Genomic DNA, 72,089 nt, shown 5'->3' with positions numbered 1-72,089 from the left:
TACAACTACTACAAAATGATCTTTTTCTGTCATGAATATAGTCATGACTACACTTCGTAACAAAATGGAAGATGAATTTCTTAGTGATTGTTTGTTAGTATACATTGAAAAGCAAATTGAAAAAACAATTTAGTATAGATTCAATTATAGATGATTTTTGTGACATGCAAGAGAGAAGGTCTAAATTTTAGTAGATTTGTAATATAATAATGTATTTTGGAATATGTTAAATGAATATTAATGTATTTCATTATTCTCTCTTAAATCGTGATTGCCCCCCCCCCCCCTCGCCCCACATTCTTTAATCCTGGCTCCGCCCATGGCCATTGATCTTGCCTAAATCAACGTTCAAAATTAACAGTGATTAAAAAAACGCACGGTGGCAATTTGCTCTTTTTGCATTTAGGTCAAATTTCAAGTGCGTGAATTTCCTTCTTAAGGTGTGTGAGTTTCCTTCCTAAGGTGTGCGAATTTTCTTCTTAAGGTGCGTGGTTTTTCTTCTTAAAGTAAGTCAGTTGTTGAAACTTAAGGTGCGGGAATTTCCTTCTTAAGGTGCGGGAATTTTCTTCTTAAGGTGCGTAGTTTTCCTTCTTAAGGTGCGCGATTTGTATGTTAAGGTGTGTGGTTTGTGTACTTAAGGTGCGCCATTTTAAACCTTTAGGTGTGTAGTGTGTGTGCTTAAGGTGCGTGGTTTGTGTACTTAAGGTGCACCATTTAAAAACTTTAGGTGCGTGATTTGTGTTCATAAAGTGCTTTGTTTGTGTGCTTAGGGTGCGTGGTTTGTGTACTTAAGTTGCGTCATTTTTATACTTAAGGTGCGTGGTTTGATTATTAATTTTATAAACAATTTCATGAATTCCTTTAGGTTGTCTGTCTTTCCAGGTTCTCAGATGAGATCATTAATGGAGGACGTGCATTTTTTTTTTAATTTTCATTGATTTGAGCCATTGATCTAGATTTGATCAATGACTTAGATATAACCCCATTTTTTACCTGGGAGCAATCTCGCGCCTGAACCCTTCTATATATATATATATATAGAGAGAGAGAGAGAGAAAGAGAGAGAGAGAGAGAGTTAATTCCTAAAATGGTCCCCCGACTATGACATTTTCTCAAATTGGTCATATGACTTTTAATTGCACCCAAACTAATCCTCCGACTATTGAAATTTAAGTCATATTACTATATTAGTCCTCTGCTAGCATTGACGTCAAGTTGACGTTAAAATGAAGGGCAAAATGGAAAATTCAACTCATTACTCTAATACTCTATTTTAATCATATAACGACTCTATTTTCGTATTTTGCGAAGCTTTATAGTAAAAATTAGGTATTTCTCTCCTCAAACTGCTGTAAAAAATGCTTCCTAATTATGTTTGTAATGTAATGAACATGTTGGTTCCCTAATAAAAATTAGGTCTAACTCAATGACCAAATATGTAATTTTTCCTAATAAAAATTTAACATTTTTATCATAATACTTTTCTTTTTCTTTAGTCATTTTCCGTATTGGTCAAACTTAAGGTGTGTCGTGTTCCTTCTTAAGGTGTATGGTTTTCTTTCTTAAGGTACGTGATTTGTATGCTTAAGGTGCGTCAGTTCTTCAGTGAGAACTTAAGGTGCATTTTTGTTGAAATTTAAGGTGCGTTGTTTTACTTCTTAAGGTTCGTAGTTTTCCTTCTTAAAGTGCATGGTTTGTGTGCTTAAGGTGCGTCAGTCTAAAGCTTTAGGTGTGTGGTTTTTCTTTCTTAAGGTGCATGATTTTTTTTCTTAAGGTGCGTGGTTTCTGTACTTAAGGTGCGTCATTTTAAAGTTTTAGGTGCGTGGTTTGTGTTCTTAAAGTGCTTTGTTTGTGTGTTTAAAGTGCATGGTTTATGTTCTTAAGGTGCATTATTTGTGTGCTTAAGGTGCTTAAGATTAGGTCAACCAATTGTACACTTAAGGTGCGTCCTTTTGTGTTAACCGCACTTCCGCGCGGGAAGCAATCTTTGCACCTCATCCAGTCCCTATACACACACACACACACTAGTTTTACATGCGTATTGCACGAATGGGTTAATGCACAATGTTTATGTTTAAATAAATATTTGAAAGTATATCAATGCAAGATTATATAGGAGAAGTTTATACATAGTCCGGTAATTGAATGACGAATTTGTTTATTTAAATATGCAATTCAAAGTATATGAATCCAAGATAATATAGAAAATTCATTATAATTGTCACAAAAATAAATGTTTGCAACGTTGTAAAATTGATAGTCTAAATACTTGGTCTAAAAGCGATTGTCTAAATAAATACTACTTTTGGTTTGAATTCTTCTAAGTATTCTTAATTATCTTTTGAGTAACATTGTCATTGTCTTCATCTTCACTATTTGTCCTCTTCCTTTTTGTTGGTAGTGTGTTATTTGCAATTGGGTTACTGTTGGTAACATAGATGACAACGTCATGTAATGAGATTATGATGTAGGAAGTTATGGATTTTCCTTGTTGTGTATATTACTAGATCTTAGTTGTACTATGAACTCTTGATCTTGCAAACGCCTTTTGATATTTTGCAGTGATAGTTTGTTCCCCTACATGTTTCATGTGGAAGTATTGAATATGTTAGAAATAAAGTGCATTGTTTTGATGAACCAAGAATGTAATTTTAGACCCCTAATTTTATTTTGAGTGTAGTAGATATTAATTTTCGCCTAAGTCAAAGCCTAGTCACATCAGCGAAATTGATATGGAAAATACAAGTGTATAATATTATTTTATACTTGTAAATCGTTTGCTTCCACTAAACAAGAAAAGAATGAGTTGAAGAATGGTCAAGCATTGTGGCAATCCTCGAAGCCAAGATCATGGGTTCAAACCTTAGATTAATTTTTTTTTTTTGAAAAATTAATTTATCAAGGAAGAGGCTAACTAGTACAAGTCAAAATTCAAGTAGTCAACATGGGATGAGTTCTCTCACAAATCAATTTTAAGGAAGAGGTTGACTGCTTAAGGATCAGGCTGACTTCAATTAATTGTGAAAATGATGACTCTCAAATTGTTATGGAGAGGATGACATTGCAAATCAGAGAGGATAAGGTTGATGATGACATGGCAAATTAAAGAGGATGACATCTCAAAATTAAAGAGAAGTCGACCTATGATTAATTGAAGGAGATGATGCTAACTTCCAAAAATGGAAAGAGGACGATGATGAGGATGACCTCAATTCCAAACCAGGATGAGGATGACTTCCAAATTAAGAAACGTGATGACCTCGGCGAGAAATTTTGAAAGAGCAAAATCTGATATTTTCTATTTGGAGCTGATTTTAAATTGCGAATAAGTCAAGGATTTTTTTGGTGGAATTATTTAAGCTCAAACAAGAATCACCAGAGTGAATTATTTGAAAGATCTACTTGATTTGTCTAATCAAGAAGTGAATAAGTCAAATATTCACACTACCAGAAGGTGCAGGAAAGTCAAGATTGGTGGCTACAAGTTACAAGACCAATACTTGTTAGAATCTAGAAGACTTTCTGAAGAGATAAGGATATTAGGACTCTATGTAGTTGAGTCATACCATGAGTCACTTTCCTAGTCTATTTGTGATTCTCCTCCTATATATACTTGTAATTTGTATCATTGTGATTGAGTAATTATAATACAATACTATTGCTCTCATCTGGTATCATTCGTTAGGGTTTCTATCGATCCCACCATGGCTAATCAAGACGGCTCTATAAACTCGTAAGAACGGACCGTTTCAGATGTTGCTACAGGTTCTACGGCCTCGTCTACCGTAACCTCCCTTTCTACAGCCCAACACTTCATTAGCATTAAGCTTACCCACCGTTATTTCTTGTTCTGGCGTACACAAGTGGTGTCGTTTATTCGTGGCCATGATTTGCTTGGCTTCGTCGACGGTTCGTTTTCGTGTCCGCCTGCATTCCTTCCGGCTGTTGGAGACGCTGCTCCTCAACCCAATCTTGAGCACGCGGTTTGGGTTCGTCGCGACCAATCCTTGTTGTCAATGATGGTGTCGTCTTTGTCCGAGGAGGCGATGCCTTTTGCTGTGGGTCGCTGGTCTTCAAAGGAGGTTTGGAAAGCTATTGAACAATCGTTGGCCTCAGCTTCCCATTCCCGTCAACTCAACCTGCTCAGCCAACTGCAAAGTCTCCAGCAAGGGGACTTCTCTATGGCAGATTACATCGGGCGTGCTTGCCTACTGATCGAGGACCTCTCTCTCTCTTGTCGATCCGTCTCACTTTCGGGGGCAGCATTTGTATTTTTTGTGGTCTCCAGCCGGAGTTCAGGGCAGTCACAGCCTCTTTGGCGGTTCGAGGTCGTCCGATTACACTCCAGGAGCTGGCGGATCTACTGGGGGCGCAAGAATTTATTGCCGGCGATAACTATGCAGCTATGGACCATGCGTCGGGGCCTTCACTACTCAAAGAGAGTGGCAATACAAGCGTGGCGGTAGTCAGTTTCGTGGTGGCAGCACAGGCGTGACACGGGTGTGACCCATCATGCCACTCCTGATATAGCAACCCTATCCGGTTCAGACGAGTATAATGGTAGTGACACTCTTCGTGTCGGTGATGGTACGCAATTATCTATTAGTCATGTTGGCTATGTCCCCCTATCTACACCCTCTAGGTTGCTTAGTTTGTCTAACATTTTGCATGTTCTTAAGCTATCTACCTCTTTATTATATGTTCAGCGTTTTGCGTCTAATAATAATGTCTTTTTTGAGTTTCACCCTTCGTTTTTTGTTGTGAAAGATATTCAGACCAAGGAAATCCTCCTACGGGGCAATAGTTCTGGTGAGCTCTACACCTTGCCGATTCCTCGTCCTTTTCCTTCCGCGTTTATGTATGTGCGTGTTTCGCCTTCTACGTGGCATGATCGTCTTGGTCATCTACACCAGCGTGTTCTTAGTCGTGTCCTTCAGTCCTATTCGGTTAGTGAGTCTATTAAAAGTATTCGTTATACTTCTAGCTAGTGTTTTGCATGTCAAATGGGTAAATCTGCGCGTTTTCCATTACCACGTGTTGAGTCTGTTAGTTCGGGTGTTCTAGATTTAGTCTATACTAACATCTTGGGGGCAGCTCCTGTGTTTTTCTCCGATGGTTATCGATATTTTGCTCTTTTTGTGGATGACTATTCTCGCTTTACTTGGTATTTTCCTATGAAACTCAAGTCTGATATATATGCTATCTTTGATCGTTTTCGTTGTCTAGTAGAACGTTCTTTCAATCGTAAAATCAAATCCATTCAATCTGACTTAGGTGCTGAGTATAAGAAACTGCATTCTACTTTTGTGTAACTTGGTATTAATCATAGGCAGTCATGTGCTTATACTCATGAACAGAATGGTCGTGTCGAAAGAAAACATAGGCATGTTGTTGAAATTGGCCTTGCCATCATGGCTCATGCCTTTGTTCCCTCTCGTTTTTGGCATTACGCATTTGAGACTGTTGTTGTTCTCATCAATAAACTGCCTTCGTCTGTTCTACGGAATACAAGTTCTCATTCTTTGTTACACAAATCTCCTCCCTCCTATTCTTTTCTTTGTTTTTTTTGCTGTCTGTGCTATCCGCACTTGCGTCCTTACAATCGCCACAAAATGTCTTACAAGTCGTCTCCCTGTGTCTTCCTTGGTTATCCTGACTCGTTTAGGGGGTATAGGTGCATGGATTTACTGACTTATAAGATATGTGTGCAGACATGTTCGGTTTGATGAGATGAGTTTTCCATTTGCTGCTAAGACTGCTTTGTAGGCTCCTCCGGACACCATTTCCCGTCCTTGGGCTGAGTCTGTATTGCTCCCGTGCTCTTCCTCCACAGGTCCTATGGTTCTTGAAAAGCGCCCCCGTGGCCGTCCACGTGGGAAATCTACGCGCCCGACTGAGCGGACTCATGCCATAGCAACCAGAAGCAAATCTCGTCCCCCCATTGCAGGTTTGACCGTACAGGTTTGCCCCACTGATCCCACGTGTTATTCGCAGGTAACCAAGCATCCTGAGTGGCGGGATGCAATGGATCAGGAATTTAATGCTCTCATGCATAATCAGACTTGGTGTCTCGTTCCCTCCGAACCCGTCCTGAATGTTATTGGCTGCAAATGGGTTTTTCGCACCGGCACAAAGCCAAGGTTGTGGCTAAAGGGTTTAATCAGGTTCCAGGACAAGACTTCTTTGACACTTTCAGTCTACTGGTAAAACCTACCACTGTCAGGTTACTTCTGTCTCTGGCTCTCTTTACCGGTTGGTTTGTCAGACAATTGGATGTTCATAATGCGTTCTTGAATGGTACGTTGAGTGATACTGTGTATATGCGTCAGCATCCAAGTTATGTTGATACTTAGTTTCCCAATCATGTATGTGTATTAAAGGGATCCTTGTATGGCTTAAAACAAGCTCCGAGAGCCTGGTTCAATCGTCTGCATACTTTCCTTTTGTTTGTTGGTTCTAAAGCTTCCAAAACTGATGTTTCTCTGTTTTATTTCTCTCAAGATTCTGCTACTGTTTACTTACTGATCTATGTGGATGATATTCTTATTATGGGGAATGATATGACTATGGTTAATACTCTGCTGTCTAAACTATCTACTGCTTTCAAAATTAGAGATCTTGGGGAGCTTAGGTTTTTTCTTGGGATTGAAACCATCAAGTGTGATGATGGTATTCTACTTTCTCAACGTAGATACATGACAGACATTTTAAAACGTGTTGGTATGACAGACTGTAAGCCTTTTGCTACTCCTATATCTGTTTCGAGCCATACTTCTTCCTGTATAGATTTATATGATGATCCCACTGGGTACCGAAGCTTAGTAGGTTCTTTACAATATTTAACTGTTACAAGGCTAGATTTATCCTACGCAGTTAATCTCCTCTGTCAACACATGTATGCTCCGACTATCACCCACTGGGAGCAACCGAAACGCGTGCTAAGGTATGTTAAAGGGACTCTCTCTCTAATACTGCGAATAAGGAAGTCTAGCTCAAATGACTTGCATGCATTCTCTGATTCTGACTTTGCTGGCTCTCCTAAAGATAGAAAGTCCACCAGTGGTTATACCGTGTTTCTTAGAAAAAATCTAGTGTCTTGGGTTTGCAAGAAACAAAGGACAGTTGCTAGATCCTCCACCGAGGCTGAATACAAAGCTCTAGCTGATGTCTGTGCTGAAGTTATATTGATACTTTCTCTTCTGCTTGAGATAGGAGCTCTCAAAGTTTCAGTACCTAAGCTTTGATGTGACAACCTTGGTACCACATATATGTGTGTTAATCCAATTTTTCATGACCGCACAAAGCACATGAAAATTGACTATCACTTTGTGAGGGACAAGGTTGCTGCAGGAGACATTCAAGTGAACTTTATCTCCACCAAAGATCAACTTGCTGACATCCTTACTGAACCCCTTTCAGGGTCAAGATTTTCCTTTTTGAGAAACAAGCTACAGGTTACTAGTGTACCCTCTACTTGAGGAGGGTATTAGGACTCTATGTAGTTGAGTCATACCATGGGTCACTTTCCTAATCTATCTATGATTCTCCTCCTATATATACTTGTAATCTGTATCATTGTGATTGAGTAATTATAATACAATACTATTGCTCTCATCAAGGAAGCAAAATTCAAAATTATCTTACAAAAGTTACCAAGGTCATTAAATGTTGCAGATCAAGCTAGCAAGAGCTATTAGATCAAGTGGATGAAAGATTTAAAAAATCCACAACAGGCAATGATAAGACTCCGAGATACCCTTATTTCAGGCACATTTTAGGGTGTTTTATCGCGTCTATAGCATCCTTACTTGGTAAATAATATTCATAAATGCTTGGAAATCACTAACTGATGCACAGAAGCTACTTTTAGCTTAAAAGAAGTAAAACAGGAGCCCCAGGAGCAAATAGGACCAAAAGTTGAGCTTAAAGAGCAAACCAGGCAAGAGCGGAGCCCCGGATGACCAAACTGGAAGGCCACACGCGTGTGAGCAGGCGTGAAAACTTTCCAGAAGCTTCCCACGCACGCTCACACGCGTGTGAGAGGCGTGGAGACGGTGATGCGCGAATTTCAGCTAGGGTTGTCATTTCGGAGACTATTTAAACCCCTTTGATGAATTTTCAGATGAGGTTCCCAAAAATTTAGTTTTCCTTTTCTTAGATTTTCCTTTGGAGAACTTTCTCCATTTTTCTTAGCTTTTTAGATTAGATCAATCTCCATTGTAGCAAGACAACAAGCTTGGATTGAAGATTTTCTTCTCTCTAGGTGATTTCTATTTCATTTCTATAATTTTAGCTATCTTGTTCTTGGATTAAATTAGCTTTTGCTTGCATTTCATATTATGAGTAGCTAGTTTAGTCTAGGGATTTGGATTGTGTGATTGAATATTGTTTGTGTGATGATCTTATTTTTATATCTTGGATCTATGAGTTTGTGTTGATGGATTATCTATTCTTGTCTATTGATTGTTGTTTTGATGAGATCTTGTTTGGATTTGGCCAATCTAGATGAGAGATTGAGCTCTTGACTCTTTCATGTCTTTGATTAGAGTTAGGATTTGAAGCTTGACACAATCATAGTTCCTATGGACTTCTTAAGAATAGTAGGATAGTGTGTAGCTAAAGTGTTTGATGAAATTCCTCTTAGAACTTTGGATGCTTGAAGGCACTCCTAAGTCAAAGAAGCCTTAGTACACAAGGTGGAAAAGGACTAAGACAACACACTCTTGAATAGACAATATCCTAGCAATCCTAATCCTTGACCTTAGACACTCCACTATGCAATATTCATGAACACTATCCAATCCCTACCCCTTTTACATATTTACAAAATCACTTTTACTTTACTACTCTCTTGCACTCAAACCAACCAAATGAACCACTCTCACTCACAAATCCACCCTTCACCACACTCAAATCATATGCATGATCCAATCAAGTAAACTCCCGAACGCTTGACACACCTCCACGTCCCTCCTTCGAGACCGACACTCGGGGAGTCACAGACTTTCCGTTTTAACATATAAATATCTTTTGACATTTCACCCTATGCACGCAAGAGCTGTCAAGCAAATAACTTTTTCAAGTTATAAATGTCCAAGCAGACTTGAAGACAAGGGGAACAACACGAACAACTTGCATACGGATAAGAGCACGAAAACAAGATAGAACATGAAATAACTTGAACAATATTGCTAATGATATTTTGTTCAAAGCCATTGATGACAATGGTTCGAAAATGCAAATACGCAAAAGAAGTATGAGAAGTTCTCATCGAAATAGGCGAAGGAGATGAACAAGAGAATGATAATAAACTCACTATAGCATTAAAAATATTTGAGGATTTCAAAATGCTAAGTGGTGAGAATATTACCGAAATAGAAGTAAGATTTGTCAAAATCTTGGGAGAGATTAATGATCTTGGAAAGACCATTAATCAAAAAGAAATCTCACTCAAGATACTACGCGGACTACCATCGAACGGGGATATGAATGTCACGGCCATGCGAGATCATAGGGATCTAAACACGCAATCAAACGATAAGCTTTTTAGTGATTTAAAAGCCTATGAATTCAAAATGAAATCAACGACGGAAGAAGAGCGCGAAGAAAGAAATACCGCACTAGTGATTTTCGAACAACCGTCTACATCAAGGTCAATAGAAAACAGTGAATTATTATTTGACAAAAATTTTGTTTTGTTTGTTAGGAAATTCATGAGGAAAAACAATTACAAGAATTTTTCCCAAACAAGTTCGTCTAAAAGACCAAGGAAAGAAAATCTAGAGAGCAATTTAAATTTATGCTATAATTGTAGAAAGCTTGAACACTTTATGGCAGAATGTCCTTATCACAAGGTGAGCAAAAATCAATTTGAAAATGCACAGGAAGAGATCAAGTCAAAAGAAAGAAGATTCAAAAAATACAAAAGAAAAGCCTTAATTAGTGACCCCTTGGAGACAAGTGAGTCAGAACAATCTTCAAGTGATGAAAGTGAAACCTCAAATGATGAAAATGCATTATTTTGCATGAGTATTTCAAATGGATCGTCCTACCAAGACATGTGCTTAATGGTGCACGAATAAGAAGAAAATGAGATAACATCCAAATCTTTTGACTCTGTAAGTTCTTCATTTTCTAGAGAATCTATTTTTCACTTAATGAAAAATTGTCAAACCATTATGGACACTCACTCTCAACTCAAAGAGCGCAATAATCTTTTAATTCTTGAAAAAGATGAAATAAATGACAACGGTTAAAATTCGTTGTCTTGTCTAGAAAAGACAACGGTTAACAACCGTTGTCTATGTGCGTGACTTTCAACAACACCGGTTTCAACAACACTCAATAGACAACGGTTAAAAAACTGTTATCTTTTCTAGAAAAGACAACGGTAAAAAACCATTGTCTTTGAGCGGGACTTACAACAACACCGGCTTCAACAACAGAAAATTTACCTCAAAGACAATGGTTTTTAACCGTTGTCTATGTGCATTTTTCTTGTAGTGTGAGGTGAAAGAATTGAAGGCCAAAATTGTGTGTCTTCAAGAAGAGTGTAAATCAACGGAAGTTCGAGAACAACCTAAGGGAGGTTATAGCCACGTTTACTCATTCATCTAAACAATGGATAAAATAGTAAACATAACAAAACCCCAAGCGATAAAGTCAGACTTAGCTACGATCCATTGTGTTCTCAAACCTCCGAAAAATTGACCAATTTTACTACTGCTTTAAGTAATAAAGTCCAAGTAGTAAAATTTGTTAAAGGTCAAAACAACATAATGATTAATGAAACAAGGAATTTGGTATCAACAATCCACAAAGGATTAATATTTGATGCACCGCCGATGTATAGATGTTATACACCGGCGGTGAAGGAAAAGATGCCACATCATTAAAAAACAAAGTTAATATTGACCGGGTCCTTTTTTGCAAAATATTTAAAACTTGTATTTTATTAGGAAACTCTTTTATTCCTAACTAGTAAATTACCCGTGCGATGCACGGATTAATTTTTTATCATATATTTAAATAATAAAATTAAATGTAAATTATAAATAATTATAATATTTGAAAGTAACATTTATTTAATTATAAGATCAATGCAAATGTATCAATAATATATGACTCACTTTATTGTATTTATTTTAGAAAAATCAAAATGTAATATGATTTATGAAATTATATTATTATTTAAAATAAATATGGGAAAAGGGAAAATAATTTTTAAAAGGATTAATATGATTTTTTTATTATAAAGATAATTTTATTACCATTTAAGTACTCTGTAATTTTTATTACAAAGAAAACTATACTATGTCTTACTTAATTCCATTATTAGCTTAATTATAATTAATTTCCTAATTCCTTAATTCCTTAATTAGTATTATAATAAAAGGGAGGAAATGACTACCTAATAATAATATTATAGTACACTATGTTTTAAAATCTATTTAATAATTTTCCTTTACAACGATTTTTAGCTTTTCTGTATATTCATTAATTAAAAAATGATTTTTTGATTGTAAAGACAATATTATTACCATTTAAATTCTCTGTATTAAATATTTTTGATACTATTAATTATTAATTATCTTTATAATGATAATTTTGAAAATATTTTATTTATTATAAATATTAATATTATGAAAGATTTGCGTATATTCATTAACTAAAAAAAATGAATTTTTCATTATAAAGATAATTTTATTACCATTTAAATACTTTGTATTTACTTTCAATTTCTTATTCTTGATTATTAATTTAATTACAATTATTTCCTTATTTTAATTAATTCATTAATTCTATTATTAGCTTAATTTTAATTAATTCTTTAATTAGTATAATAATAAAATTAAGGAAAGAAATGACTATCTAATAATAATATTATAGTACACTAAATTTTAAAATGTATTTAATATTTTTTCTTTACAATGATTTTTTCATTTTCTGTATATTCATTAACAAAAAAAAAATGCTTTATTTTTTTTATTATAAGGCACTTTTATTACCATTTAAATACTCTTTATTAAATATTTTACATAGTATTAATTATCATTATAATGATTATTTTGAAAATATTTTATTTATTGCAAATATTAATATTTTTAAAAATTTTCTTATATTCATTAACTAAATTTTTTTTAATTATAAAGATAATTTTATTACCATTTAAATACTCTATAATTACTTTCAATTACTTAATTTCTTATTTTACATTATTAACTTAATTAGAATTATTTCCTTACGTTTCTTAATTCCTTAATTTCATTATTAGCTTAATTATAATTAATTTCTTAATTAGTATAATAATTAAAATATTTTAATTATTATAAATATTGATATTTTGAAACATTTGCGTATATTCATTAACTAAAAAAATAATTTAATATACGTTTGCAACACTACAATCTGTATACCAAGGAGAGATCCTTCCTGCAATAGTCTTCATTTGTTTTCCCGAATTACAAGAGCATCCATAGATGGAAAAGATGAAAATTGCTCTAAAAGTTAATCATCAGAAAATAAATCAGAGATAAGGAATAAAGATTCTAAAAATAGTTACATTTCCCTTGTATATAATTTTTTATTATTATAAGGCACTTTTATTACAATTTAAATACTCTTTATTAAATATTTTATATAGTATTAATTATCATTATAATGATTATTTTGAAAATATTTTATTTAGTTCAAATATTAATATTTTGAAAATTTTGCTTATATTCATTAACTAAAAAAATATATTTTTTTAATTATAAAGATAATGTTATTACCATTTAAATACTCTATAATTACTTTCAATTACTTAATTTCTTATTTTTGATTATTAACTCAATTAGAATTATTTCCTTATATTAATTAATTAATAATTCCTTAATTTCATTATTAGCTTAATTATAATTAATTATTTAATTCCTTAATTAGTATAATAATTAAAATATTTTAATTATTTCAAATATTGATATTTTGAAAGATTTGCTTATATTCATTAACTAAAAAAATAATTTAATATAAGTTTGCAGACATTGCAATCTGTATACCATGGAGAGATCCTTCCCGCAATAGTCTTCATTTGTTTTCCCGAATTACAGGAGCATCCGTAGATGGAGAAAATGAAGATTGCTCTAAACACATACAAATATTAGATAAAGTCATGAGTCAAATAACAATCATTTACAAATACTATAGAAATTATTTTTGAGAGATTTTAGAAAGATGGTGAACATAAACACTTACGAAAATGATTACTTTTGGAGAAAAAGTATTTTGGTAAACATGAATACTATTTTGGTACTCATAGTTGATAATCCTTGTTTGCTAGTTATTTTCTTCATTTTGGCGAGAAAAGGGAAAAAATTATGGGGAAGGATGAAGAATTTTTTTGCAACAATGGAAGAAGATGGGAGAATATATACTCGGAGGATGAAGATTTTTTTTGCAACAATAGAAGAAGATGGAAGAATATATACTCGGATTAAGATTATGTTATGGAAAGGAGTGCATAATGATTACTAATGAAGAGGATATAATGGGATTAGGATGAAATTAGGGAAAGAAATGTGTAGTATTGTAAGATATATATTTATTTATATAATAACTATTTCCATATGAACGTATGTAATTGCCAATTTCATAATTACGTATAGGTATAATAGGATAATACTATATATATATATATATATATATATATATATATATATATATATATATATAAATATAATTACTAAAAATGCCCCTATAATTGGGTGGGAAAATTTTGGAGGAGGATATTGCTTTTATATATAGTATAGATTAACAAGATATATCTACTTTCCTAAACATATTTATTACTTAAGATTTAATTCCATTTTTGGTCCTAGATTATATGTGACAATCCACTTTTAGTCCTTTTTTATCAGAACATCCACTTTTGGTCATAGTATTATTGTGACATGACCATTTTTGATCCTCTATCAACAAAACAGTTTAAATGTCGTTAATTACAAAGACATTTCGGCCTTCAATTATAGATTTTTTTCAAAAAAATAAACATAAAAAATATAGTGGGTCATCTACGTTGTATTAAAAAAAAAAAAAAAAGATCAAAATGTCCTTGTATTTGATGACATTTCAACAATTTCGTTGATGAAGGACCAAAAATGGTCATGTCACAATAATACTAGGACCAAAAGTGGATGTTCTAATAAAAAAGGACTAAAAGTGGTCTATCACCTATAAATCTAGAACCAAAAATAAAATTAACTCTATTACTTAATTATTATATATCCAATTTCATAAACATTTTCAATTATTAGATACATTATTAATGTATGACACGTATTGTTTTTAATAATGTATGTAATTAGGAACAATTAATAATGTATCTAATAATTGAAAAGAGTACGTGTGATACATTATTAATTGTTATCAAACAATTTATATATATTAATCACACGTACGGCCATAAACATTAATTTTATTTAAATCTCTTAATTAACATTAAATTAGTATAATCAGTCACATATTAAAGTTATATTTTAATGTTATAAACAATGTTGTTAAACACATATATTGTAATCACTCATCTCTTCTTCATTTGATGTGCTTTTAATTTCTCCCTTTTTAGCATATGTTGTCCACCTTTTTAAAAAGTAGTGCTTAGGTTAAAAATCAAAAGCTTACAAGAGAATTTCAACAATAAAAAATAGATATAAAAAACAACTTAACGAAGAGAAATCTTTACTAATTGAATATTGATAAAGATTCTGACAGAGAAAGGAGATTGACAGATTGGATTATTATATTATGACAGAGAAAATTTAAATTTTGATGAATATATATTCATACAAGATGTTGCAATTGTTTCTAATGGTGACTAATAAGGTTGTAATTAAATTTAAGAGTTTAGGGGTTTAAATAGATTTAGGAGTTTAGATAGATATAGGAAATTAGATGATTTTGATAATTAAAATTAAAGAATTCTTCTTCTCAAAAAAAAAATTAAAGAATTCTTAATTATAAATATAATAATTTAGAAAGTCTGTTCAGTTTTTTTTTTTTTTTTTGAAAGGAGTCTGTTCAATTCTTAATTATACTAATTTATTGTTAATTACGAGATTTATACAAAACTAATGTTAATTAATTTAAGAGATTTAAACTAATTATACCGTACGTGTGATTAATATATATAAATTGTTTGGGAACATGCAATTAATAATGTATCTAATTGGGAACAATTAATAATGTATCTAATAATTTAAAAAGTTTAGGAAATTAGATATATACTAATTAAGTAATAAATATTTTAGGAAAGTAGATATATTTTCTTAAATAGGAATAAAAGAGTTTCCTAATAAAATACAAGTTTTAAATATTTTACAAAAAAAGACCCGATCAATATTGACTTTGTTTCTTTTTTAATGATGTGGCATCTTCTCCTTCACCGCCGATTAGAACTGTCGAAACGGGCTGGCGGGGCAGGGCCCGCTAAAGCCCGCCAAAATACGGGCCTAATGTTGGTCGGCCCGCCCCGCCCCGCCTTGGCGGGGGCCCGCCAAATTTTAAAACTTTTAACTTTAAATAAAAATTATTATAAAAATATAATAAGGGTATACTAAAATAACTTGGATAGTTTAAATATATAATAATACATTTGTAATTTTTTTTAAACACAATAATAACTAATAAATAATCAAATACATAATGTGTCAATCTATAAATCAATAACAAATCATTTATACAATTTACTAGTTTTTTATAAACTTGAATATATATATATATATATATATATATATATATATATATATATAATAATTATTATTATTATTTAATGTTATAAATTTATTATTTTAGTATTTGTTTACTTTAATAGTTCTTTTATTATATATTTGGCGGGCCCCCGCCATGCCCGCAGGTTAGACCGGGGCGGGCTAAAAAGCCCGCCAAAATACGGGCTCAAAATATCAAATCCGTCCCGCCCTTTTCGCAGGGCGAGGCTGGCTTACTCGACGGGCTAAGCCCGTTTTGACGACTCTACCGCCAATGTATAGCATCTAACATCGGCGGTGCATCAAATATTAATCCATCAAACAAATGCCAAAATTAATACTGCTAGGCCGAAGTCTCAACATCGTAATATTTCGCCTAGGCAGTCAATTAATAAGCAAAGTTTTGCCCCTAAAAGGAAATATACCAATAAGTTAAGTGCACAAAAACTACATTGGAAAATGGAAAAATTTCCAAACAGTGAATCTGAGAGATTTTATCCCACTAAGCAAAATTGGTTTGAAGAAATTAAACCATAGTCTAAATCTAGGTTTAATTCCTTTCATAGACTAAAACAATATACTTCCCAAGTGCCAAAGAATAGAGTAAATTTTCAAAAACCGACACCAAAAATATTTTCAAAAATTAGCTATGATTATAAGGTTAATAATGGTTACAAATCATCTAACAATCAAGGACCCAAACAAAACTAGATACCTAAAAATGTTTAAATTATTTACAGAAAGTTTGGTACTTCGATAGCGGGTGTTCCGACACATGACTGGAAATAAATATAGTCTTGTAAATTTCAAAACTACCGAAGAACCAAAAGTTGTGTTCGGTGGAAATGATCGATACGGCTCAACCAATGGAACCGGAACAATTGTACGAACCGGATTGGAAATCGAAGATGTATCCTATGTAGAAGGCTCAAATTTAACTTGTTTAACACAAGTCAATTTTGTAACAAAGGATACCTCGTAGAATTCTTCAAACATAAACGTCAAGTGAAGAACGAATCAACCAGCGAAGTCGTACTTGAAGGAACAAGGAAGAAAAATATGTATGTTGTGGACTGGAACATGACAAAAGCCTTTGTATGCTTAATGGCAAGAAATTCAAGCACCACAAGTTGAGAATGACACAAAAAGTTGAGTCATTTGAACTTCAAGACTATCAACAAGCTAGCAACGAAAAATCTAGTCAAAAGTCTACCCAACATCACGTACAAGAAAGACCAAATCTGTGACGTATGCCAAAGAGGAAAACAAATAAAGACTTCATTCAAATCCAAGACTCATGAATCGAGTTCAAGACCTCTCAGTCTATTACACATGAATCTTTTTGGTCCAGTAGACCCAGTAAGTATGAGTGGTAAGAAATATACTCTTGTTATTGTTGATGATCTTTCCATGTACAGACATTATTTCTCAACAAAAAGAATGAAGTGGATAAGAAGCTACCAAAATTACTTAAACAACTCCAAAATGAAAAGGAAGTCAAACTAGTCAAAATATGTACATATAGAGGTACAAAATTTGTGAATGGCGTGATCCAAGCCTATTGCAATTCCCAAGGAATTTTGCATCAATTATCAACAAAACGGTGTGGACGAAAGAAGGAATATATAGAACGCTTAAAGAAGTTGCACGAGTCATGATTTCGACCGCCAATCTACCAAAACATTTTTGGGCAAAAGCTATCAACACTGCTTCTTATACTCAAAATAGGAGTATGATTCACAAGCTGCACGACAAAACACCATATAAATTATTGAAAGGGAGAAAACATAACCTTAGCTATTTTCATTCATTTGGTTGCAAATGTTTTGTTCTTAATTATGGTAAAATCTATTTTAAAACATTTGATGAGCGTGCATATGAAGCAATATTTTTGGGTTATTCATCTACCGGCAGAGCATTTAGAGTATTAAATAAATCAACAATGGTGGTAGAAGAATCAATATATGTTGTATTTGATAAATCAACAAAAATCAATGAAGCGAATGTTTTGAAAAGTGGTAAAAATATTCAAAATATTTTAAGTGATACTAATGATGCATCTGAGAATGAGATCTTGTAGGGATTAAATGAGTTGGAATTAAACAATTCCAAGTTTTGAAGAAAAGATGTATTGGATATTAGAGATGAGGATGAGGTCAACCTAAGAAATGAAGGCAATCATGAGGATGATGCTAACCCTAATCGTGATGGTGATGTTAACCCTAATCATGAGGATGAGGCTAACCCTAATAAGGACAAGGTTGACCAGGCTAACCAAAATCAGTCAACGCATTCAAGTCATCCTCCACCTACAACCAATGCCCAAAATGCTTTCCAACCAAATCGAAAGTGGCTTAGAAGTCACCCATGATATTTTATTATTGGAAATGTGCAAGAAGGCAAGAAAACTAGATCTTCTACAAGAGTATGTTAATGGGGTTCTAGAGTTTGTAAAAATTGCCGAGGAATATACAAGTAAAATTGGTGAAAATTATATAGTGTGCACTTGTTGTGATTGTAGAAATAATAAAAAAAAGTTTTGTGGGACTAAACAAATTAAGAGTCATTTGATACGTCGTGATTTTAAGGAAGGATATGACCGGTGGATATGACATGGTGAAAATGTACCTCTTAGTACAAATGATGTCGAATTAGATGTAGAGAAAGATCAAAGTAAAGAAGATAATGTTGGAAATGGTAGAGACAATGACTGGCTAGATGAATTGATTTGTGATATGCAAGGGGATTTTAATGAAATTCCTCAAGAGTTTGAAAATTTTTTGAAAATTCTAGAAAACCTTTGCTTTTTGGATGTAGTAAATTTAGAAAGTTATCATCAATGCTTAAATTTTATAACATAAAAGCAAAGAATAGGTGGAGTGGTAAGAGTTTCACGGGGTTATTGGAACTTCTAAAGGACATGCTTCGTGATGATAATGAGCTTCCTTGTTCAACTTATGAGGCAAAGAAAATGTTATGTCCGTTGGGCATGGAGATTGAAAGGATTCATGAATGTCCAAATGATTGTATTTTGCATTGGAAACAATACAAAGACTTGCATGTGTGTCCGAAGTGTGGAGCATCGCGTTATAAATAGGCTTCGATGATGCATGTGAGAAGAAGAAAGGTCATCATGCGAAGGTGTACTAGTAATGTGCACTGAAATTCTGGAAAAGCAAAAATGTGCACTGTAAGTAGAAAATTATGAAACAACTATGAAAAGACTAATCATAAAATATCACAATATTCTAGTAAATTTAGTAATTAGTGATTCATTCATGATAAAATGCTCTTTAAATAAATACATAATTATATATATATATATATATATATATATATATATATATATATATATATATATATATATATATAACACCTATGATCTAAAAACTAGAAGGCACAACAATTTGCTCTAGAAGGCTAAACAATGTGCTAAAAAATGTTCAACAATATGCACTTTAAGGCAAACAATATTCACTACGAAGGCACAACATTGTGTTCTGTATGGCATAACAATGTGCTCTGGAAGAAAGGACAATGTGCATTGGAAGGCAAAAAAAAAAAAAGGAAAATTGTAATTTATGCCCGTCAATTATCAATGTCACCCCTGAATTATTAGTGATGTAAATGTTGCCCCTCAATTTTCAAAACGATACATATATTGTCCCTCACATGTGTAAATGTTGCCCCTCAATTTTCAAAACGGTACATGTGAGGGGTAATATATGCACCATTTTTAAAATTGAGGGACAACATTTACACTACTAATAATTCAAGGGTGACATTGATAATTAACATATTATAGAGGGATATAAATTACAATTTTTCCATAATACCACTGCATTTTTGTAAGTTGCTTCATTCTAAACGTTGATCTGAGCTGAATCAAGGGCTGAGATTACATCATATTTCTCACATAAGGTTTCTTTTTCACTTGATCCTTTATATATATATATATATATATATATATATATATATATATATATATATATATATATATATATATATGCACACACACACTAGCCTTTTCTATGCGCGATGCGTAAAAACATATGCCCAATATTTATATTTTAAAAAATTACTAACAAATTCTTACTAATTAAAATATAAATAAAAAAATTATTTATTATATTAATTCAATATATAATGTCTACAAATATTATTATCATTAAAGAATATAAGAAAAGATATGGTGGATGCATGTGCATGGTAAAGTTAATGGAAAAGATAATGAAAATTATAACAGTAAGGGTATTTTTGTCTAAAAAATTGTGTAGTACAACTATAAAAACACAATATACAAAAATGGTTAGCACTTAACACACACACACACACACACACATATATATACCTACGATATTAATAGAAAGCATAACAATGTGCTCTGGAAGGCATAACAATATGCATTGAAACTCTAAAATGGCAAAAATGTGTATTGTAAGGTAGAAAAATATGAAACACTTTTTGAAAATACTAAATTTAATGCATGATCTTTATCACAAATCATAAATGATCACAATATTCAAGATCAAATGCTCTTTAAATATATACATATATATATTAGTTAATTCAAAGGATGATAATCCGTGGAGTTAATTTCATTTTTGGTCTTAGATTTATAGGTGATAGTTCACTTTTAGTTCTTTTTTTTATCAGAACATCCACTTTTGGTTCTAGTATTATTGTGACATGTCTATTTTTTTTATCCTTTATCAACAAAATAGTTTAAATGTTGTTAAATACAAAGGCATTTCGGCCATCAATTATTAATTTTTTTTAAAAAAAATAAACATAAAAAATATAGTGGTTAGTTCAACATACTTTGTATAAAAAAGATATAAATATCCTTGTATTTAACGACTATATTTCAACGATTTTGTTGACAGATGACCAAAAATGGTCATGTCACAATAATACTATGACTAAATAAGAATGTTCTGATAAAAAATGACTAAAAATGAACTGTTACTTATAAATTTAGGAATAAAAATAAAATTAACTCATAATCCGTTTGTTTGTGTCATGCATTCGTGTTGCATCAAACTATAAATATAACAGAAAAAATCATTAAGATGTACACGACACGTTTACTGTGTTATGACCTACTCACTAATTATGTAATAAATACGCTAAACAATACCATATGTATGCACATGTTTAAAAAATAGTATTTAAATATGGTCATGACATGATCAAAGACATTGTGGTCTAGTGACACCTGGTTTACATTTTCACATGGAGTGGAGTAAGTTTGAGCATCAGTGGAGACGACTGTTCACGTTGAGCCATGTCATGGCATTATTTTTTTTTGAGTACTACTAATTCTGTTACAATAATGTAGTTTCTGTTCATAGCTACTTTCTCAATCTACTGAAGTACAAAAAGTAAAAAAAACTCAAGTCTGAGTGATTGTATGCAAACTGCACAGGTATGGAATTGTGTTCGGGAGTGGTTTGGTTTTTTAAAAAAACTACGACCATCTGAAGCTCAATCAAATAGATTAGGAGATTATATGGTGGTTCAAGATTGCATTCCAAAAGTATGGCCATTGCACTCGTCTGCTAAGTCTACCATTTTTGGAGCTACAGAAACGGTGTGATTCATGATTTGGATAGACCTCACATTCAAGGTTAAACAAAAATAACGGAAAAATGATAATTTATGCCCCTCAATAATATGTCAATTATCAATGTTATTCCTAAATTATTAGTGGTGTAAATGTTACCCCTCAATTTTCAAAACAGTACATATTTTGCCCATCCCGTACTGTATAGGAAGGGCAATATATGTACCGTTTTGAAAATTGAGTGGCAACATTTACACTTGAGAATGACAATATATGTATCGTTTTGAAAATTGAGGGGCAATATTTATCCCATTAATAATTTAAAGGTGACATTGATAATTGACATATTATGAAGAGACATAAATTACAATTTTCCAAAATAAAACTAAAAAATAAGCTCATATAATAATATATATTATTAAATAAAATTAAAGTATAATTAAATTAATATGATATTATTTTACTCAAAAAATTAATATGATACGGAGTATTATTTTACTTCATAGTCCAAGCTGTTACATAAAGCATAGCTTACAGTAAAATTTACCACGATGGACATGACAAGTCAAATTGCATGTCTTATCCATAGGCCCAAAACAAAAGAATTATAATAATTTATTATTATTATTTTTTAAAATTTGAAAGATTACAAATGCCTTATCTATAGGCCCACATTTCTTTTAAGGGCAAATTATTTTGTAGACTCGGATCTATATTGTATTAGGTTCAAAATACATAATTTACCTATTAAATATTTATAATTTATATATTGAATGTTCACAATTTGTAAATTCGAGTTCAATACACAATTTATATACTGAATATTCACAATTTATATACGGATTCAGTATGTAAATTGTGATGGATACATATTACAAGGTGGACACGCGTCTATGACATAACTATTATCTCAGAATATTTATTATAAAAATCTACGGAGTATTAATTATTTTTAAATTATATTTTTTTAAAAACTTTTACATTTAAAATTTATTTTGAAAGTGATAGTATTGCTTCATTCAATCATTCAAATATGTCATATGTGAGTCCGTTAGTGGCTCCCGAAGGGCGAATTCATCAACTGCAATTGGTCTATATATACACGAGCGCAGCGTCTCGGTAGTGTATCGTCATTCATCCTCTCCATTTCTCCTATTCTTCCGCCCATTCACAGAGCCGACTCCAATCACTCCATTGCTTTTTCTCTTGATTTCAGGTACTTTCTCTCTCCCTCTCTATACATGTGTGTGTATGTATAGCTAATGTTCAGTTTCTTTCTTTGCCTTCTTTATTGGTTTTCCGTTTCTGCGCGTGAAATTAGCCAGTTAGGTGATTGATTGTTTCCGATCCGTTTGAGAAATTCAGTAAGGAAATCGATCTGATGAGTGGGGTGATTTTGAAGGTGAACAGCGCGAAGATGTTTGGCGCGGTTCTTCCCAACGGGAATGCGGCAGCGGCGGCGAAGGTTGAGCTTTTCGCTGACGGTCGGTTTAATCCGACGGCTATTGTGACGGAGCCGGTGCCTCCTCCGGTGGACTCCGACAAACTGGATTCACCCCCTGCCGCCAATGGAGGGAAGGCGGATAAGAGGGAGATAGTGTTAGGGCGGAACATGCACACCACGTCCTTGGAGGTCACGGAGCCTGATGCAGACAACGAATCCACTGGAGATAAGGAGGCCTACATGGCTAGCGTCTTGGCTCGTTACCGTAAGACTCTTGTCGAGCGGACCAAGTATCATCTAGGTGCGTATTGTTGCGCTTTTGATTTCTAGATCTTTCTGAGTTTTATGTTTTAGTATGCACTGTACGATATGTAAAACACCAATTATTTGGATTTTGGATGAAAAGTGGCATTTTATTAAGGAAATTAGCTCAACTATTAACAATGGATGACAGGTGACATTATATTAGCTAAACTAGGAAGGTAACTCCAAATGATCTGTGGTGAGGAGCATAATCTGAGATCTTTGACATAAATAAATATTCCCTTCTTTACTACCTTATTGAGAAATGGTTCCATTTTGTGAAGAGATAATTTGGATGACACTAATTAACTATGGATTTCTTTTTCCTTTTATTTTTTTTTATTTTGGGTGATGTTAAGTGTCCCATATTGATAAAATAAGAGAACATATGAGTTTATAACACCATGAGTTAAACTAGCTTACTGGTTGGATCCGTAAGCCCGTTCTTACGGTCCACTTTAGTGGTGACTAGCTAATTGGTTGGATCCAATCTTTTAGTGTGATTTGGCCGACGTGTATTATAGCCCAATTGAGTGACCCCCAATCGTAGTTTATAACATGTGAAAACTAGACTGGGTTGAGCTATGACTGTGAATGCTATACAGAAGGGAGTACACTCATTTTAAAACTGCAAGATAGTTCCTGTGTAACAAAGTGAATCTGGTTTTCATTCAATTTTAATCTTAGTTATCTTTGTCTTTGAGACTGGATCTCTGTAATTAGGGAGACTGATTCTTACTCATAAGCTGATAAATAGCTATTTCACACACTTTATTTTGAAAAATGCTGGGGTCATGATTGTTTAGGAAGTGAGGAAGTCGTTATAATTTATTACAGTTACATAGTTTAGTTATTTATTATTACTTAGTTTAGGTATTTAGAAACTACTAAATTATATTGAGCTTATTACTTTTAGTATTCAAATTAGTTTAAACAATTTAGTTACAAACTTCCAAATAATTAATCATTCTTAATTTAGCGATCCTTGTAATCAACCTTATAAAAGAGCTTGTTATTTGAAATACTAGACAAGCAGAAATTTAACCCTAAACTAAGGAACAAGGGAGTTTTGAGTCTCTAGCAAACCCAGCGCTTTCTTTCCTTTTCATTCTTTTCTTGTGTTTTTCTTGCCCATGACGTGAGGTCGTGAGCACATAACATATTTATGTCCAAGAATCCTTGCATTTAGCATGTTTTTGTATCTACATTGAATTATATATAACGAATTCACATTTCTTATTAAGGAGTATTTGGATTTGAATTCCTTGAATTTAATGTGTCCACATTGAAGTATATCTAAAGAATTCATGTATTTCTCACTTGGACTTGTACTTGCATTTCATGTGTTTTTGTCTCCACATCGAATTATATCTAAATGAAACATGTTTCTTATTATTCTGAGTGTCTAATTTTACAGGGTATCCATACAATCTGGATTTTGATTATGGAGATCTTTCACAGTTGCAGCATTTCTCCATTAATAACCTTGGTGATCCATTTATTGAGAGCAACTATGGTGTCCACTCAAGGCAGTTTGAAGTGGGTGTTTTAGATTGGTTTGCCCGTTTGTGGGACATTGAAAAAGATGAATACTGGGGTTATATTACAAACTGTGGGACTGAGGGGAATCTTCATGGAATCCTTGTTGGGTTAGTAAATTTTTCATTTCGCTAGTGAATACATCCTTTTCTCTGTTGAGCTTGTGAGTTTGTCCGAGGGATGGTCCACATAAAAATGTTAAATTCACTTTGCAGGAGAGAAGTCTTTCCTGATGGAATTTTGTATGCTTCAAGAGAGTCACACTATTCAGTGTTTAAAGCTGCACGAATGTATAGAATGGAATGCGTAAAGGTTAACACTTTAATCACTGGTGAGATTGATTGTGCAGACTTCAAGATTAAGCTTCTTCCTAACAAAGATAAACCAGCAATTATCAATGTTAACATAGGTACAATACCTTGCTTCACTCTCCCTTTCACAAATTTAAGCCTACTTGCAACATATTTCTTAATAGTTCATTCTTTCTTTAATTGCAGGAACAACTGTGAAGGGGGCTGTTGATGATCTTGATCTTGTTATACAAACCCTTGAAGAATGTGGGTATTCACATAATCGGTTTTATATACACTGTGATGGAGCCCTCTTTGGACTTATGATGCCATTTGTGAAACGTGTAAGTAAATGTTGCCTTTGAGCATCCCCAAACTGAGAACACAAGTATCATTTGTGGTAAAGTTCTTCGCTTTCACATCTTACTGTGACCAAGTTCATTTGAGCAAATAAATAAAAGGGCAAATTGTTCTGTCTCTGGCAGTTTAGAAGCAAACGCTAGAAACCCTGGCTGTTGCTGGAATGTCAGCTGTATGACCGTCTAGATTATATTTTCCCCTTCTTATTGTCTCATTTATCATTATTGTTATTTATTAGCTCATTTTACTGTCATGTACAGGCACCAAAAGTTTCTTTCAAGAAGCCTATTGGCAGTGTTAGCGTTTCTGGTCACAAGTTTGTGGGATGCCCAATGCCCTGTGGCGTTCAATTAACAAGGTTAGACCACATCAATGCACTCTCAAGCAACGTGGAGTACCTTGCTTCAAGGGATGCCACCATCATGGGAAGCCGAAATGGCCATGCTCCAATCTTTCTCTGGTACACACTGAATAGGAAAGGGTACAAGGGCTTCCAGAAAGAAGTCCAAAAGTGTCTTAGGAATGCACACTACCTAAACGACAAGCTTAGAGGAGCTGGAATCAGTGCGATGCTGAATGAGCTTAGTAGCACTGTAGTGTTTGAGAGACCTAAAGACGAGGAGTTTGTTCGGCGCTGGCAGCTCGCTTGCGAAAGAAACATGTCGCACGTTGTCGTGATGCCCAGTGTAACAGTCGAGAAGCTGGACTGTTTTCTTGACGAATTGATTCAAGCTCGGTCAGTTTGGTACGAAGATGAGAATTCAAAACCTCCTTGTCTTGCAGAAGATGTAGGGATTGAAAACTGTTGCTGTGATCTCCACAAATGATGCAATAATCCAGAAGGCCGCAGCTTCATTCTAGGTTTGTGTTTGCCAGTGTGATAGTGTAGTACCAATTTTAGATTTACATTTGAAGTAATATGTTATTGGGTTTCCATGTCGCAGAAGTCGTCGTATGTATTAGTTCTGAATCTAATAGTCGTTGGTTTAGAATTTGTTTCCTCGGGCTTTCAGTGTGACTTTTAATTCTTACGAATACGAATGTATTATTTTCGTATTCATTTTAGTGTTCAAAACAATATGCACTACATATTAATAAACCTGCGACACTTTCCTGACGACTGACCAGTGAACTCCTTGCTGAGCTGACCTTATTTATAATTTCACTTATTTTTTAATCTTTCATATTTTTTCCCGTTATTAGTTTTTTGTATAATTATATTTGAGGGAACTCAACTGTAATATATATGCTTCTATTTTAAAATCTTAAATTGCATTATGTATACCTATTTTAAATTTGAATATAGATACATTTTATAAAGATTTGTTCTTGTCTTTTTACACTTATTTACCCAATAACTAAATTTACTAGAGATTTTAAATCATGCCAACTATTTTAACCGTTCGATATGACACAAAATACAACACAATTTAAAGATGGGTAGCAACATGTAGTCTCCAAACATGGATCTTATCCCTACTCGGTCTTTGCATCCATGACAAATTTTACTATAGATCATGATCCACATAGTAGCATGGACAATGAAGTAATACAACACTATTTGAAGTAATTTTAGGAAAAAAAAAAACAAATTGTTATAGTTAACAATGGTAGACGACAAATCCCAGTAAGGTCCATGTCATAGCCTCTCTTATCTTCGTTATGATCTTCTCATTAGCTTCTCTCGTCTTTGTTTTGCTTCTCAGCCTCTCTCATATTTAATTTGACTGTATTCTCAGAGTTCTATTGACCATGGATCAATCAACAGGTAGAAGAAATCAGAGTTCTGCGATTGATGCGAATTTGCTAATTCTTGTTGATCACAATTCCTCAATTCCAGGTTTTTTATTCATTTATTGTATTGTTTCTAGGATTTTAGATGTCTCATATTGGTGATTGTATTATTCTACTTGTTTTTAGCTTGGAGATTTTGTTGTGAAAAGCAAATAATATCTTAGTATTTATAATTAATTAAAATTAATGTCCTGAAGTACAATAGTAATTTAGTGATATACAAATGACTATATGTCCTTCAAGAAAAAAATCAAGTGTTGATTGACTTGCAAGGAATTGTGGTAACGAGCGATCTCTTATTTTGTTTTAGCTCCTACCCGAGAGATGAAACGGGGATGCCTAGTGCCAGAAGTGATTAACTTGTTTCCTCCATGTTTATTAACCATGTGATAGGTTGGGATTGTGAAGTTATAAATGATATCTTTGTTCAAGTGATCTAAATCTTATCATTAGCATTACTTTACCAAGAGTAACTGAGCAAATAGAGATGATAAGTCGATCTAGATGGGAGAAGAAAGAGGCAACTTCACAATCAATAGTTGTCATAGACTACTAGTTGGCATGGAGCAGCTTGGGGAAAAATGGTTGGTCCGTAATATTGTTAGGAACTCCTTGTGTATTTAGATTTTGATGATACCAAAGTTAGGAGTTTAGACCCCTCATTTTTGCTTAGACAAATTGAGTCGCAGCATAGGACGAGCCGATGGATGAATTGTTGTTCAAAAACTATGTATTCATGTAGCTTATAGTTGATAGCTTTCAACTATCTAAGTACCAAGGACGAATCATAGAATCCAAAGGCTTGAAGACATGAAGATTAGATGACAAAGACCAAGAGGTTATCAAAAAGCCAAATCATGGAAGGGCCTACCTCTTGAATTTTTATCAAAGTCGAATGATAAAGAACGATCATTTGAGGAGTTATGAGGCGAATGATAAAGTCAATCATTCGTTTATTGAGCATTAAGGCACGAATCATTGCATGACTCGTGGGGACAAGTCAGAAACATTCTCTGAGCGACAAACAATCCAAAACCTTAAAAGTGTGGGATGATCTACCTTGGACTAACCAAGTCCTAGGAACAAATCCCAATGTCAAAGATTTCATTAAATTTCATGTCCTTATATGCAAGACTAAAAGACGAATTATCTGCACATATTAAGGATTAAACGGCTATAAAGTACTAACACTCACACACATGGGCTCAATACCCAATGGATATTACACACTGGTCAAGAGGTTATTTGAATTTTTGTCTTCCCTCCAACGGGACAAATTTTCACACCTATAAATACCCTCTTCCTATTCAGAATGAGGTGCTAGTTATTCTAAGCTTACAAGTTTTCAAGTTCAAAAATTTACAAGCGATTAGTGTGAAAAAGAGAGAAAAAACTTCATAGTCAAAATCTAGAACAAAAGGAAGTCTTGAGCTGCTTCATTGTTCCATTCAAGCTATACTCAAGCCAAGATTCCAGTTTGATGAAAGAAAAAATTAAATCTTCAACAAACACACTCTACTTGGTGAAAGTAGAAAGAGGTAGAGTAAATTTTGTTAAGTTGAAAAACCTGGAGGAAGTGTGTTGTCCAACTTAGTGATCAAGGAAGCATACTTGGAGAAGCTATTGTGCTAAAAGGGAAATTAGTGCAATCCTTCACTATTGTGAAGAAGAGTGGAGTAGGCTTCGTTAACAGCCGAACCATTATAAAAACTCTCTCTCTCTCTCCCCCCCCCCCTCTCTCTCTCTCTCTACTTACTTGTTTATTATTAATTGTTGCATACCATCGACCAAGCCAAATCGTTTTAAAACAATATTAAATCGTGCAAAGTAAAATAAAATCGAAACAAACATTTTCCCCCAGCAAAACCGTACTCTGACCGAATTCTTATCCTCAAGGGTATTAACTTGTGGCGAAAATTTTCAAAAACTCTAGTGAGTTTATTCACCCCCCCCCCCCCCCCCCCCCCCCCCCCCCCCCCCCCCCCCCCCCCCCCCCCCCCCCCCCCCCCCCCCCCCCCCCCCCCCCCCCCCCCCCCCCCCCCCCCCCCCCCCCCCCCCCCCCCCCCCCCCCCCCCCCCCCATACTTGGAGAAGCTATTGTGCTAAAAGGGAAATTAGTGCAATCCTTCACTATTGTGAAGAAGAGTGGAGTAGGCTTCGTTAACAGCCGAACCATTATAAAAACTCTCTCTCTCTCTCCCCCCCCTCTCTCTCTCTCTCTACTTACTTGTTTATTATTAATTGTTGCATACCATCGACCAAGCCAAATCGTTTTAAAACAATATTAAATCGTGCAAAGTAAAATAAAATCGAAACAAACATTTTCCCCCAGCAAAACCGTACTCTGACCGAATTCTTATCCTCAAGGGTATTAACTTGTGGCGAAAATTTTCAAAAACTCTAGTGAGTTTATTCACCCCCCCCCCCCCCCTCTAGACTCACTCCTCTACCTATCGAGACCAACAAATATGAAAAGTCAAAGCCCCTCCAAAGGTTCATACCTTCATGTGGCAAGTTTGTAGCATATATGTGTCTACCTATTGTAGATTTACTACATATGAGAAGAGTTGATTGCGATAGCATGTGTATTTTTTGTGTTGTTTTTTATGAGTCTTGTATGCACATATTTGTGGATTGCACTCTAGCCACATCATGATGGTCTTTATCTAGGCTCATCAACATACTTCATAGCCACTCCAGCTCCTTAACCGAATGGATAACACAGAACATTAATGCCCTAGGCAGTAAGCAAATGAGCCTATTTATGCTAATCTATTGGTATATTTGGCAAGCAAGGAATGATAGGATTTGGAAAAACCAAAATACCCCTGCTGCATATATTCTGTTAAATGCCAAGGCTCATTTAAGTGAGTGGAAATCTATACATGAGAAGGAGATAACCTATAGTCAACAAAGACCAAATTTCATTACAAAGTGGGAGAGGTTGGTTGCAGGATGGGTAAAAAGTAATGTGGATGCAACAATTGATGACCAAAGAGGCTGTATGGGATTTGGTTGGATCATTAGAGATGATAATGGAAGCTTTAAGGTAGCAAAATATGTTCCATACACTAGAGCATGCTCACCAACAGAAGCAAAAACAATGGTAATTTGAGAAGCTCTAAGTTGGCTTAAAACACATAATTATACTCACTTCCAGATTGAAACAAATGTTTTGAAGGTTGTTCAAGGTCCAAAGTCCAGCTTACTTGACTCCCCCTTTGATTTGTTATTACTTGATGTTAAACTCTAATTTACTTCATCTTTTTTCAAATTCGTACATCTCATTTGCTAAACGATCAGGGAATATAGCTACATACTCATATCTTAGCAAGAAAAGCTCTTTCTATGTTTTATTGTAGGGAATAGCTTAATCGTCCCTTCTTTTCTATGTAGTATTTTGTCTTTAGACCTCAGTTAAATAAATATTATTGTTTATCTTTTTAAAAAAAACCACTTATTCCATATCATTTTCTTCAAATATTCATTTCATTGAAATCCAAATCTCACAAACGCACCCAAAAACAAAACAAAAACGAACGCTCACACACAAAAGTAAGGGTAATATTGAAAGTGCACAACTTTTTAGAGCTAACAAATTTTTTTGGGGATGGAAGTGTAATTTCCAAAATAAGATGAATAGAGATTGTGACGTTATTGCTATAGATCTCAAGGGTTCAACTAAAATTTATCATAAATAGATACTCCTATTAGTATTTACCATTTTGATTAATATTTGATGCACCGTCAATGTATAGATGCTATACAACGACGGTTAATGAGAAGATGCCACATCATTAAAAAATAAAGTCAATATTAATCGGGTCCTTTTTTGTAAAATATCTAAGATTTGTATTTTATTAAAAAACTTTTTTATTTCTAATTAACAAAATATACCTACTTTCCTAAACATATTTATTACTTAATTATTATATATCTAATTTCCTTACACATTCTTAATTATTGGATACATTATATTGTTAATTGTTCCCAAATCCCAATTAGATACATTATTATTTGTTTAACCAACAGTAAATATATGTTAATCACACGTGAAGGCGTGAAGCCATTACTTTAATTGTGAATTTATTAATAATATGATTAAATATTTCACCAACTAAATAGACTCGTCATTTATAATTATCATTGATTTTAATTATAATCGTTAATTTATTAATAATATAATTAAATATTTTACTAAATAGAATTACCAATTAATTTTAATAATGATCATTAATTTATTCATAATATAATTAAATATTTTACTAAACAAAATTTTCATATAACATTTATCAATTAATTTTAATTATGATTGTTGATTTATTAATAATATAATTAAAGATTTTACTAAATAATGTCGTCGTCATTTATTAATTATAAATTGACTTTAATTGTGATTATTTTTTTAGTAAATTCGCCGGGTCTTTCACCGTCCGTTTAACGGTTCGAGTCCACCTTCGTTCGCTCTGGGAGGCACGGGAGCTGGCCAGAGGGAATCGTCACTTGTGGGAATCGAACCCGGATTCTCCCGAAATTCTTCCCCACAAAGGGAGCTCACTTTCATTTTAATTGTGATTATGTATTTATTAATAATATAATTAAATATTTTACTAAATAGAATTACCAATCAATTTTAATAATGATCATTAATTTATTCATAATATAATTAAATATTTTACTAAACACAGTTGCTACGTAACATTTATCAATTAATTTTAATTATGATTGTTGATTTATTAATAATATAATTAAAGATTTTACTAACATATAGTTGATTATAATATTTGAATATATTATAAATAAATAAATAATACTACGTAATACTGTGTCTAATTTGGGAGAATTAATAATGTATCTAATAATTAAAAATGGGTAGGAAATTAGATATATAATAATTAAGTAATAAATATGTTTAGGAAAGTAGATATATTTTGCTAATTAAAAATAAAAGAGTTTTCTAATAAAATACTAAATTTTAGATATTTTGTAAAAAAAGACCCGGTTAATATTGATTTTATTTTTTAATGATGTGACATTTTCTCATTAACCACGGGTGTATAGCATCTATACATCGGCGGTGCATAAAATATTAATCCTTTTTTAACTAGGTCTTTATCATAGCAAAAGATATTTGTGTATAGAATCTATTAAACACTAAAGATAATGAATTATTAATGTTTATTCTTATGCACCATTTCGCTTTATGGTGTGGAGAATATTTTCTTGAATGTGGGCAAACGATTTTTAATCTTATGGGTATTTTTAGAATTAATTTCTTGTTAACCCGTTAATTATTTTAGACCATTTTTCTCAGCATGTGTGTATATTTGCACGTGCAATATGTGTGTGTATGATAGGGACAGAGGAACCGGTTTAGTGGGGGCCAACCCCAAAAAGTTTTCACTAATATAGTATGTATACTCCGTATATATATGCAATTATTATTGTGTATATAGGTAGTAGGTATCCATACCAGTGGATTGCGCATGAGGGATATATATATATATATATATGAAGTTAATATAACTATTTATTAGTAACAGCCCGTTTGGTTCGCTGGAAAATATTTGAAGGAAATGGAATTCAAATTCCATGGAAAACAAATTACTAGGAAAATGGATTCTATTGTTTGGTTGGTGGAAAAGAAATTACTGGGAATATGAATTCCATTGTTTGGTTGGGTTTGGAATGATAAGGAATAATGTGTATAATGACATAAATAACCCTACACAATAATAATAATAATATAATAATAAGAGTAATTAATAAAGTTTGGTGGGGGCAAAATTGTAACACTAGTTTTCCATGGAAAATGTTTTCCTCATCGTTAAGGAAAACTTTTTCCATGGAAATTGTTTTCTACCCAACCAAACAACATAAAAAGTCGTTTTCCTCAACTTGTAGGAAAACATTTTCCATATGGAAAATGGAAAATGTTTTCCATCCAACCAAACACCCCCTTAAAAATTTCTCAATCGTCCTCCTTTATTCAAATGAGAACAATCATAACTTGGGAGGCATGGTTGAGTGGAAGAAGACTTATGTATCCTTAACCAAACGTCAAGAGTTCAATTGTTGAATTTGACTATGGAATAGCCTTACTTACCACCACACCATCATCCCCATCACCACTTGTACTATTCATTTTCAAGAAAATGAACAAAAAAAATGCAATTTATTAATTTTCAGTCAAAAAGAAAAAGATGGTTTTATGACCTACTTCAGCCAAACATAAGAAAATTAAATTATATTTTAGTGAGTCATTTTATGGAAATCATTTTCCAAAAAAAATAAAAATAAAAAATTTCAAGTTTCCAAATGAACCCTTAATTCCAAGAAGTGAAAATTTTCAAATTTTCGTTAGGATAAATTGCAATTTTATGGAATTACAATTTCTCAAATTTGAGGAATTGAAAATCATATATCTGCATAGGAATTTAAATCCCATAATACATGGGAAGAAATTTTGGAGTGTAAGGACCAAATTGTCATCCATTATAATCCCACATCTTTTCCTACCGATTGCAATTACTTTCAATTTCCATATAAACCAAACATTATAATTGAAAATTTTAATAATTATATTCCTACCTACCAAACAATAAAATTTGAATTCGTACTTATTTCCACCTTATTTATTTCCCACAGAATCACAATTCATTTTCCCTTTGGTTCGTCGCCTAACTTAAAAATTATTACTGGAGGCAACAATGTGAGGGGTTGAATCCCACTAGAAACATGTATGGAAAAAAGGCCCAAGGATTATGCAAGGTCTGAATTGGATCCCTTATGCGCACATGTAGACAAGAATATGACCAGATGTGCTGATTTTGTGACTCACGATTTACCTCTGCATTGGCTCTATGAGAGGGGTTCTGTGGGCTTAGGATTAGTTCGACAAAAGTGAGATCACCTTAGTATAATTTATTTTAAAAAAAAAGGAAAATGGTCAAATAAGCTATCGAACTTTACTTGAAAAGTCAATTAGGCCTCTAAACATTTTAAAGTTGCAATTAAACCCATCAACATTGTATTTTGGTGCAATGAAGTCAAAAAGTTGATTAGTAACCTGCTATCACAGATTACTAGGGTTCTGACTCCCTTCCAGTACAAATTCCAATGAAAAATGATCGGTGACCAATCACTGGTTGTAGAGAAGGAAGGAGACTAGTCGCTGATCATGGAGGGGTAGTTTTTTTGTCAGAATTTGCGTCAAAGGGTTGTTGGAATCGTAGTGACCTGTGATAGTGAGTCACTAACTAATTTTTGAACTTCATTGCATCAAAATGCAATGTTGATGAATTTAATTGCAACTTTAAAATGTTTAGGGCCTAATTGATTTTATAAGTAAAGTTCAAAGGCCTATATGACATTTAAAAAAAAAAAAACAAAGAAGAAGAGAGAGAAGGATTAAAAGTTTTGGGGTGCATCCGTTACAAGCGCAAACTTGGAGGGTCTAAGTTGAATGATTCTATTTTAGATCAGCTACGGAGTAATTTATTACAGTTATTGTCACACGTCATACACGTCTTTATTAGAACCCTATCCATTTCCAAGTTCCAACTCCACTTTTGTCCCCGCCTCTCTCTCTCTCTCACACACTCACACCTTTCGTTGCGTTTTTCAAACCTTCCGTTTTCTTCTCTTCAGACACGCAGAGCGAGAAAGAAGGACCTGAGTTTCCACTTTCTATTGGTAATGGCGGACCATTTTTCTCACGCTTCTTCACTGAAATTCCTGTCTGATTCCTTCACCCTTTAGATACTCTCCGATCACCCGGTCAACCGCCATGGAAGTTATTTGACTTTGGTTGCCTCATTTTTCATCCTTCTTGTACAGAAATTGTGCGGGAAAGTGCATGCGCATAGATGGATTTTCGAGAAGGTATGGGGGAGAGCTCGTCGCCGCCTCGGAGCGTCGGTAGCTCCGGTGGCGGAGGAGGAGGAGGAGGAGGAGGAGGAGGAGGAGGAGGAGGAGGAACTTACGACATAAGGAACGAAGTGTACAAGCGGCTGTTGGAGAGTGGGAATGAGGAGGTGACTAGAAATCCGGAATTGCTCAGGGAGCAGTTGGAAGCTCACTTCATTCGCTTGCCTTCTAGGTTTCGTCTCACACGCTAATAACATCTTTCTTTATTTCTTTCTTTCTTTCTTCTTTCTTTCTTTCTTTCTTTCTTTCTTTCTTTCTTTCTTTCTTTATTTTCTTTATTTTTCTTGTGTCGACTATTTGAAGATGGATCTTAAGGATATACTTCTATTTACAGGATTAATGTAGATTTAGTATAAGTTAGTATATTGATTGGGAGACCTATTGAATTGGATTTCCTTTTAAATCCTTTTTTTTTTATTTATTAAATATATGGAGATTAATGTAACTCGGAGCTCATGGAAGTTTGGCTTTATATATATATATATATATATCTTACGAGATCCATTTCACTTTTTTTAATTGAAATTTTATTAAAATGTAGGATGATGAAATGTAGATTAGTGTTTCAAAAAAAAAAAATGTAGATTAGAATTTAATGTTGCTTTTTACATGAATTTTAAACACCTTGTCAATTATGGTGGAATTTTTGTTTTAGTTATGGGCTGGATATTAATTTGGATAGAGTGGAAGATGTGTTATTGCATCAAAAGCTTCTCATACAAGCAAAGGATAAGCGCCTTGCTTACCATGTCCGCTTTCTAGAGGTACTCCACCATTTCATCATACAGCATAGAACTGCTAATTGCCAGCACTTTCTGCTTCAGCTTAAGCAAATACATCTTATACTGATGCTCAAAAGTGGCATTCACCCTCCTGCTTTTTTGCATTTGCTAGAATGCTAGATAGCTAATTTATGCATGTTTGGGCTTAGGATAGGAACAGAATGGGATTTTTGAAAGCATTAAGTTACATTTAACAGACTAGATAAGAAGATTTTAAAGGGTTTTAAAGGGGTGGCTTATTGAATAAGCGCACTTCATATAACATGTGTCTTATTAATTTAGTTGCATCTTTGATTTCTTTAGAGACCAGGCTTCATCTTCCTCTCTTGTATTTCCTTGTGTTTTAATTATATGGGTAGTGGTGACTGGTGAGCCAAACCTCCTCTTGATTGGTGATTCTCCGTTTTGGCTAAAAATAGATTGATTTAGTCAGATTTAGATAATGATATTTGATGAGACTGGAGAAAGGATCCTGAATGGGGCTGGAAGGTCATAGAGCTAAGATAACGACCTCATAATAGAATTGCTCTAGGAAGTCCAATACATTACCTATTGCTACTATAGTTATGAGCTTCTGATGGAATTGATTTTCTGCTTATTTCCTCCTCTCTTATCCATTGCCTCATTTTTTGTTTATCTGGCCTGCTGAGCAGAATTTTTTGACTAGAGTCGATGAAACTGAAGATCAAGACATTTTAAAATCTTCTTCCATGTCAAAGCGACATTTCAATGTAAACGATGATGAAGGGACCTCGCATTCTGATAGAAGGTGATTATTTTAGTTACTTTTATCACTGATTTTCACATTTTGATAAGAAAAGCTACATTTACTAAATAAGTATTTGCTTCCGGCTCTCTTTTGCCCTATTACTTGTCAACTTACTATACAAAACACACTGACACAGGACTAGTTTGGATGACTTTGAAGCCTGCTCTAAGCTTAAGGATCTAAATTTGGATGTTAGAAAGAAATTCAATGGCACAAGGGTGGGAAGTTCTGAAGAAAATATTATCGGAAGGTAGTTTCTCAGCAAACTTCTTTTGAAACTTCTTATTTCTAATAGTAAACTTCTTGAGCAACTATTAAACCCATCATTTTGACCAACTATTAAACCCATCATTCTGATTTATTTTGACTAGGGGTGGGCATTGGGATCCAAAATTTATTTCAGGTATCTGAAATATTTCTGGTCTGTTTGGATCTTGCTTTGGCCTTTGGGTATCCAAAATTTCCGACACGAGTCCCAATTTTAAAACTGAAACTCTGAAAGCAATCTCTCATCCATATACATTATATTTGCCTGCTAAGAATCTCCAACTTTGACACATTTACATGAATAAATATATGACAGCTACTGCTGTTGAGATTCAAGCCACTCTAGTTATAGCTTTTTCATTGAGTACTACAAACTATTGTATCAACATTGTGTCAACATACATTTTAACAAAAGAACTCACCATTTCACTAGCTGTGTAACATCTAAGAATTAAACACTATGGGGTTTTCGTTAGTAGGCAAAAGAGGTGGACCACAAGCTCTTTTGAGCTCATATTCCTCTTAACGTCCAAATTGTGAAGCTTCGTTAGGTCCTTATGTTCTGCACTAAACCAGCTCAGAAAGAGAGGCCTCGTTAGATGTGTTTAAGAAGGCATAGGAAGGTAGCAGCCAAAGCAATATAACATCAATAAATAAAAAATGAATAACCCTTTAAGCTCAGTAGATTTCTTCTAGGAATTCCCTGCTCCAGCACTGTATGTGTGAAGATTCACCTATGACCTATCTTCCAGGAGTTGGTGCCTCACCTTTTGAGGCACCACCAATATTGGTGGCACTGTCACCTTTCTCTGAGATGTCATCTCCTCCACTGGTGTTCAACAATAATGATCTGTTGAATCCAAGGGCTTCTCCAATCTTGAATTAGAGCATAGTTGCACAAGAGCCATGAGGTGAAGTGGCAAAATTAGGGTAGGGTTGGAAAATGGATTAAAATTTTTAGGATTTCCAAACCCTTTCTGAATATAATTATTGGATATATGTATAAACAATAGACATATGAATTTCACAAATCCCCAAACCATAATTGATTCAGTTCCACCCAATCTGACTAATTTGGATTGGGTTTCAGGTCTAGCTTTTTTGCCCATCCCTATTTTTGATACTTGAAGTGAGAAGCTTTGGGGATTACATAGATGGCTATAATATCAAACATTTGGGAGACTCTAGCATACAGATTTTTTAGTTAGCAAATAATCAAATATTAGAATCAGGGGGAATTTTTTTGTTGAATTTTATCATAAACAATAAAACTCCATAATTTGACTTTGCACTTCCCTTAGCTAGGCAGTTCTGGAAAATTTTAAGTACTTTAGTAAGTTTTCCTGGAAGATTTGCATAATGTTTTGGCATCTTCCCAGTATATATGTGAATAAAATAAATAGCTGTTTATCAGCTTATGAATAAGAAATCAGTCTCCGTAATTCCAGAGATCCAGTCTCAAAGCCAAAGATAATTAAGCTTAAAATTGGAAGAAAACCCCATTCACTTTGTTACACAGGAACTATCTTGCTGTTTAAAAAACTGTAAATGTTAGGGATGGCAATTTTACCCAATTCCCTGCCCACACACATGCATATTTTTAAGGTTAAGAACTAAATATTTGGTGAACTTTTGTTGTAGGATTGAAAGTGTTTTTTTTTATTATTTTTTTTAATAACTTTTTGGGGAGTTAACCGGGGACTGGGAATCCCCATCCCCGTAATTTCCCACAGGGACAGGGGTAGAGAAGAATTCTTTTCCCCCCGGTGGGGGTGGGGAATATGCCCCAGCTCTGCCCCATTGCAATTCCTTATGTCAGTGCAAACCTGATGCTTGCTGGAAAGTCTTATTTTATTATATTGCATAGTTTAGATATTAATAAATTACTAAATAGTTATTTAGAAACTAATAAATAGTTATTTAGAAATTACTAAATAGTTATTTAACTTATTATTCTTAGTCTTCGAATTAATTTAGGTAGTTTAAATATTTAGAAGTAAATTGGAAGATTTCAACATATTACTTAGCTTATTTAGCCATTCTATTAGTTGTTTTTTACCCTATAAAAAGGGGAACCAATTTCAATGAAAGGGAGGCAGAAATTTAATCCCAAAAAGGGTCTAATGGAGTTTTGGGTCTCAAGCAAATCCAGTATTTTCTTCTTTTCCTGTTCCAACTATTATTCTTTCTTTCTTTTTCCTTATGTTTTCTTGCCCATGACGTTAAGAACATAACAAAACCTATTAGGAAGGCTATTCCCATAATAAATTTATATTATTATCCACATGAAAAGTTACTTGACCACTGGAAGGTGAATTGCAGGGAGGTGGTTTCATGTATTCCAATCCATGAAGTAATATTTTCTACCATTGACAAGCCCAAGCTTCTTAGCCAGGTAATGCAAGATAATCCACAATGTAGTTTATAAAGAATCACCTTATAATTTTGTGCAACAGATAATCTTATTGTCTCTCTGACTTTGAGTTATTATACCATTGAAGACAGTGACCTGATTTATCTTCATTATGATCTGTGATGTTTCAAGTAGGATATCATTGCATAAGATATCTACTAGGGCCTAACTTTTAAAAGTTGATAGTTGATTCAAGTTTCTTAAAGGGATTTCTAGGAAATCTCTTTCCTTTTTTAGGATAAGTGGGATTTCTAGACATCTGTTGTACATTTTTCTAGATTTTTGTTTTCTTATCTTCATTATTATTCTATATTCTTGTTCTTTCTTTCCCAATATACACCTGTTTTGTGGCCAGTTATCCATAATTATTGTTCCTTCTTTCATCAATTCCAAATTTTGAACTTCATTTTGCCCCTATATAGTTACCATATGATGATTTGACATGTGAATTGCTTGATTTAAATGGAAATTAGGGCACAAAACCAGTGAATCACCAGCGTGCTAATTTGTGAAAGGTGGGCTCTTTTTAATTCTTAGATCATATCTGAAGAGAATAAACAAGGTTTAAGAAACCATGTAATTGGTTAAAAAACTGCATACATTGGTTCTGCCAAGCCCCTTTATTCACTTGGGAACTTACTACTGAACTACTAAATACCTAACATGGAAAGAGAACTGAGAAGTTTGGAATTGGGAGGGTGGAGTAAGAGTGCAAAGATAGAAAATCCAGAGGAAGATAGAACTGTGTCTGAAAATTTGTTTTTGCAATTCATCCTAGATTTTTTGTGAAATGGGATTGACGGTAGCTATTGTTGGGCTATTGTTGGATTCTTTGTTGGTGGTTGACTGGGGTTGCACACCTGTGGTGCTTTATTAAACTTCCTTAGCTATCAAAATAAGAAATCATTGTGGGACAAGCTAATTCTGATTGCTAGCAGTGTCCTTGATAAACTTTAAGAATCTGACTAAAGTACTGAACTGTCTCCTTTATTTATTTATTTTTTAATGGGTTTAAGGCACATTATTTTCATTAGACTTTAGGTCAGCTACATAATTTCAAGGATTGAGACTAGAATTTAGACAATAAAATGCATTATTGATCATTTAGAGCATTGTTTTTCTATATTTTTATTGGAAGGGATTTATTTTTTAGTGAATGTACTTCTCTTCTCATCATTTGTTTTGCGTTGGAGTTGTATCGCACCTGATTTCCTCCCTTTTGTTCTAGCTTTCTGCTTTGCTCTCTGACATAGGACTTAACATCCGTGAAGCTCATGTATTCTCCACAACTGATGGCTACTCGTTAGATGTATTTGTGGTGGATGGATGGCCTGTTGAGGTATGGTTTATATTGTCCAAGATTCAGGTCTTAGCCTATAGCCTATAGCCTAGTGGTTGGCTAAGCCTCACAATGGCCTGGGTTGAACCCCATCTCTTTTTGATGTGCCAAATTGTGGTTTGTTTTGTCATTTCATCCATAGATTTAAACATTTTGTTGTTATATCCTTAACAGCATCTAGTTAGATATAACATTCTGTTTTTATGTGCTTAGATATCAGTGCATAATAATGCTGCTGATTGCTAAAACATAACCAAGTCTTGCATGAAATAATCAATTTTGATGATCCCCATTTATAATTTGATGCAATGTAAATGCATACTAATTTCATCTCTAAGTTGCATAGGTTCACATTGATTTCTTCTCATTGATTATGAGAGACAAAAATAGATCTTTGAAGTCATTAGGACAACCTTTCACAAGGTAGTTGTCATAGGATAGCACAAATATATGATAAAAAGTGAGCATTGTGATTATATTCTTGCATGACAGGAATGTGTGGTGAGTCCAAATGTTGCTGACTTTGCAATGTTGTGCTCAGGATCCAAAGGTTATGCTTGAAGAATTGGAAAAGGCAATTGCTAGAAGTGAGGTAATCACTTGCTTATACACATTTTATAACTTCTCTGCTAGAAGTTGGCTTCATTTCAATGTATATATATAAGACAACATTTTTCAAATGAAGTGTAAACTCTAAGGGACCTGTTTAATATTGCATACCCTAAAACCTAAAGGAAGAAGAAAATGTATAGCATGTGTATATCTACAGATTTTTGCTAGTATAGCTTCATTTTCTCAAATAACAAACCTTCACCATTTTACAAAAGCCATATATGAGATGTTTGTCCAGTACATGAGCTGAATTATTATTGAAATTGGATCTCCAAAGGGCCAACTTTTCATCATCTGTCATTGAGCCATGAACTAGTTAAGCATTGTGTTGCTGGGTATTGGACCCACAAGAACTTGAAGAGAAACAAGTTTTAGGGTTTTGAGCAAATGTTGAAGGGAGAAATTTTGGGGAGCAGAGAAAGGCATTGCTATGGAGAAGTATAAAACAAAACTCTAACCATTCAACAGATGTGTTATTATTCATGCAAACAGTGTGATTTTTCAGGTGAATTGGGAGGTTTCAAAGCTGCAGTCATCACAATTCCTTGGTGTCTCTATTTTTTGCTCCTCTTTGATCCTCCTGCACATTGCTTTGAAACCTTGAATTTAGACTGAACTGCAAGCATAGAATAAGAAGTGGATTCTTCTAAATTATTTATTTATTTATTTTTTTCAATCACAATGACATAGAATGAACCAAAGTGTATGTAGTCCTCTTTAATGCATTCTAGGTAAGCAATAGCAGGTGCCACATTTTTCTGGGTAGAGCATGAACGCCACAGTAGGACCAACCATTTTTTCCAGCAAATCCACCTTTTATGGCCTCCTAATTTTGTTTTTGGTTTTAGGAAATGAAATTCCAAAAATGTCCCTTGAGGTTAAAACATTATTTAATTATTAACAGGAGGGCATTGCTTACTACTCCCTTAACTCATTTTATGTGTCCAGTTTGGTTAATGAGAGTTGACTCCAGCGATTTTTTCCCCATCTTACGCTTTGCTAATTTGCCACACAACAGAATATATTTATTGTTACTTTTATTCTGCTTTTGTCAGCAGTTTGTTTTCTATTTTTATTTCCATAAATAATTATAAATTTCAAATGCAAAATCATATATATATGTCTTGAATTCTCAAGATTCTTACTAGCATTTGAGGACCTTGTGGTTGAGCTTCATAGCCATTGGATGTTAGTTTTCTTCTTGTGATTTTCTATTTACTTTTCTTAGTTTCTAAATATATCAAAGCAGCTGACATAGACAAACCATTTCTATTGACAATTTTGGGTTCTATTTGGTAATGTAGGGGTCATGGTCTGGTTCTTCACATTCTCAGTCATCAGTGGAAAAAGCTATTTCTGCACAAGCAAAATTTGAAGATTGGGAAATTGACAGAAGATTACTGAAGATAGGGAAAAAGATTGCATCAGGATCTTGTGGTGATCTGTAAGTTAGATATATCTCAGTAATGTTTTATATGTATTTTCCTATTATTGTAACCTCTTATGGTATTGTTTTCTCTATAATATTTCCGTGGAAAAGGTATCGTGGTGTATATCTTGGTCTTGATGTTGCGGTGAAGGTCCTTAGATCTGAACATTTAAATGACTCTTTGAAGAAGGAGTTTGCTCAAGAAGTTGCTATTTTAAGGTAAATAGTTGTAGCTCTTATTAGTAGATGTGTTCTTCATATCCCATCTCACTGGTTTATCTTGCTATAAATTTTTGATATCCAAATCTATTTGAAAACAACATCAATACTTGAAATGGGTAGAAAGTACTTTAGTACTTATCCTTATGGGCAGTTAGTGTGGCATATTTGTGTGGCTATCTACTTGTTGATTTTATGTGGTCTTTTGCATTATATGCAGGCAGGTTCAACATAAAAATGTTGTACGCTTCATTGGTGCCTGCTCAAAACCACCTCTGTTGTGCATTGTCACAGGTACACAATTACATATCCGTAGCAAATACTTCCTGTGTTTTTGCTATGTTTTTGGACTAATGTCTGTGTGGTAATTCTGATGGCTTGAGAACAACTTTAGTGTAGCACCATTTGGCATTTTGTTAGGCCTGCTCTTATAGTAATTTATTATTGTTCATTTGTCCATTCTCTTAGTTTATTAAAGCTGTTAATTGAGTATAGTTTTCTCACCTAATACTGTATCTAAAGTTATCTGTTTCATATTTTGGATATGAATTTGCAAGCTCTTGCCATCAGCTGTATTTTTCAATTAGTGAATGCAAACTAGAGATGTACGCTTACTAATATGTTGCTATTAATGCCTCATGTAGAATACATGTCTGGTGGAAGCTTGTATGATTATTTGCATCGGTACCATAATACGTTGAAGCTCTCACAACTATTGAGATTTGCAATTGATGTTTGCAAAGGAATGGAATATTTGCATCAAAACAATATAATCCATAGAGATCTGAAAACTGCAAATTTGCTTATAGATGAAGACAAGGTATTGGTTTGTGAATGCAAAATTTTTGTTGTTCTTTGCATAATCTCAACATTGGCAATTTGGCACGAGAACAGAGTAGGTAACAATGTGTTTCATTGCATGGGACAATGTTGCAGGGTCATAAATGATGACTTGAATGGATTACATTTTTATGAAGTTCTCCATGTGTGCAATTACTATCTGCATTTTAGCTTCTCAATTCTTCTGTACAGAATTGAGTTACATTTTGCATGCAGTCTTTAATTGCAGCAATGAAAGAAGAATTTGTCGTTTATCCTTCTATTTCCAATACATGAGTAACATGATAATACAATTAGTGAGCTTCTGCCCGCTAAAGTTTGTACATTGTTTTGCTAAGATATATTGGAGTAGTTGGTTTTCTTACCCTATGTTGGTCTTTTAGATATTCCCTCTTATTGGAATATATTTTCTTTCTTTTTGTGTTCTTGGCGTTGCATTTGCCAAATGAAGAAGTATTCCTCCTGACACTGAAGATAATTCCATTTCTTATTTTCACCTGTCTGATGAGTGACTACAAGTGGGTGTGTGTATGCTTGTATGAAAAAATCATTATTATTCCATAAAGGGATGAATACTGATTATCTGGTCATAGGGATGATCAAATGAACATATTTCTAGAAGCTTCTGTTATTTTTAATTTCTAGTTGCCTGGGATATGACTTGGAAATCATAAAACTCATTTGATTTCTCAAATTGAGGATTGTTTTCATTAGCAAATTTACTGATAATTGCATCACAAATTGGAATATACTATCCTTTTCCCCCAGTTTCATCCATTACCTGTTGAGAGATTTTCTGACTTTTAGTGTATTGAGACCATATAAAGACCCTGTATATAATCACTGTGGGGAGGAGTGAAGTGAACTTGAATATGTCTTTGTGCCAAGATGTTGGCCTTATTTGTTTATCAATTATTTGTAGGTTTATATTCTCCTGTGAATCTTTGGTATAACTTGCTTATATTGATTTTGTAATCTTTCACTAGGTTGTAAAAGTGGCAGATTTTGGTGTTGCTCGGTTCCAGAGTAAAGAGGGTGTTATGACAGCTGAGACTGGAACATACAGATGGATGGCCCCTGAGGTATGAAATCACAAAGTCCTTGTATAGAATGAATATCCATGCATACAGATACGTTGTTAAAACTGCATTACTAGATGTTTCCATGCATTGCGTTGGATCTACAGTGAACTGTGTGTATTATAAAAACATTCTTATCCTTCTCCTCAGTTGTCACATAGTAGGTTGATTGTTAGAGATCCTACGAATGTAGTTGATGGTTTTGAATTAATCTTTGTCTGCAGTTGGGGTGAGAGTGCCCGAGTTTGTGCATTTCTTCACCTGGGACTGTGCACTATGTAACAATATCTGTGTGATGCATGTTTGAATGTCTTCATCCCAGGTGATAAATCATCAAGCGTATGACCAGAGAGCAGATGTATTCAGTTTCGCAATTGTTCTTTGGGAACTTGCAACAGCCAAGGTATCAATCTCTCTTAGAAAGAAAACCCCGGCTGTTCTTTTCGAAAGGTAAACTTTGTCTCCTTGATGATGCAGGTCCCATATAACACCATGACCCCTTTACAAGCTGCAGTAGGTGTGAGACAGGTTTGTACCTTAAAACTGCAATTTTGAAATATATATACACAAGTGTTGTTTTCCCTATACATATGTGTGATAGCAAAAGATATGATATTGTTTGGTGGATACTGAAAATATTAGATGCTGTTTGCTCTCTGTGTCGTGTCATTACAGACTAAGATATGTATACCAAATTCATCATTCTTTTATAATTAAATAAATGTATGGCGGTGGTGGCAGGGTCTTCGACCAGAAATTCCTACTGATTCACACCCTAAGCTGGTTGAGTTGATGCAGAGAAGTTGGAAAGAAGGTCCTAGTGACCGACCTTCGTTCTCTGATTTAAGAGTACAACTTGAGGAGCTCCTAAAGGATGTTAATGTTGAGGAGGTAAAACATCCATACTTTTACATATCCCTATCCCTACCCCTACCCCTTTTGAACTTGAAGTTAACTCCCCTTACCTAATCACAGGATGCCACTGAAGCAGCAAAGGGAAGCTGAATAGAAGAATACTCTCAATCTAATATCCATATGCGGCATATACATATATTTTGACATTTACCACTTTTACACGTTTTAGAATTTTGACGTTTACCACTTTTACACGTTTTTGAATTTTGAAATGATCATAGTATAGTAGAGGTAAATAGCATTACGATTGAATGCTAGGGTTTTTGTTTCTCCATACCCCACCCCCACCCCCAGTCACTGTTAACATCTTTGTAAATGAATTTCTTTTTTTTTTTTTGATGCAGCCAGCTGGTATGTTGTTGATGCTTACTTTTATATCTGTGTTTTTCTCCCCATATCAGTTATTCGTGAAATTCAGCTTCATCCCACTTGACACTTCCCCTTGGTTTAATATAGTATTTAATTAAGTGAATTAATTTGGCTCTTAATATATGTTTGTAAGTTCCAATTTTATTAGTGACAACTAATGTGGTCTTTCATTCACTCTTAGCTCAAATTTTAATGGTTTACCTGAACAACCAACCCTGTAATTAACAATTCAATTTGGATCCACCTTAAATATACTACAGTAATATTTATTAAAATTTGTCATCAAACCACAAAACATTTAACAAACAACAAATATAACTTCTCACCGTTAGGTTGTACGCACATTTGAATTACATTTTCTGCCTTGTCATTTATCCGACCAACTGATATGTAAGTTTTTATAGTCAAATGACTTATTGGTACAACAAATTGAGAAAGTATAGATAAATAGATACTACAATGTATGTTTTCATATTTTTTTTTTTTGAGAGAAATGTATGTTTTCATAGTTTAATGACTTATTGATACAATAGATTGAGAAAGTATATATGAATAGATACTACAATGTAATAGAGTCAGTAGTACTAAAAAAAAAAAAGAAGACTTATTGATACAATTTAAAGTAAATGGCTAATTTGAGAATTTTCGTATAGTCAAAGGGCAATTTTAGAAATCAACTTTTAATATGAGATGTTTGGATAATAGTTATTGATTATTGTAATGTTTATATTTATTTAATTTTTATTCAAATTTATATTTCTAATATCATCACAACTCGCTACTTCTGAATTGATTCTTGCTATGTATGTATGTGTGTGTGCGTGCATATATGTATATATGTAGCGAGTAAAAACTTATGTTTATTCTATTTTTATATGAATTTATAATTTATAATTTTAATAAATAATTGTTGTTAACTATGAATTATTTTTTATAATTATAACATTAATAATAATAATTATAATAATTAATAATAATAACTCCAATAATAAATTATAAAAGTAATTTAAGAGTTAAGTAAATAAATAAATTTATAGGTAATTAGCTAAAAAGTAAACAACTAATTTACCACATACACATATCGAAATAGGATCAAATGCGGATGATGTGCATATGTGAAACATGCGGTGAGATGAGAGCCGTTGAACTTGCCAAAATGAATGTCCAAGATTAACAATGATTGAAAAAATGCGGTGACAATTTGGTCATTTTTTATATTGAACAAATTTAATGTGTGTGGTTTCTGTGCTTAAGGTGCGTCAATTCTCTAGTGAGAACTTATAGCGCAAATTATACTGTGGACCATGGTCCACAATGCTTTGTGTAAAGAAATGGCACCCGTCCGCACCGTTATGAGTAAAGTACCTCTATTTGTGTAACATATTCAGTTTCATTTTATATACACTGCAGTTTCATTTCAACACAACTACAATTTCATTTTGATATAACTATAGTTTCATTCAACATTATACATTCAAATATGTGAAACTGTTATTCAGTTTCATTTTATATATACACTATAGTTTCATTACAACACAACTACAATATCATTTTGATATAACTACAGTTTCATTTGACAATATACACTCAAATATGCGAAAATGTTACTCAGTTTCATTTTATATACACAGCAGTTTCAGTTCAACACAACTACAGTTTCATTTTATATACACTGCAGTTTCATTTCAACACAACTACAGTTTCATTCTAATTCAACTACTATTTCATTTGATAATATAAAAATAAATGTGAGATAGTTTCATTTTAGATAAACTGTAGTTTCATTTATGGGGCTCCGTTAAGATGTGACAGCAACCGTTTTTTTACTTAAAGAAACGACGCCGTTTTTGGACCATGGTTCACGATATAACGACTGAACTTATGGTGCACTTTTATTGAAACTTAAGGTGCATCGATTTAAATCTTTAGGTGCGTTGTTTTACTTCTTAAGGTGTGTGGTTTTCCTTCTTAAGGTGCTTGGTTTGTGTGTTTAAGGTGCGTCAGTTGTTGAAACTTAAGGTGCGTCAGTCTAAAGCTTTAGGTATGTGGTTTTCCTTCTTAATGTGTGTGGTTTCTGTATTTAAGGTGCGTTAGTTATACTACTTAATGTGTGCCATTTTAAAACTTCAAGTGTATGGTTTGTGTTCTTAAGGTGCTTTGTTTGTGTGCTTCAGGTGCGTAGTTTATGTACTTAAGGTACGCCATTTTAATACTTAAGGTTAAGGTGCTTTGTTTCTTTGCAGGCACACATTTTTTTTTTAAAATTTTCATTGATTTGAGCTATTGATCTAGATTTGATCAACGACTCAGATCTCACCTAATCTTTCACTTGGAAGCCTTTCCGCGCTTGAACTGATCCGTGTGTATATATATATATAGAAAGAGAGAGAGAGAGAGAGAGAGTAAATACCCAAAACGGTCCATCGACTATGTCATAATTTACAAATTAGTCCTCAACTATCAAGTTTATCAATTAAGTCCTTAATTATTCAATTCTTACTCAATAATTCACAAATCAATCCTTTGTCGAGGACTTTATTGAATAAGAATTGAATAGTTGAGGACTTTATTGATTAATAATTGAGCTTATCACCGAAATGGTCCCTCGACTATTGTGAAATTACCAATTTGGTCCTCAACAATTTTTCGTGCCCAATTAAGTCCCTCGACTTTAAAAATTTTAACCAATTTGTTCCTCCGTTTATTTTGCCGTTAAACATCTGTTAAATCGGGACCAAATTGGTAATTTTCTATAGTCAAGGGACTAAATTGGTAATTAATTTTTCACTGAAATGGTCCCTTGACTATAGCAAAATTACTAATTTGGTCCCTTGACTATAGCAAAATTACCAATTTGGTCCCAATTTTAATGGATGTTTAACGGTAAAATAAACGGAGGACCAAAATGGTTAAAATTTTTGAAGTCGAGGGACTTAATTGGGCACAAAAAGTTATCGAGGACAAAATTGGTAATTTCACAATAGTCGAGGGACCATTTCGGTAATAAACTCTTAATAATTGAATAGTTGAGAAATTTGTTGAGTAAGGATTGAATAGTTGAGGACTTAATTTGCTAAATTTGGTAGTTGAGGACCAATTTGTGAATTTCGCTATAGTCGAGAAACTATTTTGTGTATTAACTCATATATATATGGGTGCGTTCAGGTCAGAACCACTCACCCAAGAAAGAAATGAGAGTGCATGTCATTCGTCCACGTGTCCAGATCTAACGGATCAGAAACACTATGTTTTTTTATAAAAAAAATGTAGTGTCATTTTCATAAATAATTGAACATCTAAGTACAAGTAAAATGTATTACAAGTGCAAGTAAATAGAGCTGTGCAATACCCGACTCACCCGCGAAACCCAACCGACCCGAACTCCGAAACAAGCCAAACCGATCCGCTCCGCATCTGAATAACAATATCCGGACAGAGGTACAAAACGACATCGGATAAGAGGGTTCGAGTGGGATTGGATATTTTCATATCCGATCCGTCCGAATATCTGAACTTTTGTTAGGGTTTGTGTAACCAGGCCTCTATACGACGTCGTTTCATCTAAGTATATATATGTTTAGCGATTTTTAGCCCATGCCCATTCTCTTAGTTGCCTTGTGCGCAGCCGATGCTAGGGTTCTCCTTTCTCTAACTTCTCTCCAGTCTCCCTTCTCAATTCTCTCTATCTTCTGATCTTCTCTTAGACTCTTCTTCTCCGATTCTCTCCAAAGTCCACAGTCCAGACTCCACACTCCATTTATCTTCTTCTCTGATTCTCTTGAGTCGTAGAGTTGTTGACTCGTTGTTGTCGACTTGTTGGTTGTTGGCCTGTTGCCGTGGTGGAAGCTTTCTCGCATAGTCGCCTGTCAGTGAACTCACGGTGGAAGCCAGTCGCCTGAAACTGTTGATCGCTTGTTGATATTTGAAGCCCTTGATCTCAGAGGGAAACTTTGAGAAAACAAGTAAAACTAAGTTTTTTATTTTTATTTTTATTTTTATTGTTAGTATTATATGTTCGTTCTACTAGGGATCATGATTCATGAATTTCGTGTTTGATGTATTGATTGATTTTAATTTATGATGTTTAATTTATGAATCATGAACCCTAATTTTTGGGGCTTTCTGTATGCGTGATGAATTTGTATAAATTTTGATGTATATGTGCAAGTTGATGGTTAGAGAACCCTTAAATCTGTAATTATGTATATTATGGTAACTGTATGTTATTGTATTATGGAAGCCTACTGTTTGGGTTTCCATTAATATGATTATATGAATATATAATGAATTCTGGTGGTGGAAGCCTACTGTATCCATGAAAATTATCTGTATGAGTGTATGGTTTACATGAAAATTATCTGTAATTCTGTATGAGTGTATGATGAATTTTGGTGGTGGAAGCCTTAATGTCCCACTGTCCCTATTGACTATTGTCAGCCAATTTTGGGCATTTCCATTAATATGATGAATTCATTAAATGTTAATAAATCATAATTATGGAAATAACTTATAAGGTATATGAGAATATGAGTAATTGCATGAGTCCAGAATTTTGGACAATTCCATAAAATGATGATCAAAGTCTGATTATGGAAGTAACTTGTTACCTATTTAATGTTTTACACTTTTACATGTGGTGGAAGCAATCTGTATGTAGCCTGTTGCCTTTAATATGTAAATGTGTAGACAATAGACTCAATGACTAATGCTCAATTGTCCATCCTTTATAGATGGAGAGCAATCAGAATATAAGTGGGTCTGGACCTCTTCCAACCTCAACAGTAGATGAACAAGGAGTTCAACCCTAAGGCACTGAGACAGATACTCAACAGCCTGTGGTCACTCCTACTGGTCCTGTTGCTAAGAAGAGGAAGGAAATTGAGTCTAGGTCCAAAGTCTGGGATCACTTTGAGAAGATCCTAGATTCTGAGGGGAAAGTTCTTAAGGGCAGGTGCCTTTACTGTAAAAAGATGTTTGCATGTGAATTTAAAAAACATGGCACATCATCTTTAAGGAACCACATGTTGGGCTCTCTTAAAAATCCTCACTCAAAGGAAACAAGGCAGTCCCTGCTCACATTCAATACTGTTTCAACCTCTGGAACAGAGGCTCCTGAGGGGGTTTTGGGGATATGGGTCTTTAATCAAGAGGGCATTAGGAGGGCCTTATGTGAGATGACTATCATAGATGAGCTGCCTTTTAGGTTTGTTGAGGGCCAGAGTTTCAAGAGGTTTATTCTTGTCTGCTGTCCTAGGTTTCTGATCCCTTCTAGGTAGACTATTTCTAGGGAAATCTACCAAATTTTCCTAGATGAGAGGCTAAATCTTAAGAAGTTATTTAGGGTGGGAACACAAAGAGTCAGTTTAACCACTGATACCTGGACTTCTGTCCAGAAGATTAATTATATATGCATTACTGCACATTTTATTGATGACTAGTGGAAGCTTCAGAAAAAAAAAATCCTTTGTCCATATTTCTTCTCATAGGGGGGAGTACATTGCAAAAAACCCTAGAGAGTTGACTATTAGAGTGGGGGATTAAGAATGTGTTCACTGTTACAATGGACAATGCCTCTTCTAATGATATAGCCCATATCCTAAACTTAGTAGTCCAAGATGGGTTGAGGTTTGCAGATGAGTAAGTTAAATGGGTGAGGGATGTAGTGAGATGGATTAGGAACTCACCAGCTAGGTTGAAAAAGTTTAGGGAGCTAGCTGATCTCATTGGGGTGGAAGCCAAATCAACCTTACATCTTGATGTCCCTAATGCTTAACACTGCAATTCAATATCAAAGAGTGTTTGAAGCATATGATGAAAATAACCCCTCCTTTTCTGCTGACTTGGGTGATGTTCTTTCTTTTCTGGATTGGAGTTCTGTGGAAAGCTTAGTTAAGCTTTTGAAAACTTTCTATGAGATGACAGTGAGGATTTCTGGTTCTCTCTATGTCACCTCTAACACATTCTTCTCTGAGATCTCTGATCTCAGTTGCATGCTGGAAGATATGGTTGCAGCTGAAACTACAACTGAAAAGGTCATTTTTTTTAATTGCTTTCGGTTTTGAGTGCTTTCTGCTTTTTGTAATTGTGTGTTTCTGGACTTCTCTTAGTTATCTGCTTTCTGCTTGGTGATTTTATTGTTTAATAGGTAATGGGGCAACAAATGAAAACCAAGTTTCATAAATATTGGGGGGACCCAGAAAAAAGGAACTTTGTCATTTTTTTGCCAATATTCTGGACCCCAGAGATAAGAAGAAATACATGCCTTATCAGTTTGGCCAACTGTATGGAGAAGATAAAGGCAAAGCTTATTTTGCCAAGGTCCAAGCTGCAATGGCTCAGTTGTATAATGATTATGCAACTACATATTCTGTTAGTTCAACCCCCTCTAAATCCTCTACACAATCTGTCTAGTCTGAGGCTACAACAATTGGTAGGCCTCAGTCAAGGTTGAAGAGTCAACTGAAAAAAAAGAAGATGGAGGGTGGTGGTGGAAGCAGTAAGCAGATAGAGCTGCAAGTGTACTTGAGTGAAAGTATTGTGGAGGATGAGGAATCTGCCACTTTTGATGTTTTAAAGTGGTGGAAGGGCAATAGTGAGAGATTTCTTATTCTTTCCAAAATGGTTAGAGATGTGCTTGTAGTTCCTATTTCCACAGTTGCATCTGAAAGTGCATTTAGTACAAGTGGAATGGTGCTTGATGCATTTAGGAGTTCCTTGACTCCTAAAATAGTGGAAACCCTACTTTGTACACAAGATTGGTTGAGGTTACCAAATCAAGCAATCACAGTTGAGGAGAACTTAGATGATGTTGAAAGGTTAGAGAAAGGTAAGTCTTTATTACTTTTTTTTACAAGTTTTTTATTCTTTGTTTTCTTATTTATATTTGCTTAACCTTCTTCTTATTTTATTTTGCAGAGTTGCCCATTGGAAGAGCTGTATCTACTATACCATCAATGTTGGCATCAATCCCTGTAATGTATTTTTTTCCTGTATGATTATGTTAATATACTACTTTGTTATGTTGTTTGTTGTTGCCTATTGGGTCTACTGTTAAGGTCTTTCACCTCTAAGTGGCTGGGCAACTTTTTCAATTTATATTGTTGAAATGTTGCTACCCTTAGTTGAGTTGAGCCCAACTGATGTTCCATACTCCCATTTCTGGAATTCTGGTAAGAGAGAACTTACTTTTAATTGTTCAGTAAGTTATTAATGTTTGTTTTATTGGCTGGCTATGATGATGCTTCCACCTTTTTTCTGAATAAATGAAATGGAGTTGGCATGTTGCTCATGTGCTTGTATAACACATTGTGAGCAATTTGCCCCCATCCTTACTTGATCTGGAAAAATGCAATCTGAGCCTATTAGCCTTATGGCTACAGCCTAATATTTGTTAGTTGTTACTTAGTTGTTTAGTTAATCAATTTAATGTTGTCTAATGTTGTTTTAAGCTTTGATATTAAGAGGAAGAAGAATAGAATGATAGGAGTGATAGCTGCTCAATGTTGATGATTTGCTGAAACTTGACAGTTAACCATTTTTGTATAATTAGACAGTGCTTGCTAAGTTAGATGTAATTTCTAAGTTCTAAGTTGTAATTTGTATGTATTCTGTAAGTTCTAAGTTGTAAATAAATAGTTAAGCTTAGAACTTATAAGTTGAATGAGGCTGAAAGTGAATAGCCTATTAGACTTTATTGTTTTGAGCTTTTTGCAGTGTTTTTGAATTATAAATAAGTAGTTCAAGTAGTATTTTCTATTTAAGTAGTTTTTTTCTAATTCAATTTTTATTTTTTAGTAACTTTGCAATGGAAAAAATTGTATAAATTTTATTTTAAAATTATTTTTGTTGGTCCCGATAGGGTCGGGAAAAGTCTAGAGGGGGGGGTGGGGTTAATAGACTTTTTTAACTTTTCAAAAAATATTATAACACTTTAACAGAGAGAATCCAAGTGAAAAAATTCAACTTGAATTACGCAGCGGAAATAATAAACGGTAAAGTGCTATAAACAAAGTTACGTAAAAATGAAGAGCTTCACGACATGCAACACGTTAGAAACGTCAGGAATAACTCAAATACTGAGTATGTAAAGTTTGGCTCGCATGCGGACGTGGGAACTATCAAACCCAGATCAAATAGTATACGCAATGAATAGTTGGGTTCGTAGCATAACAACAAATATAAGCTTGATGAGGATGAGGTTGAGTAGGAAATAAAACTTGCATGCAAATATATATGTCACGCGAACCAATAAAGCACTTAGCAATAAATGTGACAAAATATGTAATGCATGTGATGCTCAGATAGATAAATATGCAAGCAGATATATGAGCAGATAAAGTAAATGACATAGGGATTTATAGTGGTTCGGAGGTGATGTAATCCTCCTACTCCACTTTTTCCTTCCTCTAGGAGAGATTCCACTATCTTCAATCACCCAGATACAATAGTGAATCAGTGCTCTTCTAGCACTCCTCTACTCCGAATGCCCTTTGCCTACAGCAACACTCAAACCCGAACGTCTTGCACCCAGCTACGTTCACGAGCGTCTTGCACCCAGCTACGCCCTTCAACCAAGTGTTTTGCACCCAGCTACACTTAGTGTCCACGAGTGTTCTGCACAAAGCTGCACTCCTCCGAGTAATTCGCACAAAGCAATTCAACCAAGTGTTTTGCACCCAGCTACACTTAGTTTCCACCGAGTGTTTTGCACAAAGCTACACTCCTACAAGTTCTCTTCAAGAAATAAAGTATTTCTCTCTAAGACTTGATTTTTCTCGTGTTTAGCTCACTACTTAGCACTTTCAAATTTGATATCACTTGTTGTGTATTCAGTGCTAATATCTCATCCGTGTCTGTTCCTCGTTTTTGCTCTATTTTTTTTTGCGCCACTGCTAGTATCAAGTCTTCTTGGGTTTATATAGCTAAATTAGCTATTTTCCCGTTGTAATTTTTCAGAGCATTAAATGCTTTCAGATGGTCTTCGTCAACTTTGATGGCTCTGTTAGATGAATTTGAGTATTTTGCTTCTGATAATCCTCCAACGTTCTTCTACAATCACTGATATAATTTTCCTTGTAACTTGTAGCCATCCATCCCCTTGACTTTGGTAGTGTGAACACTTGACTTTGTTCATAATCCATAAGTCAGGTTGCTCTGAAATATATCCGTTCGGTGACTCTTGCTTGAGCATAATTAATGCCACCGAAAAGTACACTGACTTTTCTCATAATGATCTTCAGCTCCATGTAGCAAGATTATTTGAATTCACCTTTTGGAGTCGTCCTCATGCCACATTTAGGAAAATGATATTTTCCCTCTTTGAAATATTATTGGCAGTGTTGGACTCCTTTGGAATAAATAGACCATCCTATTTTTCACCTTGGTCATGCCATACTCAGCCTCAAAAATGATTTTTATTCTTCCCCCTATTGCTTTGGATCTCACGTAAATCATCCTTATGCATGGCATAATAGGTTGACCTTTATTTATGAGGTGTAGGTCATCCTCATCCTCATTTTTAATTCCACAAATAAAGTCACATTTTCCTCCTTCAAGAATGCACATGGTTAGCCTCATCCTCATAGTGACTTGTGACTAAGTCATCCTCAATGGCCAAGTCATCCTCATCTCCAAACTAAGGTCTTTCTTCCCCTTTCTTTTAATTAATGGGTCATCCTCATCACCAAAATTATCCTTGAAGCAAGTCATCCTCTCAGCCACGCCATTATGCTCCATGAGGTCATCCTCATCTCCAAAAATATTTTCCTTGCATGAGTTAGCCTCTAAAATATTTTGTAAAAGAACCCATTCGAGGTTGACTTCAATTTTGACTTTTAATTGCAACATCCATCTTCATCTTGAATTAATTAATTCTTCCAAAGAATTAATTCTTGCAATTCGAACCGTTGTCACGTTCCGGGATGTCTTCGAGTCTTGATCAATCTTCCAAATTCTTCTCAATTTGTAAAGTGGAAGCGAATGACTTACAAGTATAAATTAAAAATTTATACTATTGTAATTTCCACTTAATCAACTAGGCTTGTACTTGGCGTAATCCTATACTAGACTCAAAATAAAATTGGGGGTCTAATATTACATTTTTGGTTCATCAAAACAATTACAATATATTGCTAACAATTTCTCCCTTTTTGATGATACCAAAACCTATACCCTAACATTTTGGCTTAGTCTAATCAAAAATTGATTTTTCATTTTTCTAATTTTATTTTGACTAGCCAATTTGACGAGTTTACATTTAATTGGACCTACATGCTTTATAATTTAGACACGTACAAAAAGTTGCAAAGTTTGAAGTTTTAATTTCAATTTTAACTTTTGTCAATAATTCTTTTACCCTCAATTTGCATGTTACAAAATTAAAACTTGTGTCCAAAAATTAATGAAGCAATAAAACAACTATAAAATACTATAAAACATAAACAATTCGTACCATATCATTAATATCAAAACAAGCCTCATAGTATTATAATGGTACGTACATAGCATACTAAAACTAGAAATCAATAAAGACAAAGCATATCATTTATTCTAGCTCTAAGCTTCGTGAAGTTACCTTTACAGTCATCGTGTAAAAACTTCTCCTTGACTCTTCCTTCCAAGTAGTGCTTGATGACTTCCTTTGGATCACTAGTGAGAAACACTCCTCTAGTGTACCATTGAGCACACTCCTTTAGAGTCCTTCCTTCGGTGAGTATTGTTTCTTTGGGTAGGTGAAGTTTGAACATTCTAATCACTCTATCTTTGTCATCGCACACGGGAGTACCTAAAAAGTCAATAACAAATCGAAATGTAGGTGGTACCCCTTCTTCTTCACCTTGCGCTTCCCCCCTGCGAAGATGATCCACCAAAATGAGAGGGTATCCTTTCTTCCCCCTTTTTGGTAGCATCGAAAATTTTCTTGAACATCACCATGTCCCCCTTCTGCTGCGATCTCATCTCTTTGACAAGGATTGAGTTGGCCTTGTGCCTTGCGTCCATCTCCTCCATTTTCTTTTCTAGTCCTTGGACGGTGTTGACTAGCATGTGTAGGCACTCTTGTAAGACATCAATACCTGCTTCATGTGGCAAATTGCTCCTTGATGTCACATTTTTCAATTCCTCCACTTGAGTCATAATATGCCTCAATTTGCTGTTTACCACACGGTCATTCCTGTCAATCGTGTCCTTCTGAGATGTTACTACTTCACTTACAGCTTTTCTTTCCTTCTCCAGCATTAGTATCATCTTGGCAATGAAACCATTCAACTCCTCCTTGATTACTGGGTTAAGTCTGTTCATACCTCGTTCCATGCCTGCAATTTGCTCAAATAATTTCAAGAAATTGGTATATAGTGTATTGTCAGAACTGCTTACCGATTCCTTGAACTCTTTTAGTGCTGTAATAATCAAATCATTCGAATTATCCCTTGATAAATTCGAAATCACTCTGACTTGTTGCAATCGGTCCTCAATGTTTATTGGCACATGTCTAGGTGTAGAGGTACTAGCCTGTCCAACACCAACTGCTACAACATTATCATCACTTGAATCACTTTCCACACCTTCTTCTTGATTTCGTTCGGCCTCAACCCCAAAAATTTCATTTATTTCTCCTTGTGCATCCACACGCGGGTTGGCCTCAACTTGTTCATTTGTGGCATCCAAGTTAGCCACAAAACTATCACTTTCAATATGTTCATCTTGAAAATCACCATCACCACCTAATTCACGTGCACCACTATCCACTTGTGACACAATTTCAACTCCTTGGTTAGCCTCATCTAAAACTTCATTTGTGTACAAGTTAGCCACAACCTCATAATTGTTACCACCATCATTTTCGACATCACCTTCTCTTGGTTTGACCTCAACCTCAACCTCACGTATATTCTCCACTCCAAAAACATCATTTTCGGCCTCAATATTTATGTCAACAAGATTTGGTCCAAGTTGATTTTCTTATATGTCCATTCGGCCTTCTTGATTCATTTCTTGATTTTCTTGAATATCCACTTCACGAGTGACTTGATCATCCAATAGAACATCCATAAAGTCACCTCCAATGTCACTAGTTGGATTCGCCACCACCAATTCCCTTCCGGTCACAACTTCTTCCTCATTGCTTTTAATTTCCACTCTAGGAGTTCTTTTTCTTTTCCTAATCGGTGGATTTTGCCTCATGGGTAGTTCTCCCTCAACGAGATCTTCCGGTCCGGGCTTCTTTGCATTGATACGGAACAAGTATTTGTAGTTGGTGATAGACTTCGGTTGATCCATTCTTACTCCTTTTCTTCTCAAAACTTCACCAATCAACATACTATACCCGAGCTTGTCCTTGGATTTTACCATTTCAACCAATCTTTCAAACATTACTCCACTCCAATCCAATTCACGGTCGGTTTTCATGATAGCGTAAATAATATGAGAAATTTGGAATCATTAACTCAACGGAGAGGCAATTTGACATGGTTTCCCAAACAGGAGCGGATTGTGGTGGGATTCCATCCAGGGAAAAGATACTAAGGCTTAGGCTTGTTTGACAGTTTTTTTTATGCAGAACAAGCCTAAACATTAGACTTTTTCTTTGTTATTTAAAAAAAAAACAAAATAAGACAGAATACAATGAACAAAATACACATGTGTATATGTGTTTAAAAAATTTATTTATGATAGTAATGTTTAAAAGTAATTGTGAATAATTAGTAAAAAAATTTATGATTTGATTTCTTAAAGTATTCATTAGGTGATGATTAAACTAATTATTTATGATTGTAATAATTATATTAATGATTAGTAATAATTGTCTATAGTTAATAAATATATTTATGATGTGTTAATGAATAAAAAGTATAAATTGACATATAATAAGGTAAATATGTAAAGTTGTTAAAATTTATTATTAAATATTTATGTAGTTAATTTCACCAGAATAAATTTTGTTTGGTTAGTATGAATATCTAATTTTTGGTACTGATAAAAAGTTATAGGGTTCAAATATTTAGTGTAGTTCTTTCATCTAGTAAATATTGAAGAGAACAAATTTTAAAAGAAAAAAAAGAGTAATTTTTTGAATACAAACTGCAAATTTGTGATACAATGTTTGCAAGTAAATAAGAAATGAACCCTACGAGTGATAATTTAACGCTGGGCACTGGTTTGAAACATAAGTTCGTGCCCGACAATAATTACATCGTCGCGTTGCTGTCGTATTCACAAAGTCCATTTCATTTTGAAAGCGACAAGTTCGTCGTTGGCCTGGACGTGAATTTCGTCTAGCGGAAGACGGTGGAAGTAAAATGCGCTCACTCCTCCATTGAATTTCATTGCACGGTGGAAAGAAATCAGCTGCATAACTCGCCATATAGTATTCCATTGAGTAAACATTTGGCACAAACGAGTCATACGTAACTTTTTTAAAGTGGCATGCTGCAATGATGTGTGCACAAGGTAAGGAGGTGTTGGCGTTCCACTTTCCACAATCGCAGCTACAGTTGTTCAAACAAACTTTATGAAAGCGCAGGGGACGCTGTGTGGCATGCCGTCTTTCAAGAGCAACCCCATACAATCCCGTTGAATCATTATACCTCTCAATGGTTGCATTGGATGCCTGTTGCTCTCGTTGTGCCAACTCGTCAAAAACTTTCTTGGGCCAACACAACCCTGCTTCCCGCATCCTTTGGCCAGCTGTTCTCCCATCGGCGAACATTACCCTTATTTTATGGAAAGTGAGTCTTGCAAGCGCAGTCACTGGCAACATACGACAACCCTTAAGAGAATTGTTAAACGATTAAGATGAATTGGTTGTCATAATTCCATATCGGTGACCACCATCGTGAGACAACGCCCATTTTTCAGTGTCAATAGTTGCTAGATAATTGTACGCTGCAGGCCATTCAGCTCTTATTCTCTCTATTTTGTTCCCAAATTCTCGGCGTGTGGTTGCAATACCAACTTCCCAGATTAATGCTCGCAGTCTCCTATTCCTATTCCGGGTCATGACATTACTCCGGATGTGTCTAAGACAATATCGACGTTGGACTCGTGGGGGATGTAATGCAGACAAATCCCTGAACGCCGCATCGATCCCAGCATGCCTATCCGAAATGATGCACACCGACTCATGATCGGGGAAGACATGTGTGGCGAGTAGTGTCATGAACCAAGTCCAGCTGGCTGCATTTTCGGAGTCAACAATTGAATATGCGAGTGGAAAAATTTCTCGATTAGCGTTCATCCCGACCACTAAAAAAAGGTGGCCTTTGTAATTTCCATATAGATGTGTTCCATCCACTGAAATAACCGGGAAGCAAAATCGGAATCCGTCTATGGCGGGCTTAAAAACCCAAAAAGCATACAAGAAATCGCAGTACGGTGCCCCTTGGTTGGACTCCGTGTATTCAATTTCTACCACCGTGCTTGGGTTTGTTGTTTGCACTGACTGCAAGAAAAATGGCAGCTCGTTATAGGAATCTCCAAATTTTCCGTACTCTTGTTCAATGCATTTTTGACGAGCGTACCAAGCCTTTCGATACGTCACGTCTAATCCGTACTTATTTTTCACATCACTTTGTATGTGTTTAACTTTATAGTGCGGATCGTCACGGATCTTATGCGTGACAAGAGCAGCGATAAGTTTGCTTCTGCACATTTTGTCGACCCCCCCGTCATTGAAATCATGTCTGCATACATGCGTATTAGTCAATTTCTTGATCTGCCATTCCCCTGTGGGCCCTTTCAGTTTACTTGCAGACAACATCCAATAACACGGGTTTTCTTTCGACATGAAGTTCACACACTCCGCACGCTAAGAGGTGCTTTTTTTGTAGGAAGATTTGAATTTTTTCCTTTCACGGATGTGAAAAATGGAAACAGCTTCATGTAATTCCTCGAAGTCGGAGAAAACCATTTCGATATGAAACACCCCAGATTCAACATCGTAAGATGGCATTGTGTAGTCGTCTTCTTCTCCAAACCCAGTATTAAATGATACCGGGGCATGAAAAAACAGGATTTCTGAATCAGCCACCCTCTTTCCTCGGCTTGGTTGTGCATCCTCCTGTCTGACTTGTTGAAATGAATCAAATGGGAATGAAAATTGATTCATGTTGTCGTGATTTGTAGCTCCTTCATCTAAACTGTCTGAGGTGCTTGAAACTAGCTCTTCAGATGAGCTACTCTCTAATGAACCGATTTGCTCAGAGCTTTCTGGTAAGAATGTCTGACTAGGAAGTTGTTCTGTATGAATGGTTAGGCTCTCCAAGGGATTGTCATGGCGAAAGAATTCGACATACGGTTCGTATGCACCAAAATCTGTAGAGGATGATTCATTCCCGGCTAACAAAGCAGTGAATGTGTTTTGCGAAGTTGAAGGGTTGTGAAGCTCTTGCGTAACATAAATGTGTAGCTCACCAAGATTTTTTGTTTGGAATACATAGTATTCCCACTCTGCATCATTGGTTATACAATATGCCATTTGCATGACACCCATTGAGCTATCAATTAGGAGTCGGGCAGTAATTTGTAATATGCAATCCGAACTTACTCCCATTGCATTCCGGATCAGATTGACTACATAAGGTAATCCGGAATTGACATGAATAGTAATGACCAACTGGGGCGGTATTGTGTAGTAAAGTTGAGGTGGTGTTGAATATTGACAAATTTCACCACCCCAAAAAATGAACAATTGACAATTGTTATCTGAAACATTGGCCATATTGTGTGACAAGATTGTGGTAGGGGACGACTTACAAGGAAGAATTACAAAATTCGGAGTATGTTCTTTGTTTTGGAGACATTATGAGTTGGTGTTGCATGATATATATAAACAAGAGTTACGAGCTTAAAAACACGAAGTAGTAAAAAAAAAAGTATTGAAAACGTGCTGGTTGATTGGGGAAAAAAGTACTGAAAAAGCCAAAATGTTAGGCTTGTTCAAAGTACTGAAAAAGCCAAAATGTTAGGCTTTTTCAGTTTGTACTGAAAAACCCTAAACCCTACCCAAGTCTAACATTTAGGCTTATTTTCTTTATTTTTCCCACCTTGTTGTTAGTATTTTTTTATGTTAGTGTTATGAATAGTCATACTTATCGAACAATAACAAAAACACAAAAACACTTTGGAAAAAAATCCAACAATAACACAATAGTGCATGTCGAACGATTCGTTCATATTTCAAATCATATATTTAATGCGTTAAGTTCACCATACACATTGTCCTGAATGAAATATTTAACCGACCAAGGATAAATATTTTCAACTTGACATTGACCAAGAACCATGAGTCGTACAACATTATCCTCCATTGTGAATAAAACAACATCATCTGTTGTATTAATGTTAAAATGCATTGTTATTTCCTCCCACTGTTCTGCGAAAAAAATTGTGTCAAAGTAGACCTCCAGCTTTCAAGTTCCAACTAGTATTTTCAGCGTCTGATCAGAAAACGCATCTGAATCTCTAAAGAATTTAGACAATTTATCCCTCTAGACAAACGTAAGAAGGTGATTAATAAGTAAATAATTGTTAGATGATCGATGTAGTGGTAAAATATTAAAATTGAATATTGTTCCTCACTGCAAGAGGTCTTGAGAAATCAGTATAGAATGAACGACATCTTTGCACATCAAGTGAATATGCTTGGGGCAGAGCAGACTTTGCCTTAACACGTATTCGGTCTAATGCATAAAAAGAGTAATTAATTGTTCTGGTAATATGTAACAATAAATTTGTTACAAAGAAGCGACACATTATAGTATGTAGTTACCTGTTTGATGTGGGTATGGCCGAGAAGGAAGTTGGTTTGTAATACGACGGCAGGGGTACGTTATTAACGTGCCAAATACGTCATAGAAGAAGGTTTCAAAAGTAAGGAAACCCATATGTCTGAAAAGCACCCTGTTTGCACGGTTCAACGAATTCGTAGTAATGAATTCAACAACTCCTGTAGTGAAGTGCATGTTTTCAATTGAAACTTCTATTGCGAACCACGGACCATGTTTCAAAATGGCAGTTGTTGTGAAGTGCTGCATTAGATGTCGATACATGCATTGTGGAATTTTCTAAAATATATATAGTTAGAAACCCAGTTGCATTATAAAATATAAAANCATGAAGTTCACACACTCCGCACGCTAAGAGGTGCTTTTTTTGTAGGAAGATTTGAATTTTTTCCTTTCACGGATGTGAAAAATGGAAACAGCTTCATGTAATTCCTCGAAGTCGGAGAAAACCATTTCGATATGAAACACCCCAGATTCAACATCGTAAGATGGCATTGTGTAGTCGTCTTCTTCTCCAAACCCAGTATTAAATGATACCGGGGCATGAAAAAACAGGATTTCTGAATCAGCCACCCTCTTTCCTCGGCTTGGTTGTGCATCCTCCTGTCTGACTTGTTGAAATGAATCAAATGGGAATGAAAATTGATTCATGTTGTCGTGATTTGTAGCTCCTTCATCTAAACTGTCTGAGGTGCTTGAAACTAGCTCTTCAGATGAGCTACTCTCTAATGAACCGATTTGCTCAGAGCTTTCTGGTAAGAATGTCTGACTAGGAAGTTGTTCTGTATGAATGGTTAGGCTCTCCAAGGGATTGTCATGGCGAAAGAATTCGACATACGGTTCGTATGCACCAAAATCTGTAGAGGATGATTCATTCCCGGCTAACAAAGCAGTGAATGTGTTTTGCGAAGTTGAAGGGTTGTGAAGCTCTTGCGTAACATAAATGTGTAGCTCACCAAGATTTTTTGTTTGGAATACATAGTATTCCCACTCTGCATCATTGGTTATACAATATGCCATTTGCATGACACCCATTGAGCTATCAATTAGGAGTCGGGCAGTAATTTGTAATATGCAATCCGAACTTACTCCCATTGCATTCCGGATCAGATTGACTACATAAGGTAATCCGGAATTGACATGAATAGTAATGACCAACTGGGGCGGTATTGTGTAGTAAAGTTGAGGTGGTGTTGAATATTGACAAATTTCACCACCCCAAAAAATGAACAATTGACAATTGTTATCTGAAACATTGGCCATATTGTGTGACAAGATTGTGGTAGGGGACGACTTACAAGGAAGAATTACAAAATTCGGAGTATGTTCTTTGTTTTGGAGACATTATGAGTTGGTGTTGCATGATATATATAAACAAGAGTTACGAGCTTAAAAACACGAAGTAGTAAAAAAAAAAGTATTGAAAACGTGCTGGTTGATTGGGGAAAAAAGTACTGAAAAAGCCAAAATGTTAGGCTTGTTCAAAGTACTGAAAAAGCCAAAATGTTAGGCTTTTTCAGTTTGTACTGAAAAACCCTAAACCCTACCCAAGTCTAACATTTAGGCTTATTTTCTTTATTTTTCCCACCTTGTTGTTAGTATTTTTTTATGTTAGTGTTATGAATAGTCATACTTATCGAACAATAACAAAAACACAAAAACACTTTGGAAAAAAATCCAACAATAACACAATAGTGCATGTCGAACGATTCGTTCATATTTCAAATCATATATTTAATGCGTTAAGTTCACCATACACATTGTCCTGAATGAAATATTTAACCGACCAAGGATAAATATTTTCAACTTGACATTGACCAAGAACCATGAGTCGTACAACATTATCCTCCATTGTGAATAAAACAACATCATCTGTTGTATTAATGTTAAAATGCATTGTTATTTCCTCCCACTGTTCTGCGAAAAAAATTGTGTCAAAGTAGACCTCCAGCTTTCAAGTTCCAACTAGTATTTTCAGCGTCTGATCAGAAAACGCATCTGAATCTCTAAAGAATTTAGACAATTTATCCCTCTAGACAAACGTAAGAAGGTGATTAATAAGTAAATAATTGTTAGATGATCGATGTAGTGGTAAAATATTAAAATTGAATATTGTTCCTCACTGCAAGAGGTCTTGAGAAATCAGTATAGAATGAACGACATCTTTGCACATCAAGTGAATATGCTTGGGGCAGAGCAGACTTTGCCTTAACACGTATTCGGTCTAATGCATAAAAAGAGTAATTAATTGTTCTGGTAATATGTAACAATAAATTTGTTACAAAGAAGCGACACATTATAGTATGTAGTTACCTGTTTGATGTGGGTATGGCCGAGAAGGAAGTTGGTTTGTAATACGACGGCAGGGGTACGTTATTAACGTGCCAAATACGTCATAGAAGAAGGTTTCAAAAGTAAGGAAACCCATATGTCTGAAAAGCACCCTGTTTGCACGGTTCAACGAATTCGTAGTAATGAATTCAACAACTCCTGTAGTGAAGTGCATGTTTTCAATTGAAACTTCTATTGCGAACCACGGACCATGTTTCAAAATGGCAGTTGTTGTGAAGTGCTGCATTAGATGTCGATACATGCATTGTGGAATTTTCTAAAATATATATAGTTAGAAACCCAGTTGCATTATAAAATATAAAAGATTGAAGTAAAATTCATAAAATTACCATTGTCACACGCGATGTAATTGTAATAGAAAACCATACAATAGTGCATCTAGTAATATCTGGCAAATGTTTTTGATCATTACAAGCTACACCATAAAAAAATATAGTTACAAATTCACATTTAAAATAATACCCAAAATATAAAATTCAAAAATATAAAATTACTTACGCGATGGAAGGAGCAGTGTTTGTAAGCCGTGTTGTAGGGTGTCATACGTATATTGCTCAGCATCTTGAAAATTTTGAAAAGTCATTGGATCCGACACATTTAGTCCTAACATGTTCATATATTTTACCCATGATGGAGGCGCAAAACAAATATATTCATCTCGCGAAGCACGCTCTACAATTGCATACAATAATTTCCTTCTGCTTATTGTATGTGCGAAATAACGTTTGTTGTGGTTATAACGTTGTCGGTTAAGACATGACACCTTCGAAAACTCTATAAATATATCCATGAGTGTTTACGTTACTGAATGAATGTAATATTGAAATGATAATTCGGCTATTCGTGCAATTTAAATAGCGTGCGGGGAAATTTCAATTTCATGGGTGAGGAAATTGTCTTTTCAATATTGCATTGAAGTCATGTCCTGTGGTTCAGATGAATTCAATTCAATTTCACTAGTGAGGGAATTGTCATTTCAAAACTCTTTAGGCTTTTTTAGTGAAAAAGCTTGATAGTTAGGCTTTTTCATGCTTAACTCAATTCCACAACACAAGAATTGTNAATTGACATGAATAGTAATGACCAACTGGGGCGGTATTGTGTAGTAAAGTTGAGGTGGTGTTGAATATTGACAAATTTCACCACCCCAAAAAATGAACAATTGACAATTGTTATCTGAAACATTGGCCATATTGTGTGACAAGATTGTGGTAGGGGACGACTTACAAGGAAGAATTACAAAATTCGGAGTATGTTCTTTGTTTTGGAGACATTATGAGTTGGTGTTGCATGATATATATAAACAAGAGTTACGAGCTTAAAAACACGAAGTAGTAAAAAAAAAAGTATTGAAAACGTGCTGGTTGATTGGGGAAAAAAGTACTGAAAAAGCCAAAATGTTAGGCTTGTTCAAAGTACTGAAAAAGCCAAAATGTTAGGCTTTTTCAGTTTGTACTGAAAAACCCTAAACCCTACCCAAGTCTAACATTTAGGCTTATTTTCTTTATTTTTCCCACCTTGTTGTTAGTATTTTTTTATGTTAGTGTTATGAATAGTCATACTTATCGAACAATAACAAAAACACAAAAACACTTTGGAAAAAAATCCAACAATAACACAATAGTGCATGTCGAACGATTCGTTCATATTTCAAATCATATATTTAATGCGTTAAGTTCACCATACACATTGTCCTGAATGAAATATTTAACCGACCAAGGATAAATATTTTCAACTTGACATTGACCAAGAACCATGAGTCGTACAACATTATCCTCCATTGTGAATAAAACAACATCATCTGTTGTATTAATGTTAAAATGCATTGTTATTTCCTCCCACTGTTCTGCGAAAAAAATTGTGTCAAAGTAGACCTCCAGCTTTCAAGTTCCAACTAGTATTTTCAGCGTCTGATCAGAAAACGCATCTGAATCTCTAAAGAATTTAGACAATTTATCCCTCTAGACAAACGTAAGAAGGTGATTAATAAGTAAATAATTGTTAGATGATCGATGTAGTGGTAAAATATTAAAATTGAATATTGTTCCTCACTGCAAGAGGTCTTGAGAAATCAGTATAGAATGAACGACATCTTTGCACATCAAGTGAATATGCTTGGGGCAGAGCAGACTTTGCCTTAACACGTATTCGGTCTAATGCATAAAAAGAGTAATTAATTGTTCTGGTAATATGTAACAATAAATTTGTTACAAAGAAGCGACACATTATAGTATGTAGTTACCTGTTTGATGTGGGTATGGCCGAGAAGGAAGTTGGTTTGTAATACGACGGCAGGGGTACGTTATTAACGTGCCAAATACGTCATAGAAGAAGGTTTCAAAAGTAAGGAAACCCATATGTCTGAAAAGCACCCTGTTTGCACGGTTCAACGAATTCGTAGTAATGAATTCAACAACTCCTGTAGTGAAGTGCATGTTTTCAATTGAAACTTCTATTGCGAACCACGGACCATGTTTCAAAATGGCAGTTGTTGTGAAGTGCTGCATTAGATGTCGATACATGCATTGTGGAATTTTCTAAAATATATATAGTTAGAAACCCAGTTGCATTATAAAATATAAAAGATTGAAGTAAAATTCATAAAATTACCATTGTCACACGCGATGTAATTGTAATAGAAAACCATACAATAGTGCATCTAGTAATATCTGGCAAATGTTTTTGATCATTACAAGCTACACCATAAAAAAATATAGTTACAAATTCACATTTAAAATAATACCCAAAATATAAAATTCAAAAATATAAAATTACTTACGCGATGGAAGGAGCAGTGTTTGTAAGCCGTGTTGTAGGGTGTCATACGTATATTGCTCAGCATCTTGAAAATTTTGAAAAGTCATTGGATCCGACACATTTAGTCCTAACATGTTCATATATTTTACCCATGATGGAGGCGCAAAACAAATATATTCATCTCGCGAAGCACGCTCTACAATTGCATACAATAATTTCCTTCTGCTTATTGTATGTGCGAAATAACGTTTGTTGTGGTTATAACGTTGTCGGTTAAGACATGACACCTTCGAAAACTCTATAAATATATCCATGAGTGTTTACGTTACTGAATGAATGTAATATTGAAATGATAATTCGGCTATTCGTGCAATTTAAATAGCGTGCGGGGAAATTTCAATTTCATGGGTGAGGAAATTGTCTTTTCAATATTGCATTGAAGTCATGTCCTGTGGTTCAGATGAATTCAATTCAATTTCACTAGTGAGGGAATTGTCATTTCAAAACTCTTTAGGCTTTTTTAGTGAAAAAGCTTGATAGTTAGGCTTTTTCATGCTTAACTCAATTCCACAACACAAGAATTGTTTTTTCAAATGTCTTTTGAAGTCATATTGTTCAGATTAATTCAATTCAATTTCACTAGTGAGGGAATTGTCATTTCAAAACTCAGAAAAAGCCTAAAACTTAGGCTTTTTCAGTGAAAAAGCTTGATAGTTAGGCTTTTTCATGCTTAACTCAATTCCACAACACAAGAATTGTTATTTCAAACGTCCTTTGAAGTCATATTGTTCAGATTAATTCAATTCAATTTCACTAGTGTGGGAATTGTCATTTCAAAACTCAGAAAAAGCCTAAAACTTAGGCTTTTTCAGTGAAAAAGCTTGATATTTAGGCTTTTTCAGAGTTTTGTCACGCCACCTGGGCCAATTCACTTTTGATTGTTCAGACTAATAATAACAATAATAATAATAATAATACTAAAGCCTATATATACCTGTGTTTTATTTGTGAATTGTCAGTCCAAACAAACTCCTTCATTTCTTAAGCTCAGCCATTCAATACAAGTTTCAAGCAAGTCGGTCTACAATAATGGTAATAATTTCATTTTAATTTTTTTTTGTTTAATGTTTGATTAAAACTAATTTTCATTATAGGGAAAGAAAACATATGTTGTATTTGTTGGTCGTTGTCCTGGAGTATATGATAATTGGGAGGACGCAAAGGCACAAGTTCATCGATTTAGTGACAATTTATATAAGTCTTACACATCTAAAGAGGAAGCTATTTCTGCTTTTAATACCTTCACCGAAAGGCAACAATATTCATCTGCATCATTCGCTGGCACCAATGCGGCTTCAACTTCAACTTCGCAAAATTCATCGGCTGCGATGGAAATTTTATCAGGTGTTCAGAATGAGTTATCGCACGAAATTCATGAACATGCAATGAAAATCGATGCAATAATGGAAGAATTTAAGCAAATGTTTCAAAAATAAAGCTATCATGTACGCATTAAATAAAATCAATGTTGTGGCTTTGTATTAAAAAAATTAATTTCTTATTTACCATTCGTATTTTTAATTTTTTTTTCGATTAGGCTTTTTCAGTGAAAAAGCTTGATATTTAGGCTTTTCATAGTTTCCTCACCGACCGGGCCAATTCACTTTTATTGTTCAGACTAATAATACAATAATAATAATAATTTAAAGCCTATATATACCTGTTTTTATTTGCGAATTGTCAGTCCAAACAAACTCCTTGATTTCTCAAGCTCAGCCATTCAAAACAAGTTTCAAGCAAGTCGGTCTACATTAATGGTAATAATTTCATTTTAATTTTTTTTTGTTTAATGTTTGATTAAAACTAATTTTATTATAGGGAAAGAAAACATATGTTGTATTTGTTGGTCGTTGTCCTGGAGTATATGACAATTGGGATGACGCAAAGGCACAAGTTCATCGATTAGTGGACAATTTATATAAGTCTTACACATCTAAAGAGGAAGCTATTTCTGCTTTTAATACCTTCACCGAAAGGCAACAATATTCATCTGCATCATTCGCTGGCACCAATGCGGCTTCGACTTCAACTTCGCAAAATTCATCGGCTGCGATGGAAATTTTATCAGTGTTCAGAATGAGTTATCGCACGAAATTCATGAACATGCAATGAAAATCGATGCAATAATGGAAGAATTTAAGCAAATGTTTCAAAAATAAAGCTATCATGTACGCATTAAATAAAATCAATGTTGTGGCTTTGTATTAAAAAAATTAATTTCTTATTTACCATTCGTATTTTTAATTTTTTTTTCGATTCAATACTAATAACACTAATATGTTTAAAAAAAACACAAATATAAAAAAAAAAGTACGTGCGGACTGGACTACCAATGAATAAGCATGAATCGTTGAACAAGCCTAAGAATTAGGCTTGTTCGTCGAACAAGCCTAACAGTCAGGCTTGTTCACTGTTTACAATTCTGGCTCCTATATATGATTCGACGAATGTTGATGATAATACACAGCTTGATAAGTTCGAAAAAATTCTACAGATTGTTTGTGTTTACAAAACCTTATTCTCATCCACAAAATGGATATGTTTACACGCTTTAGTTATGAGGAGGTTCAACACAATAGAGAAGGTGATACTATTTCATATTTTCTAAACACACTGCATGGCCATCGCTACTGCATTTTCGAAATGAGTAGACAACGGTCACAGTCAAAATACACCTTAGCCATTGCTCAAATGTGGTTAGTTCTCATGAAAGTGATGAGATTCCAACTAACCTTTCCTGTGAACATCAATACAAAACGTCGTGCTGAACAATTCCTCGACAGCTTCCTTCGAGGGTCTATCAATTTCGACTTTGGGAGACTTGGCAGCCATCGTACGGATTCAATTACATATATATTTTACATTTATAATCGCAACATTTTTTTGTGATTTAATTGTATTAATTGTTTTTCATTTAGCTTGTTTCTATACACGGATCGTCGGACATCCTCACCATCCCTCTGTTCAGACGATTACTTGGTTTTTAGGGCATGTGTGGTCGCCCTGGATGTTATAGTTTCCCAACTGCATGCACATACATCTCCTTCAACATGTCAACCGTACTGCCCAACTATTTCATAGACATGCACATCCGTGGGAGTTACCTGTTGAAAACTTGGATTTTTATCACGGACTTGAGGATTTCTATCTCGCGCATGGAATTCAAGAGGATGATGTTTTAATATTTAGACACGTTGGTTATTTTAAATTTCATTTTTTTGTTATACGAAATAAACAACAACTAGTTCTGCCTGAGGTACATGGTGATGGTGTTGAGCGCGAACCCGCGGAGGATGGGGAAGCTATCTATGTACCAACCAGGTCCAGCATAAATTTTGATGTTGGATTTGTTGGATATTTATATAGTAATGGAGATTAATGGTTCAGATGTCTACCATGCAAGCTTAAATAATATTTGGAGTTGTGGAGTTATAAGTATTATTTAGTTTGGTGGAGATGATTTTGGATAATCGAGAGGTCTTCGAGAGGTCCCGAGAGATACCTCGAGAGGTCAGTTTATTCGAAAGATCAGTTCGCGGAACATCAATGTCTCGAGAGATAGGAATGTTCGAGAGATACATCGAGAGATCAGTTCGATTGACATATGTCTCGATGGTCTTTTTGCAAACTTCCAACTCTCGAGAGATGCGAATCTGTGAAGCGTTCTATGACTCGAATGCAAGTCTGATATATGTAAGGGTAAGTAACGTACACATGTTTTAGTATCTCTTGTTTTGCAACAAGTATATTGCATTAGGGATATTAAGACTAGAATGTGATTTTAACACGTTTATCATGCATGGGTACGTAACTTACGTAAACCAGATTATCCTATCCAAAATCAGTTGGAATTTCAAATATATGGTTGAAGGTGGTTTACCAACAGCCATAAACTTCCAGTAACTGCTCCCAACGGTTAGAATTTTCTCTATAAATTCTAGGGAGTGTCATCTGATGGAAAGAAGCAAGTTTTGCATTCTATCAAGTTATTTCACGGTTCAAAACTCTCCTAAAGTTTTTTTTCAAGCAACAAAGAACTTTGTTTCATCTTCTTGTATCCCATAAGATTTAATCTTGAAACCTCGTTGCTTTTTTAGAGGAAAGATTAAAAGCTTATAGGAAAGTGATATCACGCT

At 34.4% G+C, this 72,089-nt stretch overlaps 3 protein-coding genes across 4 annotated transcripts; 2 read left to right on the top strand and 1 right to left on the bottom strand.

Moving 5' to 3' along the window:
* The first annotated feature begins 22,368 nt into the window (after window positions 1-22,368).
* LOC116020043 (serine decarboxylase) lies at window positions 22,369-26,368 on the top strand. Of its 2 annotated transcripts, XM_031260497.1 has the most exons (6): window positions 22,369-22,528; window positions 22,715-23,057; window positions 24,477-24,708; window positions 24,814-25,007; window positions 25,096-25,232; window positions 25,509-26,075. In XM_031260497.1, exons 2-6 carry the CDS (start codon window positions 22,730-22,732, stop codon window positions 26,073-26,075), a joined length of 1,458 nt encoding a protein of 485 aa, XP_031116357.1. In that variant the 5' UTR covers window positions 22,369-22,528; window positions 22,715-22,729. The 2 variants fall into 2 exon arrangements, with proteins under 2 accessions (XP_031116357.1, XP_031116358.1); XM_031260498.1 differs by lacking the exon at window positions 22,369-22,528 and having other exon boundaries at window positions 22,730-23,057; window positions 25,509-26,368.
* An 8,634-nt stretch (window positions 26,369-35,002) lies between these two features.
* Window positions 35,003-46,009, top strand: LOC116019912 (serine/threonine-protein kinase STY46-like). The gene is made up of 16 exons (XM_031260293.1): window positions 35,003-35,142; window positions 35,626-35,734; window positions 36,406-36,521; window positions 36,658-36,771; window positions 39,111-39,183; window positions 40,430-40,540; window positions 41,082-41,132; window positions 42,457-42,596; window positions 42,693-42,800; window positions 43,021-43,094; window positions 43,445-43,620; window positions 44,627-44,722; window positions 45,042-45,122; window positions 45,197-45,247; window positions 45,461-45,610; window positions 45,695-46,009. The coding sequence occupies exons 3-16, from the start codon at window positions 36,463-36,465 to the stop codon at window positions 45,722-45,724; spliced, it is 1,314 nt and encodes a 437-aa protein (XP_031116153.1). The 5' UTR covers window positions 35,003-35,142; window positions 35,626-35,734; window positions 36,406-36,462; the 3' UTR covers window positions 45,725-46,009.
* Window positions 46,010-59,789: 13,780 nt separating this feature from the next.
* LOC116020333 lies at window positions 59,790-60,650 on the bottom strand. The gene has a single exon (XM_031260812.1). It carries the CDS (start codon window positions 60,648-60,650, stop codon window positions 59,790-59,792), a length of 861 nt encoding a protein of 286 aa, XP_031116672.1.
* Window positions 60,651-72,089: the final 11,439 nt, after the last annotated feature.

This window comes from Ipomoea triloba, chromosome 5, assembly GCF_003576645.1.
Source record: "Ipomoea triloba cultivar NCNSP0323 chromosome 5, ASM357664v1".
Taxonomy (NCBI): domain Eukaryota; kingdom Viridiplantae; phylum Streptophyta; class Magnoliopsida; order Solanales; family Convolvulaceae; genus Ipomoea; species Ipomoea triloba.
Note: the sequence above shows the minus strand (reverse complement) of the source record. Positions and strands in the feature narration are given on the sequence as shown.

Bases quoted from the DNA above. Each gene is read 5' to 3' on its own strand.
- LOC116020333 (XM_031260812.1), bottom strand. From the start codon at position 60,650: ATGTGCAGAAGCAAACTTATCGCTGCTCTTGTCACGCATAAGATCCGT.
- LOC116020043 (XM_031260498.1), top strand. From the start codon at position 22,730: ATGTTTGGCGCGGTTCTTCCCAACGGGAATGCGGCAGCGGCGGCGAAG. The intron at 25,008-25,095 runs GTACAATACCTT...CTTTAATTGCAG, and splicing joins AATTATCAATGTTAACATAG to GAACAACTGTGAAGGGGGCT. The intron at 25,233-25,508 runs GTAAGTAAATGT...TGTCATGTACAG, and splicing joins TGATGCCATTTGTGAAACGT to GCACCAAAAGTTTCTTTCAA.
- LOC116019912 (XM_031260293.1), top strand. From the start codon at position 36,463: ATGTCAAAGCGACATTTCAATGTAAACGATGATGAAGGGACCTCGCAT. The intron at 36,522-36,657 runs GTGATTATTTTA...ACACTGACACAG, and splicing joins ACCTCGCATTCTGATAGAAG to GACTAGTTTGGATGACTTTG. The intron at 40,541-41,081 runs GTATGGTTTATA...TGTTGTGCTCAG, and splicing joins TGGATGGATGGCCTGTTGAG to GATCCAAAGGTTATGCTTGA.